Genomic DNA, 72,089 nt, shown 5'->3' on the forward strand with positions numbered 1-72,089 from the left:
AAGTTATGCAAAAAGTTAGGTCTATGCAATTTTCTAGGGTGTCAGATCTACTCCAAACCCTCTTCAAGTTCAAGAGAAGAAGTTTCTCCTCACATAGCTCAAATTGCATAAGTTTGCTGGGAAAGGGAGAGATGTGGAAGAAAACATGGAAGTCTAGATAGAAACAATGGGTGACTACTTCCTAGCTATGGACACTAGTCCTACAAATGAAGCAATGATTGCCAAGCTTAAGCTACTTGGTGGAGCTTGGTTGTAGTGGAAACAATGGTGTAGCAATCAAGGAATATCTCAACTCGCTACCACTTGGGAGCAACAAAATGAAATAGTTTGCAAGAGATACATTTCATCAACCTACCACACCATGAGCATGAATGAGTTTTTTTCCTTGCACCAGCTAGGACTAGTCCAAGAGGCCTATTATTCTTGTCTCATAACAAGTTATTTTGTAATTGAAATTGATTTAATGAGCTTTTCAAGCTTGCAACAACACATATACTATCCAAAATTGAGGAAGTTGCGGTACAAAATTCTAGAAATTTTCCAAGATTTCTACACCCAAAACTTCTGCATCACTGAAAAAGAGTGCAATATCTAGAAAGAGTATGCGTAACCTTCCTCCAGTGAGCAATGGAGAACTTCTATATCTCCCAAAAAGAGTACAATATCTAGAAATTTTCCAAGATTGCTACACCCTAATCTTCTTGCAATAAAAAAGAACATGCAACACCCTACTGATGTAAGCATGATGATGAGTGGGCCAAAACAATGAATGAGTTATGCTTATTTTTTGGCTTTCCACATGACAGGGCATATCTTACGTGATTTTGCTAACACAAAGGCATGGTTAGTTGAGTTAATGCAAGCTGATGTATAACCATGTGCTCCTTAGGTTGAAGGCCAAGTATGTGCACGTACACATAATACATATGTTTGTAGGCAAGAAATGTCTTTTGGGTAGATTCTCTTCTTTGAAAATCAGGGCAAGTGCACCTAGGCTCTTCTTTGATGTGCACATCATAACAACTCTCTATCAAGACTCGAAATACCAAATGTTGCCTCTCAAGTTTCACTATCTCCTCCAAGAAAGTTTCAACCATGCAAGCAATTTCCTCTATACTCTTTTGTGCATCTTTGGAAATTCCATGCCTCCACTTGTGTCTCCTCCCACTTGAACAACCTTTTTCAAAAGTAAGAGGTTTTCTCTTTGTGGTCTGCCCCTATTTTTTTGTTGCCTTGACTCAATCACATATCTTGGCTTTTGGGAACATGCAGCTGCTCCACTTTCCTTCTTTTTTCTATGCACAGTCTCCCTATCACCTTGCATTGTGGGCTCCTCATACAAAGGACTGCCAACTACAACACCTTGCAATGCACGCGCAACAGAGGCAGGATTTGGGGATTTCCTTTTGCTAGCATTAGCCATTAAAGAGTCTATTAAAGGTCTAGATCCAATATACCTACACGTGATATAGCCCAACCTCTTTGCACATTGGATATATGCATTCAAAACATCACTAACACATGTATCATAGAGTGATATCTTTCATTTTCCACCTTCATTTGCTAACCAGCTAGCATGGATGCTTTCCGACAAGTTCATGCTTGGAAATTGAGCACCTTCCCATGGAATTTTGTTATCTTATAGAGTCCAATCCAAGAACAAAGTTAGTAGCTCTCTCCATTAGTACATTTTATAGCAATTCTTTTAATGAGCTAAAAAAAATAGCAGACCTACATGAGATTCAATTCCTCCCCAATAGGCAATACTTTACTGCCATTTTAACCACCTATCCAAAGCCTTAATGTTATCCTTGTTTACATTTAAGCCCATCAATCTCGGATAGCAAAGGCCTCATCAGACATGAATACAACCCTTACTGCCAACCAATTTGCACTTGCCTCATCGGACATGAATTTAGAAAAGTCAAGAGGACCATGACCACATCAAACCATGACGAAATTCAGATTTTTCCAAAACAAGATTTGAGGCTCTTCATCCTCCTATTTAAATTCACATATTTCAATCACCTACAATGCTCTCATGCTAGTTGATGATTGATACATTAGCATAGTATTTGCTAGCAGCAATTCAATTTTAATGTAAGCTATAATAATGTTATTGCATATCGAGGATCATAAATAGAACAAGACATTGTTGCCCATCCATCAACCCTATGGGTGTGATCAAATTGCACCCATGCACTTTGTAGATCTCTGGTTCCTATTCACCTCATATGATTCACAAAGTCCACCCTTGATGCAGGTCCCTTAGTGGACATTTTAAACAAGAAGCACTTCTCCTTGGCATCACCTTTCCCAGGAAATCTACTTCCATGGAAAAATGGAAAGGCACAACGTCATTGCAAAAGAAGTATGTTGTCATTCCCATCACCAGTGACATGAACTTGATTAGCTCTCTCTTGTGAAACAATATCTTTGAACCTATGTGTTTGCTAGATGGTTATTTTAAATGTAATGCATACAACATTACTACAAAGTAATGACACACAAGCTTACCCTTTATTCTGCACCAGTGGCATCATTTCTTCTAAAAAATCATTAAGATCCACCTCACTCACCTCTGATTCATTTTCTTTTATCAAAGATTCAAACAATATCTACTGAGCAACTAGCATTTGTATTTTTCGTGGGCCTTCCTTTTCGATTTTTAGGACTATGCTAACAAGGCTCTGTACCTTTTCAATGGTTTCCCTCTTTATGCCATGTTGAACATTGTGAGCATGCTCCCCAACATGTATAACCAACCATGTCATTCTAGGGTCTAGTGGCAACACATAATAGATTGAGCATCTGCAAAGAACTATACAACTAATAACATTTTGACAATAGTGACACGTTATCTTGGAGTTTCCCTCATTCGCAGCCCATGCTCACCTGTCTATCTAAATGACCGTGGAAAAAAACATAATTGTATCTTCTGTCAGTTATGTAGTAAGGAAAAGTTACCTTGGGACATTGAATACTTCCAAGACAATAGCTCAAATGCAATGTGCACTCTATTTCCATATTTGTTTCTTGGTTTGTGTAGCTCAAAGCTCAAAAGAAATCATACCCATAATTTGTTTCTTGGTTTGTGTAGCTCAAAGCTCAAAAGAAATCATACCATTATACTCATTTGGAATCTCATACACCTTTTGCAAAGATCCACAAAGTGCTAGTAAATTTTTCAATGTAACTAGCCTAGCTTTCTCCTAAATGAAGTCCACAATGGACTTATCATAGGAAGACACGTCCTTGCTTTGGCTACCCACATGCAACTCCTCCTTAATATTTTGGTCATGCATCCCTATGTGCACACCTCTATCATTGTATTTAGCTTTTGACATTATCACTTGGTAATCATCCTTGCTATCATTTGAGGGTATATCAAGATACACTGGAGTTGACTTGCTACTAGTACCACCTTTTATTGACTCAATACTATCATATACATACACAAAATCATTTGAGTGGACGATGGAGTAGGTGGTTGATAGTGTGCTACTAATCATGTAGTGTGCATGCCCTTCATGATTCCATCTCGAAGACACATTGACCTTGTTTGCACCACCTTCATGCTCTACAATGGCTTGCAACCCCTGAAATTTTTGTGTTGGAGGCAAAAGATTTTGCATGTAGTTCTCACTTAGAACAAGCTCTCCATTTCTTAATGAAACCCTATGCTCTATGCCATCACCAACTATTCCCAATGACAAAATGGACAAACTTGACATGTTGTGCTCTTTGTTGGATTGGAAATTGATGAAAAATAAGACAACTCTATATTGAGCTTACAATGTGGATTTGTTAAAGAGAAGGCAACAACTCTCAAATTAAGGAAAGTGCAAAGGAAAAAGAGCGTCATAGAGGAAGTCTGAGAGGGTTTGAGTAATATAAAATTTTTAGTGGGTGGTTGTCATTGTAACTTGAGAAGACTAATTAATGCATGAGTAAAATCATCAAAATTTAAGAGCTACATAAGGACTATCCATTTATGACACATCATAGAGAATGTTTAGTAGTGAGAGCTCAATAACTGTAAAACATCATTAGATTGAGTGAGACACTTGCATGAGAGATGTAATAAAAATGACACAGAATGACATTTGGGCTTTTTGCTGGGACATTTTACACACACATTAGTACGACCCTCTAGACCTAGTAATATAATCTCGAGAGTCACTGCCAACTACGCTGGTAGCAAGAGCCCAATATAATCCTACTTAAGAACATTGCCTTTCCAATGGACAGGCAAGAGAGACGAGATTATGGAAGCTGTGTGGACTACAAAGTGTAGAATCAGAGGAGCACATGATTATGGCATGCCCAACATATGCACGCATAAAAGCTAACAGTGATATCCCTTTACACGGGCCACTTCACTAGTTTTTGACCACTACTCCTATATCGAAGTTAGGGGCTTTCATCACCCGCATGTTACACTTTTGAGAGAACCATGCTACATAGATCATTCTTTCACCGTAGCTACCCCTTTCCTACCATGGGGAAGGAGAATCATTGTATATCTGGAAAGGTCCCATGGGTCATAATTTGGCCTTCCGTAGATGATAATAAACTGCTTCTTCTCTCTCTCTCTCTCTCTCTCTCTCTCTCTCTCTCAACCTCTATGTATGTATTTCTCTCTTACTCAAGATCGTGAAGCATTGGGTCATCGAGCCGCAAGTCATCATCCTCAAGATTGCAAAGCAGTCAGGTCAACCGTGCACCCACAGATCACAAGGGAGGTGTACATGTGAACTCACTAAGGATCTTGTCCTTTGCATATGCTTCCTACCTACACTAAGAAAAAATGGGGGCAGCAACTTCCCCATCATTTATGTGCACGTGGAGGATGGGGGGGCTGCCAACCTCCCTTTTTTTGCACATTATGATCATATAACCTTTTTAGGTGAGAGAATTGGAGCATATGCCAGGATATGAGAGTGTGTATGTGTGTGTGTGTGCACATGTGAGCAGACATGTTTTGCTGTGGAGGATAGACTCCATTGTAAAACAACAAGGATAGACTCTTCTTTTAATAGATAAATGTATAAGAGTAGGCAAGATTTGGTGTAGTCACATATTAAAGGCTTTAAATCTACTCTTGCCCTCTCTAGCATTAAATCCAACCTGGCCTAGTTTACTCCAAATAGCAATATCCAGTTGCAAGCATCATCCCACGTGCACATATCCTAGGTTTAAAGTTTAAGGTAGCATTAGCTTTCCATTAAAAAATAATTGTTGCATTAGATTTCTATAAAAAATAATTGTTCAAGGTAGTTATCAATTTTACCTTTCTATAAAAAATGGTTATATGAAGGTTTGGATTATAATATCTCTTGTTGGAAGACCTTTCAATTTGTAGCTAGACACGAGCTTGAGTAGTCTGGGACAAATGTGTATTTCCTAATCCTTCAGTCCCTACTTGGTCATTTAATGATTAAGGGTAAGAAGAAGATAATCATTGCTCTTACGAACTATCAAATCGGATGAGCGAATGAATTTGGAGGTTGCAAATTGGATGAATTTCAAGACGTGATGTCGATTGAATGAATCTTGACCTAGATGAAAATGGACCACAATATCAATCAGTCAAATTTAAATCTAGAGATCTTTAACTAGAATCAGTCAATATAAATCAGAATTAGGTGAATCTAGAGATCTTTTAACTAGATGAATTTTCCATTAGACAAATTTGAATGAATTCTAATTGGAAAATTGCATTTTGAGAATTTCCAAATTTAATGGCCTTGATGGCCTTTACGATGGACAATCAAAAAATTTTCTAGCACCATGGACAATTAAATGAATTTGGAAGAGAAAGGCACACGGTTGATTGTAGGTAATGAAACCTTAATGGACTGAATATAATTGCTCATTAGTCTTCTTGAGGCCTTGTGGCCTCAAATGTCCTCATAAGTGTGGGTAGGCCCTAAGGCCTTATTATTTGGTGGGTCAAATTTTGAAAGGCAAGGACTTTTGATTATTTTATTCTTGTGAGAGAACGTGCAAAAGCATGTGTAGGTTCATATTAAATTAACCATAGGAGCTGCCAAATTGTCTGCACAGACACATACCGGAAGTGCTCCTTGCACTCATAAGGTAAACCTTTGTCTAACTCTGGTCATAACTCTAGTCATTCGTCGCAAGTCAAAGGAGAAACAAATGCATTCCTGTGTTTAACTCTAGTCGTCACATCGCAAGTTTGATTCGATCAAAGGCTAATGGATGCACATTGGTCAATATGGTTGTCAATGAGGCTGATGGTCAACATGGATGTCAATATGGTAGGACGCACCATACGACTGTCAATGCACCATATAGTTGTCAGTGCACCATACGGTAGGATTTCCCCTTGTTACTGCGGATGTGGATCAAGAGGCGTCACTGTACCATACAACAGGCTAGGTGTCAGTGCACCATAGGACAGGCTGAGAGGCATTGTGGATCAAGAGAGGCACTGTGGATCAAGAGGTGTCAGTGCACATGGGAGAGGCGTTGTGCATCGAGAGGCATCTACATGACAACTAGCTAATTTGCAAACCTTGTATCAGCCAGATAAGGGAAAGTTAAGGCTATCAAAATCCAACTATATAATTTTGAACAAGGATTGAGAGGCATATCAAGGCTATATAATCAAACATTATATCTGTAATGGCCTTCGTGCATGCCAAAGAAGCATTGTTTCCTTGATAATCAAGGGCCCCACGAACCTCGACCCATGCCTTGAGTTGGAAAATCCTATTGCACATAAGATACTCCTAGTGTGGACACTCTAGATGGCTCTAGTGCATGTTAATTACCAAGTGCATTCATCCCCTTGCCCTACTAGCCACTAGTACAAGCCATTAGATTGTGTGCATTGTCACGGCACATGTTAGTGTGAAGTTTTGCAGGTACCACACCACCACTAATTTAGGCCACAATCTCCTGTCAAGTGGCTTAAAATATTATACTTAGAATACCATAAGATCTTCATAGTAGATTTGCAAGTACCATTTAATGATTTATTGATGTTATCCTTTATCTTAGGGCTTCTTCCCATCATCCTCGTCTAAATTCTCATTATCTCACAATTGCTATCATCTTTTGGGTTTGTATCCAAATCCAAATCACTGCCCTAATTAGACTTTTGACCTTTTTAAGGGGATTCAAAAGATTTCTTTCACTTCTTGCTAGAACCAACCATCAAGGTTTGTTCCACTATTAGTAGCTAGAGCCACTGGCAAAGTGTGAGAGAAACCCAAAACATAAATAGAATACAATATTTTTCCAATAGGCTTAGTATTGGTAATCTTGTGGACAAAAATGTATGTTTATGTCTATTTGGAATTCTTGTGTGATTTTTTAATGTGTGCTCACTTTGTGACTATGCTAAAAGAGGATTTCATCAACATTAAACAGTACATAATGGCATCATGAATTTTAATTTTCTTTGCGGATTATGATCAAATTGCATATTATGGCACCAAAAAGAGTGCTTGGAAAGAGAAATGAATATGTCTCATGTCATAGTAACTGTCAAATCAGCATGAAGCTATGTTCTCGATGTGCTCCTAGGCATATCCTAGACCACGAATCATCATCACATGTGAGACCTTTGGACACTCCTCCAAAGAAGACAGGATGTGATCCAAAAATATGGGTGTTCATTGACAACGAAGCACAAGTAGATGGGGACTCCAATACCATTGATGAGATTGCTGAACAGATAGGTAGTCACTTATATATTCATTTCATTTATATGTCATTGTTTCTTATTGTTACTCATTATTGTTTATTGTTTTATATATAATTACTTTGCTACTATTGTTTTTGTTTGTTTTTTATTCAAAATTTTCTAATTAGGAGAAAATTAAACATTACTAGATTTCCAATCTAGAAAAGTAGTTTTCAATATAGAAAGTTATTTTCTAGCTAACATATTGTATAGTAAGCTCCTTATTCTAAGTTTTAGGACCCTAATGGGTCCCCCCACCCACATCTTCTATCTCTCCCCTCCCACCTCCTACCCCATGCTCCCTCTCCTTCCTTTTCCTCCTCCCCCACTCGTAGCAACCACCTCGGCTTGCTCGAACGCTGTCACCCGTGCCTCTGCAATGCCACCTGATGCCCCGCCCCGGCCTACTTGAACGCCGCCACCCGTGCCTCTACAACGTCCCATATTTCCTCTCCACAAACGTTGAAGCGCCACTCGTCGAATCGCCCAACCGCCCTGCTCTCCCCCACGCTCGCCTTCTACCTTCCTCCTCCCTCTCCACGCCTCCTCCTCACCCTCTCCTTTCCACCCTCCTCTCCCCTTCCCTGCCCACCCAAGTGATCGCCCACGCCCCCACTAGACACATGTCCACCTCCAACCTACCCAAACCCCCACTAGGTGCCCACCCCCTCAAACTCCCCCCAAGGTACCACCCACCCCTCTAAATTTGATTTTTCATTTTAAAAAACATATAAAAATACAAAACCACATACAAGCTGCCCACCTTACCATTAAATTTGCTTTTAAAAAACACACAAACTAAAAAAACAAAATAAAACCAAACATGTCCTCCAAACAAGTCCTCCAAATATGTACTGTGGCCGCCACTCCCAAGATGATGGACCACTCCGGCCTTGAGTCGTGCCCTCCCCGCCTCGTGCTGCTGACTCCAACGTCCTAGAGAATCTATAGCCTCCTCCCTCAGTCGACGCCAGTTGTCTGCATCTAACCACTCGGGCTTTACAGCCCCATTCTTGATTGCCTTGCGTGCATCGGATCGTCTGTGTGACATGTGTGCATGCATGCAATCCATCATCCAGCCCGTAGAGAATCTATCTACTGCGGCTAGCATCGAAAACTCCTCGTGCAAGGATGCTACTATGTGGTTTTTGCTCCCCTCCGGTATGTTCTTCCAATGATCCAGGACGTTGTGGTGAAAAACTTGTTGGCACAACTCTCTCATGCGAGCCATCACCCTCCTCCCCTCATCATTCATGATGATGGCTCCTGACCTACTATCGACAAGATATCCATAACCCCTAGGAGTCTCCCTAAGATGGGTCCTCTTCCATCTGCGTCCACACTCCTGGACATATCTAGGAGACCCCTCTACATCCGGTGTAGCGATGGGGGTAATCTCTCTCGGAGTGGCACCCAAAGGGGTGCCACCTGCTGACGACAGCTGCGCAAAAGCTGGAGTAACTGGAGTAGATTTCCCCATAGGTGTGACAAATCTTGGAGGTGACATAGCTCCAGCTGAACGACGAGATGGAGATACCACATCCCGATGCACTCCCTCCCTCTGGCCCAGGTCATGAGCGTCGAGATCGTCTACTCGAAGCCGGAGCATCCCATCGCGCTGAAGCAGATCTAGCAGAGCGCCCTAACAAAGAACGAGACAGCTCTTGGTCTGCCATCTCTCTGAATCTCGCGAGCTGGTCTGGAGACATGCGTGCAAAGATATCTTGCAACTCCTCATCGCTCATCCTTCGACTCATCCTGAATATGTCACCTGCACAGATAAAAAATGATGTGAGAATAATCAATTTAAATTATACAAAGTACAGTAATATAAATTATTTTAAAAAAATCTCTCTTAAAATGTATATCTTATGTACCTTTATAAGAGATTGGTCAATGAATTGAGTAAGTGGATGCTCCAAGTATGAAGTATCCTATGGTCCCATATTAATCTCCTGATACAACTCTGCATACATTGGAAGGTCGATAGACATGTCACCACAAAAGAATGAGTCCGCCTCGTTCTCAAAAAATTCTTGGACTCCTGTATTTCCATCATTGTTAGCCGATGCTGGCTCCAAGCTTTCGACGGCCTCCACCCCTTGCAATATCGACCCCTCTATTTGCATATTATCTTCATCTATACTCGGAACATCGCTTTGATCATATACTCTCGCACTTCGGGGAGTTGAAGGTATAACATACCACCATCGAGGTTGTCAGGGGTTTGGATAGAAGATTACCTATTCACAAACACGTACAAGAGAGTTCAAACCATTGTGACATAAACCATGTTGTAATACAATTAGCAAGCAAATGACTCCATGTACCTATTTACAATGGGCCAGCAACACAAAGGTGTCACGCAAATCCGTCCATTTTTTTTCGGAATCTATTTTGAGAAATCCAGATGGACCTCGTCGAACTGTTGCTCCAGCTCCTCAAAGTACCACTTTGAACCACTGCACATTGAATAGTATCATGGAGAAGCTACGGTAATCCACCGTAATAATACTTTGCAAGTTCCCAAAATACTCCATCTCATCCACAACCGTGTTTGGATCCGTTGCTTGTCACCGGCTCTCTTGCTCAAACCTTGCAATGACACCACAATCCATTGTGGAGCGCATTTTGTCAATACGCTCCACGTGAAAATGCCATCGCGTGACCACGCTGCACCATATATTTTGTACTGTACATTGAAACACTCAAATTAGATGTCACATATAAAATTTAGATACGACAAATTCTAAACTCCTCATCACCTTTGGACTACATCCCCTCGAGAATTCCCACCCCTCCATTGAGACCTCTGTCCCTTCGTGAGATACTGCGGTCAAGGCTCCATGTAACCATCGCGTTGACATAAACCTTGCATCTCCTCCATGCCTTCGGGATATCGAATCGGTTGATGACGCATACTACGTCGGAATTCAGCTCGCGCTTCCTCTCAATCTTGCCTTGCAATCTGGTACTTGGCGAGCCACGTCTCCATGGAGGGATGGTGCAACATACAAAAGCGATTCACCTTCTCTTCCATTGAGGCATCCATTATTTTTTCTACCCCATTTCCAACCACCACATCTCCAGTCAGTCTATCATCGTCCTTCAACATCCATAGCATTTCATTGTCTGGTTCCACCGTTGGTAGCCATTGTGAAATATGCACTAACGCCTTTGACACCAACCAACCTTCGGCCATGCTACCTTCTAGCCGAGCTCGTTGTCGCATAAAGCCTTTCAGGGTTTTCATGAAGTGCTCTAGAAAGAATATCCATCACGTATGGACAGGTCTAGCAATCTCCACTTCGTCCACAAGATGCACAAGAAGGTGGATTTGTATCGTGAGCATGCTACTGGGCAGGTATTTCTCAAAGAGACAGACCGTCTCCACTGCTCCCCACCTCGCGGATTCAATAGAGGACGTATTTATCTCTTTCTGTGAGATCCATTGCACCAAAATCGACAACTTGTAAATGGCCCCGCGAATTTCTGGAGTAAGGCATCCTGCGATCGCGATCGGTAGGACAAACTGCCACAAATGAGAAAGCATTATGAATAATGGCCACTTTCCAAATTGCAAAATGCTCACGCTAATTACAATCCATTCGTAGCACAAACCTGACATATCTTATGCCAATTATGGGATTTTAGCCCCGATAATTGGTCGTCTTTAGAAAATGCGGACCTGAGGGAACGCATCATACCCGTCCGAGTGCGGATAGACTTGATTACTTGCTTCACAATGCGCTCTTCTTTAGTGGACAAAACCCAAGGAGCGAGAGGAAGTTGCACGCGACCATGAGCACTCGACTACGTCCAAAGCGCCTCCATCTTACCTATCTCCTTCAAATCCATTCGTGCCCCTATAGTGTCTCTCTTTCCTGTGATGTGGTCCCATAGCAAGTTGCTCACATTCTTGAAAATATGCATCGGATCCAACAAGTGGTTGACCTGTAAGTGGGTCCAATATGGCAACTCGTAGAAAACTAAGAACCGTCACATTCCATTTGGATGTGATTACGCGTGGACCATTTTCAGCTCGTACCAACTTGCAGTGTTCATACATGTTGGAGATCGTCCAAGGAAACCTTTCCTGAGTTCATGATCCTCCGGCAAGAAAGCGACGTGTACTTGATATACCATCTTTTTCATGGTTTGTGACCTTCGGGAGTCTAACTGTGGCCCGCACAATGGACATGCATGATAACCTGAGGTAACCAGACCTGTTCCAACACCACGACCTAGTGAATACTTGATTGAATGAGATAAAATATAGATATTACCAGCGAGAATGGAGGCTTCCTCACCTGAGCACTCTCCCAATCCCGGAAAGTCATGTATCGTCCACATGAGAATGGCTCGAATATTGGCTGACCGCCGACCATCGCGCCTGCTCATATCTTGCACAGTGACCCCCTTCTCCCACAAAATCTTAAGCTTATCGACTAATGGATGAAGATACACGTTCATATTTTTTACTTTATAGCAGCCTGGGACGAGCAAGCTAAGGATAAGATGTTCTTTCTTCGTAGAAAGCCATGGGGGGATGTTGTAGTTGACAAGGACTATAGGCCATACACTGTAAGAAGTTGAGCGCAGACCGAATGGGTTCACACCATCCATTGCGAGACCGAGCCAAAGATTCCTTGGCTCTTCGCAAAGCCTGGGAAGGTAGAGTCAATGTGGCTCCATGCATGTGAATCCGTTGATATTCGTTGAACTCCATCCGTGGACCTATTCTGCACATGCCACGTTGTCAAGCTCGCCATGTCGAACATACGAAACATGTGGTTTATGTGGGGGATGAGTGAAAAGCGTATGAGAACTTTTTGAGGGATGGTTTGCCCTTGCAAGTCCTGTCGATACCTATGAGCACCACACTTTGGACATGTCTCCATAGTCTCGTATTCTCCTCGAAACAGTATGCAATCGTTGATACATGCATGGATGTTATTGTAGTCCATGCCAAGCTTCTGTAAAACATGTCGTGCATCATCACGAGACTCAGGCATGGTATTTGCAGGTGGTAATATATGATATTTCAATAACCTGAAAAAAATCATAAAACACCTTGAAAAAGCACAAATTTTTGTAATAATAGTGTCAAAAAAAAAATCAATGAAGTCTATGTGTAAGGTACCTGAATAACTTAGTCACACTCGTATCGCTCCACCCGTATTTTGCTTGCACACTTAAGAGTGCACGCAGTGTCTTCAACCGAGATACTCGGCACCCATCATATAATGGTATGGATGCTTCCTCTCTAAGCAGATCAGAAGTCTCGACATCCATGGGAATCAATGCATCGATCATTGCCTCCATCTCAGGCTTCAAGATTGTAGGTAGGTCTGGAAGGTTGTCTGTCTCCTCTGGCATTGATGGTATAGATTGGCCTTGCGAGTGGTGGATTGGCTCCCGCACTCCATCCATCGCACGCCCACGAACTCTTCTAATTAGTCGCAAAGGGTGCACTCCCCCTTGGGACGAGACATCAACTCCCTGGATAGAAAATTTGCCAACAAGACCCAATCTTATTGTATATGGTTTTCAATTAGCTTGCGAGTACAATGCATGATTGATATTAACTTCAAATTACCGTTTGCTGAAAATCCGCAATCACCTGATCAATGATCTCAGATTGAAACTCGCCAAATCGTCGTACATGTTCTATAGACAATCGACGTTTTCGTCTAATTGCCAACTTGCATTGAGAGCAAGGACATGGGACATGCTGATTAAGATACGCCTTGCGATTTTGAACAAAAGACCTTCTTCGTTTTCCATCTTATCTACATTACAACAAACAATTTAATGACTTGTAATATAATTTGGGAAAACGAGGCTCAAATGGATAGCTTTATGGAGATGTATGTCAAGTTGCAAGTTGACCATAAGCTCTTACTTGAGAGGTTTTAGCCTCTGCAAGAGATTGAGAAGCAAATTTTGTAAAACATTGAGGTTGATATTGATGCATCCATGGTGTTGAAATCTAAACTTCAAGATATAAGAAATGCTTTATTGATTGATGTAAAGAATGCATGGGACATAGTAGTTGAGAGATTTATTGATGCTATATCTCGACCATATACCATGCTCAAGGATTTGTTTGTCCCGGTAGATAATTATTCATTATTGTAAAATAAAAAAACATTGGTTCATAAAGTTCATGAGTTGAAGACTAAATGTTCGGACTTGACTAAAAGATTGGATAATGCCTTAGATACTAAAAGGAAAAGTGATGAATATGTTACTTCATCATTGCAACAAAAAGATTGGTGACAAGGATGCTATGATTAATGAAGTTCTTCACGAGGTGAATATAAAGTTGAAGGGGATGGAACACGATTCTTCTTTGGGATTTAGTGGTGATCAGTCAATTATTGAGGTGTCTTCTTGTATGGCCATTATACCTTATATACCTAGCTACGGTCTCTAGGTTATGTACTTTGAGTATCTTAGAGGGGCTCTACTAGGATTACTTATACAACTGCACTAGAGAGCTTTGAGTGTAAGTAATCTTAGTCAAAAAAAATTATGAGCATCATTGAGGATCTCTTAGTCTAATAATAAATCAGTCTCAACAAAAAGCATCTTAGTAATGTGGTTTTTTTGTCCTAGGTCCATGTATAAAAATTAATGCCATCTATGAAATTTATCAACTATAGTTATAAAATTTGTTCCAATCAATTCTACTCATAGTCATAACATTTAAAGAAAATATCCTATGCTCAATTTAAGGGATTCTTCTTCTATAGCAATACTTTTGGGTTCATTTTGATGAAGTACGATAATGACCATTAGCTTGGGTATCATTTTCTTTTAGTCCTTTCGTTGACTAGTTGGCATGATTACTAATTTGTTATGCCTATAAAGTTAATACAAAAACAAGGAATTATGCATATTACAATTAGATCCCCTACTTGGACATTATGAAGGATATGACCAATTTTAAGCCATCTTAAAGAGTCACCAATGTACGTGGCCCATGGCAAAGCACATTGCATACCATTATCGATAAGTCTATTATTGTGCATCTTAAATCTCCTAATTTCCTCTCCCTCTCACAATATATCCTAACACTCTCCAAAAGCAAAAGGGAGAGGGAGAGAGAGAATGCACTCTCCCTCCCTCTTCCTCTCTTTCTCTTTCTCTCCCTCTCTCATTTCCTCCCCCTCCCTCTCCCTCTCCGTCTCTTTCTCTTTCTCTTTCTCTTTATTTCCCTCTCTCTCCCTCTCCCTCTCTTTCTCTCTCATTTCCTCTCCTAAACATGCAAAAGAGAAAGTTATTTAAACCTTAAACAAGCAAAAGAAGAAGAGAGGGAGACTCACCGATGAGATATGGCAAGTGTGGGGCAGCTCCTCTTTGTGATGAAGGCTCCTCCTCTCCTTTGCGAACAACGGCGGTGGCGGTAGCAAGTCTTCTTCCTCTCCTTCTCTCACGACGGTCGCTCTCTCCCTCGCTCTCGCTCTCAAAACACAAAACGCGAAAACGCGAAATAAATCCGCGCTCGGTTTTGACCCGTTTTTTTTCCCTGTGGAGCGTCGCTATTTGCGTCAGTATTTGCGTTGCTATTTGCGTCGCAAAAGCGACGTAAATACCGACGCAAATAGCGACGTCGCTACCTGCCGTCTCGCTAATCGCCATCGCTGTAAGCTTAAATCCTTGTAGTGTCTCCTGGGAGTGAATCACTAAAACAATCTTCATATTGTTTAACAAAATCATGTCTGTCTTGATCAATTAAAGAGAGGGGCTCTTTTAAAGTCTGAGACTTAGAAGCATTAGTTGGTATTGTGTCATTAGAGGCATTAAGTACTCTTGAGTCATTAGCTTCTTTTGACTCTCTCACAAACATCATGTACACAGAAATAGCTTTCTTCATTTTTTTAGAAATGCTAACATGACTAACCATTGGCACAGGCCAATCTCCATCATCAACAATGCATACTATGTTCTGACCCTTGAGTTGAAATGCAAGGGTATTCTTAACGAAATCAAGAAGAGGTCTAATCTTGTAATGCCAAGACATACCTAAGATAACATCACAGTTACCAATGGGGACAAGTAGAAAATATTATTGGTCACGGTAATCCCCAATTCTAAGACTTGATAGGAGCAGAATTGGTTGTAAGTCCTTCAAATGCCTAACCTAATCCAATTGGTGTTCCCAATCGATCTGTTGGAACTTGTAGCCTTTCAACAATATCTACTGACACAAAATTATCAGTGGACCCTAGATCAACAAAGAGTATCAAAACTTGTTGATTGTTAAGTGTCCCCCAACCCTTTAAGAGTTGTCTCTTCTTCTCATTTGAATGAGTGTTAGCTTGCACATTCGGAATAGAATTTGAGGATGGTGGAGGAGGATCTTTAATCACATTTTCTTCCTAATTCCTTTTATGAGAAAAATCAGGCTTCATATGTCCTAACTCACCACAAAGAACAGTCGGTATTAGTGTTGTTATCAGTGTCGCTATTTGCATCGGTATCAGCGTTGCATTTTGCGACTCTGATACCGATGCAAATAACGACGCTGATAAGGGCACTTTGCGACGCTAATAACGATGCCAATAATGATGCGTGCAGGAAAATTTGCGATGCTAATAGCGACGGTAACAGGGGAAAAAAAAATTATATAGCACCATGTGCTTTATTTGGGCCATACAAAATAGTTTTTGCACTGTGTACAATGCTCATGTAAATAAAGACAAAGTGTACTTAAATCATAACACTAATACATGAAATAAATACATGATCGCATAATGAAAGTGACTGGTACAATCGTGGCAAGATATCACTACTACATATAAAATGTCTACACATATGAGGTGACCAAAAAAGAAGGGTGTGTGAGCTCCAGGGATCCAAGGGCGAGCTATAGATCCTTGCCATCCGAAAGCTCGTTCCACCGCAAAGGAGCATTGAATGGACTCTGTAAAAAAAGAAACAACTACACATCAGTCCACCATAAAATAATGCATTCTAATTAAACATGGTAACTACGGACAAGAAAGATGAGTGACTTACAGAGCCGCAGCATCTATACAATTGGTCGATCAATGCACTGAGACCATGCCTCTCTGCATATCGAGTCTCAAGGCCAGTGGGATCACAATTTGTAATGGAGTGCTGCAAAGAAAACAAAATACTAAACGTTAGAAACACAATGTCAGTACAAAGGATAAATATTGCAAAAAAATAAGCAAGCAAAACAAAAGAAAAACTTACAAAGTCCTCTAGATATGTCCTGTGGCCACCACTCCCAAGATGATGGACCACTCCAGCCTCTAGTCGTGTGCCCTCGCCATCTCCCACTGCTGATTCCAACGTCCTAGAGAATCTGGAGCCTCCTCTCTCAATCGGCACTAGTCACCCGCATCTAGCCACTCGAGCTTTGCAACCCTACTCTTGAGTGCCTTGCGTGCATCCAATCATCTGTGTGACATATATGTACGCATGCACTCCATCATCCAGCCCGTAGAAAACCTATCTACTATGGTTGGTACTGAAAACTCCTCATGCAAGGATGTTACTATGTAGTCATTGCTCCACTCCGGTATATTCTTACAATGATCCAAGATGTTGTGCCGAAAAACTTGTTGGCACAACTCTCTCATGCGAGCTATCACCCTCCTCCCCTCATCATTCATCATGATGGCTCGTGACCTATCATCTACAAGATAGGCATACCCCTCTGGGTTATGCCGAAGATGGATCCTCTCCCACCTACGACCATGCTCCTGGGCATATCCACACGAGACCCCTGTACATGTGGTGTACTGACCGGGGTAGTATCTATCAGAGTAACACCCATAGGGGTGCCACCTGCGGACGGCTGAGCCAGAGTAACTAGAGTAAACATCCCCACAGGTGTGAAAAATCCCGGAGGTGACGCAACTCTTACAAAACGACGACAAGAGACACCGTGTCCATGCCTCCACAACAACCACCTGAGCCACGCTCTCTAGAACTACCACGAGAGCGAGGAGTAGCACCTGTATCCTGAGTCGACCGCGAGCTCACTACATCTGTATCTCTGCACCATCCCCCTAACCCTAAAGCACTCCCTCCATCTAGTCCAAGTCTAGAGCGTCGACCTCGTTTACTCAAAGCTGAAGCATCTGATCGCGCTGAAGTAGATCTAATAGAGCGACCTAAGGATGTCCGAGACAATTCCTATTTCGCCATGTCTCTAAATCTCGCCATCTGATCTGGAGACATGAGCGTGAAGATATCATGCAACTCCTCATCGCTCATGCCTCGACTCAATCTGATGATCTAAGTATCCACAAATGTCACCTGCACAAACAAAAAATCATATTAGCATAATCAATTTAAATCATATAAAGCATAGTAATATAAATCTTAAAAAAAGATCCTACTTAAAATGCATATCTTATGTACCCTTATAAGCGATTAGTCAAGGAATTGAGTAAGTGAATACTCCAAGTATGAAGTATCCTATGGTCCCATGTCAATCTCATGACACAAATCGGCATAAACTGGAAGGTCGATAGACATGTCACCACAAAAGGATGAGTCCACCTCGTTCTCAATGGACTCCTATATCTCCATCATTGTTACCCGATGATGGCTCCTCTACATGCTCCAAGCTTTCGGTGGCCTCCACCCCTTGCATTATCGACCCCTCTATTTGCATATTATCCTCATCTATGCTCGGAACATCACTTTGATCATATACTCTCGCACTTCGGGGAGCTGAAGTTATAACATACCACCATCGAGGTTGTCATGGGTTTGGATAGAAGATTACCTATTCACAAACACGTACAATAGAGATTTAAATATTGTGACATATACCATGCTGTAATACAATTAACAAACAAATGAGTTCATGCAATGGACCGACAACCCGAAAGTATCGCGCAAATACGTCCTTTTTTTTTTTGAATCTATTTTGAGAAATCTAGATGAACCTCGTCAAACTATTGCTCCAGCTCCTTCAAGTACCACTTTGAACCACTGCACATTAAATAGTATCATGGAGTACTATAACAATACTTTGCAAGTTTCCAAAATACTCCATCTCATCTATAACCGTGTTTGGATCCGTTGCTCGTCGTTGGCTCTCTTGCTCAAACCTTGCCATGATACCACAGTCTGTTGTGGAGCATATTTTGTCAATACGCTCCATGCGAAAATGCCATCCGCGTGACCACGCTGCACTATATATCTTGTACTGTATATTGAAACACTCAATTAAATGTAGCATATAAAATATAGATATGAAAAATCCTAAGCACATCATCACCTTTGGACTACATCCCCTTAAGAATTCCCACTCCTCGGTTGAGACCTCCGCCCCTTCGCGAGACGCTGTGGTCATTAAAGCTCCATGCAACCATCGTGTTGAAATAAACTGCAGCATCTCTTCCATGCCTTGAGATATTGAATCGGTCAATGGCGCGTACTACGTTGAAATTCAGATTGTGCTTCCTCTCGATCTTGCCTAGCTTGCTGGTACTTGGGGAGCCACGTCTCCATTGAGGTATGGTGCAACATACAAAAGAGATTCACTTTCTCCTCCATTGCAACATCTATTCTTTTTTCTACCCCATTTCCAACCACCACATCTCCGGTCAATCTATCATCGTCCTTCAGTGACCATAGCATACTGTTGTCTGGATCCACCATTGGTAGCCATTGTGAGATATGCACTAGCGCCTCAGACACCAACCAACCTTCAGCCATGCTACCTTCTGGCCGAGCTCGTTGTCGCACAAAGTATTTCAGGGTTTTCTCTCAAAGAGACAAACTGTCTCCACTGCTCCCCGCCTTGCAGATTCAATAGAGGATGTCTCAATCTCATTTTGTGAGATTCATTGCACTAAAGTCGACAACGTGTAAATGGCTCCGTGTATTTCCGGAGTAAGGTATCCTGCGATCACGATCAGTAGTACAAACTGCCACAAATGAGAAAGCATTATGAACAATGACTACACTCCAAATAGCAAAATCCGCAGGCCACTTACAATCCATTCGTAGTACAAACCTGACATATCTTATGCCAATCATGGAATTTTAGCCGTGAGAATTGGTCGTCTTTAGAAAACGCAGACCTCAGAGAATGCATCATACCCATCGGAGTGCGGATAGACTTTACTATTTGCTTCACAATACGCTCTTCTTTAGTGGACAAAACCCAAGGAGCACGAGGTAGCTACACTTGACTACTGCCGCCAAAGCGCCTCCATTAGTACTCGACTGGGGCACTCGACTGCGACAAAGGGTGCACTCATCCTCGGGACGAGATGTTACCTCCCTGTATAGAAAATTTTCCAGCCACACACAATCTTTTTGTATATGGTATTCAATTAGCTTGTAAGTACAATGCATGATTGATATTAAATTTTCTTACCGTTTGCTGAAAATCCAAGATTGCGTGATCAATGATCTCAGATTGAAACTCACTGAAGCATCGTATGTGTTTTATAAACAATCGATGTTTTCATCGAATTGCCAGCTTGCATTGAGAGCAAGGACATGGGACACGCTGATTAAGATATGCCTCGCAATCTTGAACATCAAGACCTTCATCGTTTTCCATTTTGTCTATGTTACGACAAATAATTTGTTTTTGTTATCATTCTTTTTTTCTTTTTTAAATTGTTTGAGAAGGGATTTCTTCTCTTGTAACTCAGAAAAAATTAACGTATATAAAGTCTCAACCCACCCACCCACAAATTAACATATGTCGGAGTGTTTTCCGTATCCTGGTGTTGCACCGGACCTCGCCACCACTCTCTCTTTGTTTTTTATCCATTTATTATCTACTCTCCTTCCATCTCTCTCTCTTTTTCTCTTTATTTATTATGTTGTATGTTTATTCCCTCTCTCTCATTCCTTTTTCTTTTTTCTCTTCCTCCCCCTCTCTCATTTTCTTTGACAAAACATATCTCTCTCTCTACTACTACAACAATAACAATAACTACTCTACTACTACTGCTACTACTACTGCTACTGCTACTGCTACTGCTACTGCTACTGCTACTACTACAACAAACAAGAAAAGAAAAAAAACTACTATTACTACCACTACTACAACAACAACAACAAATAAGAAAACTAGACAACAATAAACAAGAAAACAAAAAAAAAACCATTACTACAACAACAACAACAACAACAACAACAATAAACAAGAAAATCACTACTACTACTACAACCACAACTACGACGACTACGACTACGACCACGTCTAAGACTACAACTACAACCATGACCACAACCACTACCACTACCACTGCCACTGCCACTGCCACTGCCACTGCCACTACCACTGCCACTGCCACTGCCACTGCCACTACCATTATAATAAACAAGAAAACAAGAAAAAAAACAATAATAACAACAACAACTACTACTACTACTATAATAACCATGTCCACGACCACGACTACCACTACCACTATAATAAACAAGAAAAGAAGAAAAAACAACAATAACAACAACAACTACTACTACTACTATTACTACTACTACTACTACAACAATAAACAAGAAAAGAAGAAAAAACTACTACTACTACTACTACAACAACAAACAACAAAACAACAACCTCTCCCTCCCTCTCCCTCTCCCTCTCTTTCCCTATTATATTTAATGTTTTTTCTCTCTTTTTCTCTCTCCTCTCTCTCTCTCTCATTTCCTCTCCCTCCCTCACCCTCACCCTCACCCTCACCCTCTCTTTCTCTCTTTTCCTATTATGTTGATTTTTTTTCTCTCCTCTCTCTCTCTCATTTCCTTTTCCCTCTTTCTCTCCCTCTCTCATTTTCTCTCCCTCCCTCTCTCTCTCCCTCTCTTTCTCTATTTCTCTCTTTCCCTATTATGTTTAATTTTTTTTCTCTCTCCTCTCCCTCTCTCATTTCCTTTTCTCTCTTCCTCTCCCTCTCTTATTTCCTCTCCCTCTTCCTCTCCCTCTCTTTCCCTATTATGTTTAATATTCACCTCTCTTTCCTCTCCCTCTCGCTCTTCCTCTTCCTCCCTCTCTCATTTCCTCTCCCTCCCTCTCTTTCTCTCTTTTCCTATTATGTTTAATGTTTCCCTATCTTCCTCTCCCTCTCTCATTTCCTCTCCCTCCCTCTCCCTCTCCCTCTCTCAATACACATGAATTTTAACAAAAATAAGTAAAAAAGAAAGAGAAAATACAAAAATAAAGCAAGAAGGAATAATGCACTCACCGGGCTCGAAGAAGGGTTTGGCGGCTTCTCTTTGCGACAACGGCTCCTCTTTGCCCTTCGTACACTTCCTTCTCTTCGCGAACGGCAGCCGCAGTGGTGAGAATCTTTTCTTCTTCCTCTTTCTCTCTTTCTCTCCCCCTCCCTCTCAAATGCAAGATGTTTGCTCTCTCTTTCGCTCTCTCTTTTGTTTATGCGTGCAAAATAACGCGCTCGGGTTTTAGCCCCGTCTAAGTATCGTCGCTACTCACCACTATTTTGCGTTGGAAACTGCCGTTGCTATACCTCCATATCCTTGTAGTGTGCCAGTATAGATACAAGCTGTTAAAAAGCAGCAATACCCAAAAGGGTCCTCAAGGTTTTGTTTTTCCATCAAAGGGTTGACTTGGCATAATGCCAACTATGTGCATTCACAAAAAGCCTTCCATGGAGACTCATTGAAGTTTAAAGTTATTGCGCGTAGGTGCAAGGTATGATGAGAGCCTTGAATAAAAACCAAAGGGAAAACATGCCTAAGTTGAAGTCATATTCCATTTCTCTTCTAGCCATGCATGTCATCTCCACCTCCTTTCACCTTGCCCCTATTCGAATACTATTGCATGAGCTAACAAAACCTATAAGTTCCTTTCCTCTTCCATACTCTTGCAGGAGACCTAACATGCATGTGTTTAGAAGCCCCTTGTGAACTCACAAAACTCAAGTTCTCTTTCATTTACCTTGAGATATGAAACAATATATTCCTAAACTCAGATTTATGGTTTTGTGATGGATGTGAAAGCGTTGATGTTGAGATCTAACCATGAGAGTCTTAGTCACATAAAGGTGTTGTTTTGCAACCTCTATGTGATGTAATGGAAGCCTAAGCATTCATTGGAAGTTATTACACTATTAGATTCTATGCTAGTAGAGGTGTTGTGTGTTTGACTACAATTTGAGTTCTGCTAAAGGCTAATTGCCAAGAGAGGAGATGCGTTAAATGCTAAGTTCCTAAAGCATTATAAAGCAATTTTGAGTTATTTTCTTACAAGATCTGAGAGGGCATATGGCCAGGAGTTTTTCTAGCTTTCCTTCTTTCATTACATAGGTACTAGATCCTACCTTACCATACCTTCTTGTGACAAGATCCCACATATTTTCAACCATCATGTGCACAACCCTCCTTTCCCATGGTTAATCACCCCATTACTTTTGTGCACGGGTATTCTAAACTAGATATTGATGAGTTTAAGGCTAATATTTCTACCGCATCTTAATATTACTCAGCCCACCATGACCAATTCGAGAGAAGTTAACATCAAGAGTAGGAAAGAGAACTAATAGAATAGGTGGGGGTCCTTTGTAACTTTTGGATTTGGTGTAACATTGGGGGTGACATGATGATGTGGAGATATCTTTTATCTTGTTTCTCTTTGTGCTTGTCAATTCTCCCAACAAATCTTGAAACTTTGAGCTTCGCCTTTGGTGCTGACCACTATAAAGATTATCAAGTCTTCTTCTGATCTTCAATATATTCTTGCTCTCTCTCTTTGTTCCCTACCCCTATCTCTCTTAACCTCCATCTATCTCTCTCAACCTCCATCTATCTCTCTCTTACTCCTCTCTCTCTCTCTCTCTCTCTCTCTCTCTCTCTCTTAATGATAACCATTCTTTGAGAAAGAAGCTTTAGACCAAGGGCTTAGGCTACTATATAGCCTTTTGACTATTAGTTTTTCTACTTATGCCTTTTATCCCAATCTGTCTATCATAAGCTCCTCATCTATCATAAGCTCCTCATCTATCCATAGAACTAGTTCATGTATAATAAGGGTGATAATAACAAATGCTAGTTTTCATCCTTGACTATTGTTTATTTGCCCATGATATCTTCATTCAATCAAAGAGTAATGATGGTGATTAGTTTGAGTCCTAAATGACAATGATGCTATACTCAGTGATGAGTTTGAAGACCAGTTTGTGGATGTTATTGAATGAGGATCACCTCCAAGGAGTTTGTTGGTGATGATGATGATGAGAGTGACATGCACTTCATGAAGAATGATGTTTAGTGGTAGTTGTTCATTGTGAGAATGACTAATTTTATGTTCTTCAACCTCTCCTTTGATTTTTTCACTTTGTAGGCCCCGATTCATGTGCAAAAATTTGGATTTTTGGGCTTAGGACATTATAAAATGCATATTTTTCGGGACTTGTAAAGCATTTTGAGTGGATGCATATGCTGCTTGTGTAGAAAATGAAATATCAAGTCTCAAATGTTGTCCATTTTACAAAGTGACCAACGTGTAAGATATGGGGCATTTTAATCCTAAAAGAAAATTGGAATACAAAGGAAAGTTTTGAAGCAGTGGAGAAGTGTCCACTTAGCATATTTTCATCTATCATGCATGTTTGAGATACAATTTCACATCAAAACACCTTAATCAAGTGGAAATGTGGTGTGGGCAATGACAAAGATCCAAATTTGACCAAGATTTGAAGGGGTGTGGACCAAATTTAAGGGGGCATGGGCAAAAAGGCAAAGATTACATGTCATTTTGACTATACAAATAATAAAATATGCAAGAGATCAGGGGTTTAAAAAACATGCCATATTGCTTATGGTTTTGTTATTACTGCTATGCATCTTCTTCACTTACATATTTGACATTATAAATAGACTGTATTCATTAAGTGCTTTGCATTGATACCAATCTTACTTGCTAAAAATGAGAATTTCTTGTGTTGCAAATTTAGTATTTCTCTCTCCTCAATGAAATGAATAAAACTCTCTAACTTCTTTGTGATTGCTAGTTTTTTCTAGTTTTTTTTAAAAGTCATTTCTTGATCAATTTTTTAAAAAATATTATAAATTATTTTAAAAATATAAAAATAAAAATAACTAGAGAAAATTTAGGGACGTAATCGTAAATACATAAACACATCAAATCACACCTAAAATCAAAATGGTAGTTCAATAACACGTGGATAGCCTCGATGTTATCTATCATATCCTACTTAAATGGAAACAAATCTGATTTTATATGCTAAAAGGACTAATTTTATGATGCATCTTTATGGTTAAGATGATTACATATTTTTTGTTAGCCCTAACGTAGTATGAGGCTTGAAAACTTAGTACCTTAGGGGTGTGTTACATCACCACATCTTTTAGGTTGTGTGCATGTGAAAGGGAAAGGGTTGATTGTTGCATTTGTACATAGATTTCTCATTAATGATTATCGTACACATCATGCATTCAAGCATTCCTTTGCATATCCCAAGGCATAGTAATTGTTTTAACTTTGGCCGATGTGAATGAGGAAGTACAAGTTATTCTAAGTTCATGGGTCCAACAAGATATAAGTGAGTCTAAGTGGAGTGAAACTGGTATGTTGTGTGATGGTCAAATCCCTAACTAGCTAAGGATCTTGTAACGTGTCCGCTAGTATCATCCAGGACACGTCTTAGCAGTCCATCAGAAAGGATGTCTAGAAAACTCCGCCCGGCACTCCCATGGAATGTTACGGGTTTTGCGATCTAGGTCTTCCCGTGTCTGCCACGTAGCGGAAGTATCCTGGCCGTTCCCACTTAGGATCGACCGGAATTAGGGTTTTCCTGATTGGCCATTAGCTAACAGCAACTAACATCAGACCCGAGCGAACTACTTTACGCAGAAATGCCAGGTCCGAAGCGGATTCACGCTGCACTTGGTTCAAGGAGAGTGGGAAACGAGAGGGATGCAAGGCTCAACCTCTCTGCCATAAGGCATAGTCCCATTCCGTTCCCCTAAAACAGCGTAAATCGGGTAAGACGTAACTCTAGGTCCTCGCTCTCGTTATTCGTTTTGATGATGATGATCATCCCACTGTTCTTCGAGATTTTTGAGAAAAGTTCCCGGCTAACCGGGACCACCCAACTGTAGGACGGACCCATGGCCCATCCTCCGCACTTTCCTCGGTTTGTTTTAGTTATGTAATTATCTAACACATTAATTTGACATATAACAATCAGCTTCTTTAATTAATCCTATTAAGCACTGGTTCCTTCACGTAATCTTATCACGTGACATAGAAAAACAATATCAAGCAAGTTCTTTTTTTTAATATTACATCATTTTATCATTGAAATACAAGAAGTTCCGCCCGTAGGCTTGTCCATAATCCGCCGAGGGCTATCCAGTAATCCCCAGGGATCACTATTCCAAGCTTCCGCCCGTAAACTAGTATGCGGGCCTCGAGATCCAATCCCGAGTCACGTTAGCCTCTTGTGCAGGACCCGGAAGGCGAGGGTTTTATGGCCAGAGCCCCCCCTGGCACCCAAGCGTCCTCCTACTCCAAGTAGAGCTCAACGGAGAGACCTCTCGCGGCGGGTTCGGTCCACGTACCCGGCGCGGTGAACAACCCCCTTGGTTAGGGTTAGGCAGGTAGTCGAGGGTAACTAAAACTGCCTCTTCCTTCAGCCTTTAACCTGAAGTATATGTACTCATTTAATTTGTAATTCATAATTCAAACAGAGCCCTAAAATCTCTAGCAAGCACAAACATTTTCATTAATCAACCGTGTTGTTTGGCAAACTGCTAAGGAAGTGTTCTTTCCTTTTGAGTGTATCAGCACTCGTTCCCAAGGTGTCTTGTAAATTGGCAAGATCCTTTACATTCCGCTGTAGGGCGTACCTTATTAACCCAACTTGGTCAACCCTAAAGTTCCTTAGATATGCTAGTTTCCGGTTTAGAACTTTCCTTATTTAGAAGGATATCCAAAAATACGTCCGTTTGCAAGATAACTTGCGTAGGGATCTGGCATCCCTATTGAGGGTTTCTTTTTTTCCCTTTCTCCTTGTGAATCAATTACAAGACGAAATGATTTCGTACTTGCTGCGCAAGTCCTGCGATGGAATAATCCATTTTAGATCGTTTAAGCTTATGTATGTCGGGCCTAGGGTTTCTTTTTAAGGATCTCGGGACAGCCCTAGTTCTTTATCTTTACGAATTTTTCTGACCCTACAATAAGGAAAGTAGTCAAGTGCTTACAGTATGAATATTTCTATGTTTAGATTGGTTTGGATATGTTTTGGAAGATAATATTAATCGTCTTGTCACAGTTTTGCTATCCTTGTGACAATTTACTTTTCAGTCAATACAATTCAATTTAAACTTCCTTTTTCCTTGCAGATGAACTCATGCCAAATAACAAACATTTCCCTTGCTAAGATGTGCAATTAGCAATGATAACTTCCTAGTAATTTGAGCAAGGAAAGAAACCTTTCATGAATTTAATCATTTACAATGATTCGTTGCGAAAGGAATAAGACTAATGGTGCAAGATATAATTTCTATACCTTTAGGATTTAACTAAAATATACTACTATAGTAAATGGATAATGTTGCTCGTAATTTATAATGCTTGATGCAATTCGAAGGAAACTAAGTTCTATACATTATCATTCATTCAAATAAGCTAAACTCCTTCATTACCAATAACTCGGACAAATATATCCTATCCCTAACAATTTCTCTTTGCATGATCGACTTAAAACCCAATTAAAGCCAAGAAGAAAAAACTGGTTTTGGGGTGAGATATCCACATGGATACCGGGAGATGACCCTCTCGCGGCTACACCTTGGACTTTCTTAGGAGGCATCGCAATTGTAGTTTTTCGAACGTGGAAGCAGCTCTACAACTCCTCCTAGGAATTCCACCATCGCTTCCTTGCACCGCTTGTCGATAGTAGTTTTTGGAAGGCTCCCTCCTTGGAAGTCAGGGAAATTTGAAAGGGTGTTTGAGAGTCTTCTACGATTAAGATCCATTGAAGCCATGGGGAAGGCTTAATGGTCTTTTAATGACTCGCTCAAACGAGGAACGAAAATGGATGGAAAAAACACAAGGTGCAGGAGAGAACTTCTAAGGGGATATAGTAACCGTAAAGGTTATAACTAAGGTCGAAGGACCCTTAAGTCAAACTTAAAAGGGGGTTTCAATAGGCCACAAGGGGAGGGCTAGGGAAGGTATAAATAAGGAGGAAAGAGGGGTGGTTCCAAAGAAAAGGGATAGGGGTTTAAGGGATTAACATGGGGGTGTGGTTCCAAGGAAAAGGATACGGGTTTAAGGGATTAACACGGGGGTGTGGTTCCAAGGAAAAGGGGGCTTGAGGATTTATAAAATATGAAAAAGGGGCTTAAGAAAAGGGGCTATGTGACTTTTAAAAGCACGGGGGGGGGGGGGGGGGAGGGGGAAAGAGGAGTAATAATAGGACCTTTAAGCCCACTCTTTATTGTTGAAAAACGGGTTTATGATCCTTTAAACACGAGGGGGGGGGGAGGGGGAGATGGTGGTTTTGAGGCCAAGGGAATGGGAGCTAAGGGAATTTTAAAACCGGGAGGGGGGGGGGAGAACAAAGGTTATGAAAGGGGGCTTCCTAAGGGTTTTGGAAGCTTCCCAAGAAGCTTCCAAAGCTTCTGGAGGGTGAATTCGCCACGTGGAAGAAAAGGGGATGTTTGATGGCAGCAGCTTGCGATCCAGGCGACAGTTGGTGACGTGTTGACGGCCAGGGAAAACTGCACTTCGAGCTGCTGGCGGCGTGAATACGGGCAGGGGGTCGGACTGCTGTGGCAGCTCAGATGTGACTGCTGGCGTGTCTCGTTTCCAGCGTCCAGCTTAGCTCCTCCCTCTCTCCTTCACGACCACCCTTTGTCTCTACTTCACGGCCGTGAAAGCATCTTGTCTTGTTCCATGGCATTTATAGCTGAGGGAGGAAACTCTTCCCGCCCCCATGTGGCCATACTGCATGGCCTCCTTCTAGAGCAAGCTCCAGCAAGGAGCTTGCTCACCCCTTGCTATTCCCTTCTCCTCCAGCATGACAATTGGCTAGAGGGGAGAGGGAATATTAAAAAAAATTGTCATTAATCATCCTCATGACTTATCCTTTTGGCCTCCCCTTCTAGAGGTGGTTCATGCGTGTGTTTTTTTAGCAAATCGGAATATTACATTCTCTCCCCCTTGGAGGAATCGAGATGTCCTTATCTCGAGATAAACTGGGGATATTGATGGTTGAGAGAGCTTTCATCTATCCAAGTGGCATCCTCTTCGAGATAATCTTTCCATTGGACGAGGCATTCTCTCAAGGTTCTAGATCTTAACTGTCTCTCCCTAACATCTAAGTTCCTATCGGGCCTTAGTTCAAGGACTCCTTGACTAGGCATTATAATTTTTTGATCATCAAGTACATGAGTAGGGTTGGGTACATATGTTTTCAATAGGCTGATATGGAATACATTGTGAACCTTTAGGTTCTCAGGGAGTTGCAATCTATAAGCATTGGGTCCTAGGCGCCGCTTGTATGTCTTGTCTTATTGACTTTATTTGATCATCCATGTCTTCCAACATCTGTCTTGACGCTTCAACTCTTAGGGTTGGATCAGAAAAGTTTAGGGGACTTCGACAATCATGACCATACAATGCCTGGAAAGGAGTGATCAGAATGCTCTGCTGGTAAGAAGCATTGTAGGCAAATTCAACTAATGGCAAGTATTGAATCCACCTCTTCGGCTCTCGACAGCAGTATGCCCTAAGCATATCCTCGATGATTTGATTTACTCGCTCTGTTTGGCCATCCATTTGGGGATGGTAAGTGGTGCTAAAACAGAGTTGAGTCCCAATAGCTTCAAAGATAGCTCTCCAGAAGTGTGATGTGAAGAGAGAATCTCGATCACTAATGATTCTTGTAGGTAACCCATGTAGCTTGAATATCTCCTTGATAAACAATCTTGCAATGTCAGAGGCTTTATAGTTTGTCTTTACTGGAATCAGGTGTGCAACCTTGGTAAGCATGTCAACCACAACCATAATGGAATTGTATCCTCCTTGGACTTGGGGTAGGCCCACAACAAAATCCATACTGATGAATTCCCATTTCATTTGGGGAATGTCAAGCGGTTGCAGTTTCCCTGGCATCATGACATGTTCGGCTTTGATACGTTGGCAAGACAAACACTCAGTGACATATTTGAGAACGTCACCTTTAAGCCTCTCCCAATGGTAGCTCTTCCTAACTACATTAAGAGTTTTAGCATAGCCAGGATGTCCTGCGAAAGGAGAATCATGAGCTTCCCATAATATCTTCTGCTTAAGTGACTGGCTTGCTGGTATACACAGCCTTGTTCTGTAGAAGACAAGTCCATTATCAATGAAAAATTCCTGATACTTAGCTTGCAACTTCTGATTCTGCTCCTTGGTAGATATTTCCTTTATCATTGTTTGGTAGGCCAAATCATGGCATGCTTCCTCTCTAGCTAGTTCAAGTATAGGGTTGTTTGGCATAGATACTTTTGTAGCCAGAGATCTGGCCGTTGATGGATTCTGCAAGATTAGGAAATTTAGGAATGCCTTGCGACTGAGTGCATCGGCAACTACATTCTCCTTCCCTGGTCGGTACTTGATTTCAAAATCATATTCCTCCAATACTTCAATCCACCGACGTTGCCTCATGTTGAGCTCGTTCTGGGTAAAAATCCATTTGAGACTCTTATGATTGGTTACTAGAGTAAACTTGTTACCCAACAGGTAGTGTCTCCAAAGCTTTAGAGCATGGATGACAACTAGTAATTCCAGATCATGCGTGGCATAATTCTTTTCATGACTCTTCAATTTCCTTGAAGAGTATGCTACTGGATGACCTTCCTGCATAAGTACACACCCCAAGGCAACAATGCTAGCATCAGTTACTACCTCGAACTCCTTATTGAGATCAGGAAGTTTTAGAATAGGTGCTGATACCAAACTTTGCTTCAATTTGTCGAAGTTATTTTGTTCGGAAGTTGACCATGTAATGGAAGTGTGCTTCTTTAGTAAGTCTGTAAGAGGTGTTGCAATCAAAGCATGGTTTTTGATGAAGACCCTATACCATCCTGTCAATCCAAGCAAGCTACGTATCTCTTTGACGGATGCTGGTATTGGCCATTCAAGCACATCTCTGACCTTGGCTGGGTCTACCGATATTCCTTCTGATGATACTATGAATCACAGATATTCAATCTGACGCTTGAAGAATGCATACTTCTTCATTTTTGCATACAGCTTATGAGACCTCGTTGTCTCAAGGACAATCCGAAGTTGAGGTTCATGATCTTCTTCATGTTTAGAATAGACTAAAGTGTCATCGAAGAAGACAAGCACGAAATCATCAAGATATGGTCTAAAGATATCTTGCATTAATCTATTGAAGGTGGCAGGTGTATTTGTAAGCCGGAATGACATAACCAGTAACTCAAAATGCCCATATCTTGTATTGAAGGCCGTCTTTGGAATATCTTCTTCCTTGATACTTATCTGATAGTAACCTAGCCTGAGATCAATCTTGGAGAAGATTTTTGAACCTTGAAGATGATCAAGAAGCTCATCTATTCTAGAAATAGGATACTTGTTCTTGACTGTTGATTGATTCAACCCTCGGTAATCAATACATAGTCGAAGTGTCCCATCTTTCTTTTTCTGGAATAGTACTGGAGCTCCCCACGGTGAGTTGCTAGGCCAGATGTAACCCTGATCTAATAGTTGCTTGAGTTGTTCCTTCAACTCAATTGCTTCCGGTATGGACATTCTATAAGGTCTTTTTGCAATTTGTACAGCTCCAGGCACTAGCCTAATCTCATGATCTACTTCTCTTTGAGGCAGAAGTTCAATCAATTCCTCAGGGAATACGTCAGCGTATTCCTTTAGCGAAGAAGGTCCTTCATGAGACTCTTGCTTTTGATCTAACTTGTTGAGTTTGATCAGGTAAACGGGTAATCCTTTTTTGACTCCTTTTATGATCCGAGATACTTTGGCTAATTGGATTCTTGGCACTCCTGCCTCACCTTGAGTTGTGACAAATTCCCTTTCAGAGTTTCGAAAGGAAACTTGACCCTTTCCAGAGTGGATGTGGGCGTCGTTGGGCTTAAGCCAGGGCTTAAGCCAATCCATCCCGAGTAGACACTCATGGATACCTAAATTCATGACTCTGAATTTGACTGAAGTCTTCTTTCCTCCTAGAAAGAATTCCACCTTAGCAGTTTGCCTGGTACAAGTTACCTCACAACCGTTTGCCAACTCCACAAGCAGGGTAGGTGCTTCTAATGTGTTTATTACTAAACTTTTTGCACATGCTGGTGAGATAAAGGAATGTCTACCGCCACAATCAATCAAGGTTTTGAAACCTTTACCTTGATAGTCCGACGGTGTCTGAATCACCGAGAACTGGCGATTCGGCCCTTTCTTGTGTAAAGCGGCATGGACTGTCGCTTTTTCGAATTCAGCTTCCATAGTCGGATCTTTTTCTTCTTCTTCTTCGCATCTTTGCCTATTGGCAATGCAAGCGGTTCTTCCTCTTCCACGGGTAACGGCTCCTTGACCGCGGCCTGCACCTTGGAAAGGCGTTTGACGATGTCCCCCGCTAAGCTTGGGACATTGCCTCTTGAAGTGACCGGGTTCGTTGCAGTGGAAACAACGGAGGATTTTGACTATTACTTTGAGTAGGAACAAAGTTGTTGACGTTATTTGTCCTTGCTTTCTTTCTTTGTCCCTGATTATGACCTCGAACTCTCTTCATTTGAGGTCTGATTGCTCCTCTGTTCGGGTCACTATAGGACCAAGTTTTGTTACCCCTTGGTCTAGCTTGCACCTCGTGAATTATAGGCGCCGCTCGAATGAGTGCATCCTGAAGATCTGATGGACGCATAGATTCGAGACAGGTATTTACGGGTGGATTTAAGCCCGCACAAAATTTGGACACCTGCTACGTCATGTCCATCTGTGGCGCATACTTTAAAAGTGAGACAAATTTACAGTAGTATGCGTCAAGAGTGAGTCCTAGCTGTTTTAGCTCGTAGAACTCATTCATTTTCTGCGTACGATATGCAGGTGGTAAATATCTTCCCTGCACGGCTTTCTTCAACTTCTCCAAGGTAACGGACCCCTCTGAAATCCCTTGATCCCTGCACCATTGCTTCCACCAAAGTCTGGCTTCGCAAGTGAGCTTTAACTTGGTGAGCATGGCCTGATTGGTAGGTGCAGTACCAACTGCTTCAAAGTAATCCTCCATGGATTCAATCCAAATTTTAGCATCAGCCTGGACGAATCTGCCTCTCTCGTCAAACTCAAGTGGCTTTATCTGCTTGAGGAGGAACTTCTTCTCCTGGGTCACAGCAGTACTTGATGTAGGAGGCGAATTTGGAACTTGTACCTAGGGTTGTACCTGGATAAAAGTTTTCTTAACGTTATTATATGATAATCGACGTTAGCTTATCTTTCATTTTTAGTTCAGCTATCTCGTAAACAGTGTAGATACTTAACTTTTTAACAACTCTTATGCACACCCAGATATTGATAAAAAGAAGTCTTTATTTGTATTTACATGGGCATAGCCTTTTTGAATACAACGTTTCGTGTGATGATAGGCCAATCATTACATTTATTTGGGGAGAACAACGTTGTATTGCATTTGTCTATAGGAACTGTGTACTAGTAGGGTTTTGGGTCATGGATCTTTAGGAATCGATAATTCATTGGAAGTTCAGGATACCCTTTCCATAGGAATCCATACTTCTCATGGCGGCCCAACACTTTAATCCTATCGGCTGGGATTACACGGGTTACTTCCTCATATACATATGAGTTGATTTCATCCCTCCGACCTTGAATATATAAAGTCGAATTTACGTGAGCTTCCACAAAAATGAATAGCTTCACCACTTTTAAGTCTTCCAACCACTTGATCCTTTTTAGGTTGGTCTGTAGATAAGCAAACCAGTGGGCGGCTATATAGTAGATTCCTGAAGACCCTGTCCATCTTCGTTCTATGTATAAAGGTGATGGATTATAAATCTGCTCCAGGATGTTCATCATCCCAATTCTTTGTCTATAAAGGGGAGAATGCATTGCAGTCATAAACATGACCCGAAATACCAAAAATTTGTTCCACGCTTCATAACTCTGCAAGACAGCATTGAAAGTAAGGAAATGTTTGGACAGCAGTAATTTCTTTACTTCATTTAATTGAGATTTTATAAAAGCAATTCTGTTATTGGTCGGCTCTGATACCAACTATAACGTGTCCACTAGTATCATCCAGGACACGTCTTAGCAGTCCATCGGAAAGGATGTCTAGAAAACTTAACCCGGCACTCCCATGGAATGTTACGGGTTTTGCGATCTAGGTCTTCCCGCGACTGCCACGTAGCGGAAGTATCCTGGTCATTCCCACTTAGGATCGACCGGAATTAGGGTTTTCTTGATTGGCCATTAGCTAACAGCAACTAGCGTCAGACCCGAGCGAACTACTTTACACAGAAACACCAGGTTCGAAGCGGATTCATGCTGCACTTGGTTCAAGGATAATGGGAAACGAGAGGGATGTAAGGCTCAACCAATCTGCCATAAGGCATAGTCCCATTCCGTTCCTCTAAAACAGCGTAAATCGGGTAAGACGTAACTCTAGGTCCTCGCTCTCGTTATTCGTTTTGATGATGATGATCATCCCGCTGTTCTTCAAGATTTTTGAGAAAAGTTCCCGACTAACCGGGACTACCCAACTATAGGACGGACCCATGGCCCATCCTCCGCACTTTCCTCGGTTTGTTTTAGTTATGTAATTATCTAAGACATTAATTTGACATATAACAATCAACTTCTATAATTAATCTTGTTAAGCACTTGTTTCTTCACGTAATCTTATTACGTGACATAGAAAAACAATATCAAGCAAGTTCTTTTTTTTAACATTTCATCATTTTATCATTGAAATACAAGAAGTTCCGCCCATAGGCTTGTCCATGATCTGCCAAGGGCTATCCAGTAATCCCCAGGGATCACTATTCCAAGCTTCCGCCCGTAAACTAGTATGCGGGCCTTGAGATCTAATCCCGAGTCACGTTAGCCTCTTGTGCAGGACCCGGAAGGCGAGGGATTTACGGCCAGAGCCCTCCCTGGCACCCAAGCATCCTCCTACTCCAAGTAGAGCTCAATGGAGAGACCTCTCGCGGAGGGTTTAGTCCACGTACCCGGCGCGGTGAACAACCCCCTTGGTTAGGGTTAGGCAGGTAGTCGGGGGTAACTGAAACTGCCTCTTCCTTCAGCCTTTAACCTGAAGTATAGGTACTCATTTAATTTGATATTCATAATTCAAACAGAGCCCTAAAATCTCTAGCAAGCACAAACATTTTCATTAATCAACTGTGTTGTTTGGCAAACTGCTAAGGAAGTGTTCTTTCCTTTTGAGTGTATCAGCACTCGTTCCCAAGGTGTCTTGTAAATTGGCAAGATCCTTTACATTCCGCTGTAGGGCGTACCTTATTAACCCAACTTGGTCAACCCTAAAGTTCCTTAGATATGCTAGTTTCCGGTTTAGAACTTTCCTTATTTAGAAGGATATCCAAAAATACGTCAGTTTGCAAGATAACTTGCGTAGGGATCTGGCATCCCTATTGAGGGTTTCTTTTTTTCCCTTTCTCCTTGTGAATCAATTACAAGACGAAATGATTTCGTACTTGCTGCGCAAGTCCTGCGATGGAATAATCCGTTTTAGATCGTTTAAGCTGATGTATGTCGGGCCTAGGGTTTCTTTTTAAGGATCTCGGGGACAGCCCTAGTTCTTTATCTTTACGAATTTTTCTGACCCTACAATAAGGAAAGTAGTCAAGTGCTTAGAGTATGAATATTTCTATGTTTAGATTGGTTTGGATATGTTTTGGAAGATAATATTAATCGTCTTGTCACAGTTTTGCTATCCTTGTGACAATTTACTTTTCAGTCAATACAATTCAATTTAAACTTCCTTTTTCCTTACAGATGAACTCATGCCAAATAACAAACATTTCCCTTGCTAAGATGTGCAATTAGCAATGATAACTTCCTAGTAATTTGAGCAAGGAAAGAAACCTTTCATGAATTTAATCATTTACAATGATTCGTTGCGAAAGGAATAAGACTAATGGTGCAATATATAATTTCTATACCTTTAGGATTTAACTAAAATATACTACTATAGTAAATGGATAATCTTGCTCGTAATTTATAATGCTTGATGCAATTCGAAGGAAACTAAGTTCTATACATTATCATTCATTCAAATAAGCTAAACTCCTTCATTACCAATAACTCAGACAAATATATCCTATCCCTAACAATTTCTCTTTGCATGATCGACTTAAAACCCAATTAAAGCCAAGAAGAAAAACCTGGTTTTGGGGTGAGATATCCACATGGATACCGGGAGATGACCCTCTCGCGGCTACGCCTTGGAATTTCTTAGGAGGCATCGCAATTGTAGTTTTTCGAACGTGGAAGCAGCTCTACAACTCCTCCTAGGAATTCCACCGTCACTTCCTTGCACCGCTTGTCGATAGTAGTTTTTGGAAGGCTCCCTCCTTGGAAGTCAGGGAAATTCGAAAGGGTGTTTGAGAGTCTTCTACGATTAAGATCCATTGAAGCCATGGGGAAGGCTTAATGGTCTTTTAATGACTCGCTCAAACGAGGAACGAAAATGGATGGAAAAAACACAAGGTGCAGGAGAGAACTTCTAAGGGGATATAGTAACCGTAAAGGTTATAACTAAGGTCGAAGGACCCTTAAGTCAAACTTAAAAGGGGGTTTCAATAGGCCACAAGGGGAGGGCTAGGGAAGGTATAAATAAGGAGGAAAGAGGGGTGGTTCCAAAGAAAAGGGATAGGGGTTTAAGGGATTAACATGGGGGTGTGGTTCCAAGGAAAAGGATACGGGTTTAAGGGATTAACACGGGGGTGTGGTTCCAAGGAAAAGGGGGCTTGAGGATTTATTAAATATGAAAAAGGGGCTTAAGGAAAGGGGCTATGTGACTTTTAAAAGCACGAGGGGGGGGGGAGGGGAAGAGGAGTAATAATAGGACCTCTAAGACCACTCTTTATTGTGGAAAAAGGGGCTTATGATCGTTTCAACACGAGGGGGGAGGAGGGGGAGATGGTGGTTTTGAGGCCAAGGGAATGGGAGCTAAGGGGATTTTAAAACCTGGGGGGGGGGGGGGGGGAGGGGCAGGGGAGAACAAAGGGTATGAAAGGGGGCTTCTTAAGGGTTTTGGAAGCTTCCCAAGAAGCTTCCAAAGCTTCTGGAGGGTGAATTCGCCACCTGGAAGAAAAGGGGATGTTTGATGGCGGCAGCTTGCGATCCAGGCGATAGTTGGCGACGTGTTGACAGCCAGGGCAAACTGCACTTTGAGCTGCTGGCGGCGTGAATACGGGCAGGGGGTCGGACTGCTGTGGCAGCTCAGAGGTGACTGCTGGCGTGTCTCGTTTCCCAGCGTCCAGCTTAGCTCCTCCCTCTCTCCTTCACGACCACCCTCTCTCTCTACTTCACGGCGGTGAGAGCGTCTTCTCTTGTTCCATGGCATTTATAGCTGAGGGGGGGAATTCTTCCCGCCCCCACGCGGCCATAGTGCATGGCCTCCTTCCTTCAGCAAGCTCCAGCAAGGAGCTTGCTCACCCCTTGCTATTCCCTTCTCCTCCAGCATGACAGTCGGCTGGAGGAGAGAGGGAATATTAAAAAAATTTGTCATTAATCATCCTCATGACTTATCCTTTTGGCCTCCCCTTCTAGAGGTGGTTCATGCGTGTGTTTTTTTAGCAAATCGGAATATTACAGATCTCTCATGATAAGAGACCACAACACTCCTACTTGGAGTTCAAGGATAAGCAATTAGGAAATGGACTACAACACAATCTCGGGTAAGTTACTCATGAGTATATGTGTGCATCATGTGGGTTCAAAATAAGGTATTTTTAAAATACTATTCCTATATATTTTTTACATATAGAAGGGTGTAATATAAAGAGGTTATATTTTTTTAAGAAAAAATTCACAGGTAAGGATATTTACAAATAGGCCTTGATGCACCTGATATAGAGGATATACATATGGTAACTTCCCCAAGAACACAATATTTTAGTCTCATGAGCGGCTTGTCCAACATTTTTCTTGTCCCTCATGGTCATAGATCTATGTGTGGGATTGCTATTTGAGGCCTGATAATGAGCTTAGGATGAGAGAGCCACTATCAACCCCATTTTAGGTTTCGAAACTTCCGACAACCAACTTACTATACAGCACATTATCTAGAAATGGTGAGACAAAATAATTTCGAAAAATAAGGTATAACAAAGAAATCCTAATCAATGGGAACATCAACATTGAGAAAACTAACATAGCCATTAAGAACTTGCTATTCTGGGTTCCAAAATCAAGCCATGCAAGCTCAATTATGCTAGGTAAGCCTTATTAACTAGATAGGGTTTATCTAAGAGGGAGGGAATAATGATAGGGAGCATGGGACTATTGTCCTTAGAGGAGATTAAGGTTTGATTGAAATGCAAACATGTGGTGAAGCTCTCAAAGACAAGACAATAGGCCTCATGGACAAGAAATAATGGATGTTTGAAGAGAAGAGAAGTCAATTCATGAAAGCTCTCTTGAAGGCTCCTTCAACATCATCATCATGTTTCACTTGATTAGGATCTCAATAGATCACATATGGCTGACATTGCCAGTTATTATTGTAGCATCATCATTCATCAACTTTACTTGGCTCTTGAAGCTCACCATTTGAGCTTGTAGGGAACGGATATACCTTATGACCTCATTGGAGTTGAGACATGAGAAGCATGAGGGCCAATCCATTTTCTCTTAGCTTCTTTTTAATAGCCCTTCTAGCTACACTCTTAGGTTTAACCAAATTAGTAGCTACTCCCTTCCTCACCAATTTGTGGCTAGTCACATCATACTCAAACATAAGATGTCATCAAATCAGTGGTTGAATGCAGCTGCAAAGTTACCTACATGTTGCTACTCTTATTCATTCTAGCTTGATGATGTTGCTAGAACTGATGATATTTTTGCTAGTTTCTATAAGAGCCTTTTCTACGGGTCTCTTTCTCTCAACCTAAGGATTTCTACTTTGATTTTCAAAGGAAAGTTGAATAGTAATGCATGGTCGGGTAGACAAATGAAGCAAAACTAGTTCCACCATTGATAATTTCTATAATCTACAGAGGAAGGTTAGCAACAACTCTGCGTGTGTGGCTAGAGTTCACTTATGAGCACTCAATTATATTGGTGCGTTAATGCTGAGCCAAATCATTAATGCAATGGTAAGAGCTTACGCTTCGGATACGATTAAACCATCATTCTCGAACGCATATGCATTTAGAAGATAACCTCGAATTACTTGTGGGTATTCATACATGCCATTTCGAGAATGGAAATCAAGTAGTCATGACATACATGCATGATCGAGATTCGGCAGAAGTAGGTTTTATTCTAGATTAAGAATCGAGATGATATTCAGGGGCAAAAGGTGATGGTGAAGCGCCCCCCCGTGGGCGTTTTGCGGACGGCATTGTTGTCTTTGGACCAGCTGTAGGCATCCGGGCAGGAGGCGTCGACGTTCTTGACGTAGCTAGTGTTGGGGTCGTCGCGGTTGGGGCTCACGCATCTGCTGCCTCTGACGTCCTCGGAGGGGCAGATGGACGCCGCGGCGCTGCAGGAGACGCTCGCCCCGTTGCCTGAGATGCTCAGCCCCACGTTGAGCATGAAGCCGTCCACGGCGCTCACGTCGTAGAAATCGCTGCCCACCAGCCATCGGGTGGGCTCAGGGACTTGGAGGCGCCGGGCACCAGGGAGAAGCCTGTGGTCCCGATGGACGGACCCCCGGCGTTCTCGCGCACTTGCACGTCCAGGGTATTGCGGCAATGGTTTACCACCTTGAAGGAAGTGGCCGACACGGCCACATGATATAACCCCGTACTGCTCCTAGTACTCGTGCAGAGTACCATTGTCGTGACGACCATCCAATTATAGCATGTAAGTAATCCGAGTAGTGACGACGGCCTGCAGCAGCTGCAGCTTGCACCAGCAGCCATAGTATATTTTCTTGATAATAGTTCGTAATATTACTGAATTCGCTGATCGATCTTTCTGATATTGCGGCTTCAATGGAGTTTAACGATTTAACTAAGCTATTACTTCCATACGACTTTCTCACGTTACATACAGAGTGTAAGTCAAATCTCAGTGAAGTCAAATCTGATATAATGATGACTAATATACTGCCTTTATGTAAGTTTTCTCACTTCAATCAAGGGTTGCTTGTAAGCATTCCAATTTAACTCAAGTTTTAAAGACATACGAAAAGAGTTTTGGATTTCATAAGTTTTGTCAATCAAATCATGAAGTGCTTCTGTAACACTCTAACCAAAGTTTGGATATCATAAGTAGATATCATGTTCATTTTAAAGACAACGAAAGAAATCAAACTACACTATAAGGGATTACCCCGTAGAGGACCTCGCAAATGCATTTCTTTTGATAGTAAAGAAAAGGTTACGACCACATCTAACATGATGTAACACCTTATCAAAAGAAACACGAGTTTACCCACACTTTTAATCGGTTGCCTTAACGCTATTTTCACGGTTATTAAAACATGAAGATACATGCACTCGGACTCCAATTGTCACTGAGCTTTAACGTGATTATAAACATGCAATGTGTATCTAGAGACATCGTTTTGCAACGAATAGATCTCCAGGGTTGTCTTTTTTCTTTTTTGCCCCTTTTGTATCCCCAATGGATATTATTGGCATGAATCAAATCCACAAACTATAAAAGATTACACGCAATAACATAGTTGAGATTACAAAATATTGAAAGGCCAAACAGTACTATTCTTTGTATTTATTAATATGCACATGAGAATAGATAGAGTTTTCGAAGTCAAATCTTGGTCTGTATACAACATATGGTAACTCAAAGCTTCCAAACTATGATCTAGATTATAAAGCACAAGTTTTATAGTCTAAGATAGTGTGTATCATCCACCATCCTAGCCAAAACCTTTTGATTCACTTATACTTACTTCCAAGTCTCCCTCTTTAGTGTCTTCTACCTTAGCTTGTGGTCCATGCAACCACCTTAAGGAGAGTTCATGAGATTGCCTTAGGCCTCAACCGTAAGATTGCATTCCATACAAAATCTTATGTCATTTTAGACCTTCAAAAGAGAAAACCACTTCTCTCCTCACTTCTAGAGGACCATGTCTCTCTTCTTTCTTAGTGAGAGAATTACCTCTGTCCTCTTTCTTAATGAAAGAAAAGACCTTAAACCTTGACTTGTAAGGGAGAGGATGACCCCAAATGAATGCAATGCTCATTACACACAAGTAAACGTTTCCAGGCGTCCCCAAATGCACACATTAATACATGAATACAATGCCAACGCACTTCCTCTTCTTAGAACGTAATCCATCTTCATTCATGTGTAACTCCTTGGTTCTTATGTACACTCTTACACTTGGCAGACACTTCTTTTCCCCTTCATAACTTGTATTGCATGTACCAGATATCCCTGTCACAGTGCTCTGATCACCCCATTAAGTGATGCACTAGGAATACTTGTCTCTAAATGGTCTCACGACCATGCTAGATCATCATGAACACTTAAAGAAAAGTGAGTCATTAATTTATTGACATAATTTTTTTAAATAGAGAATGCACAATAAGCAATCAATTTAGTGACATCCCTCTGGCTTTTAAAGAGTTGACATCAACTGTAGAGGGGATACATAGTCCTTAAGAAGATCTAGAAAGTCTTCTAGTTCTCTCTCAATAATAAATTGAGCATCCAATCGGGGATAATTATTAAACTTAACTAGATACTTCCGTAATACCTTGCCTGACCTTAAAGTATTGTCCTGATGGTGTAAAATTCTTTCAAGCACATGGAACTCTTCTATTTCTTCTATGTCAGGTAAATCTTCCTTGATTGGTTCCATTGGAGGTTCTCTTGTATGAAGAATGCTTCTCTTGTGTCCTTTGGATAGCAACTTTTACTTGAGTGAAAGTTGTATCAATGTCTCTAACAAACTCATCTGCTGTAAAGATCTTATCCTTTCTAAGAAGAATGGGTGGTAAATGAGGCTTACCATAGATGATCTCAAAGGGTGCCTTACTAGTAGTAGAGTACACCATATTATTGTATGCAAACTCTACGAAAGGAAAATACTTTTTCCATTCTCTTTGATTATCAGAGACATAGGATTTTAAAAGGTCTACAATAGGAGAATTAGCACTTCCACTCTGCCCATCCATTTGAGGATGATAAGAGGATGAAAACTTTTTAACTTTGTCCTGAGGTTCTCAAAGAGAGCTCGCCAAAAAAGGCTGGTCATGCGGGGATCTCCATCACTTATAATGGACTTAGGTATGCCATGATGCTTGAAAATATGAGCAATGAATAGCTTGGCCATATGATCGGCTTTGATTGTCTTTTGCACAGGTATAAAGTGAGCTTGCTTACTGAATCTATCAATGATAGTCGAGATTGCATCGTTGCCTGCTTATGTGCGACAAAGCTCCATGATAAAGTCCAGGGCTATACTTTCCCAAGGCTTATTGGGAATAGGTAATGGCTTCAGTAGACCACATGGTTTATGCCTATCATACTTTACTTTTTGGTATATCTTGCACTCACGGACATATCTTTCAATATCAGTTCTAAGAGTGGGCCAAAAGAAATATATTTCCAATGCTCGAGTAGTAGGTAGAATACCCCTATATCCAGCATATGGAGATGCATGTGCTTCATTCGTTACCTTGTGTCGCAATGGTAATGCTACACAAATTGCTTGATGATGATAACAATAACCATCTCGAATCGAGTAAGGTGTAATCGACTAAGCTGATCCCATGTGGTTGAGAAGTTGGAATCAGCTATATACATTTTGGGTAAATCCATGAACTCGTTATGGTAAATAGTTGTGATTGCATTCACTCGAGGTTATCGTGATAGAGCATCTACTACCACATTCTTAATTCCAGATATGTGAAGGATTTGAAAATGAAACATAGATAAGAAATTTTCCTAATGCATTTGTTTCTCTGAGAGCTTCTTCTGAGTGAGAAAGTATCTTAGACTTTGGTGATCTGTTTTAAATTTAAAAATTGCACCAAGTAAATAATGTTTCCATACTTGAAGAGCATGTACCACTTCCATAAGCTCTTTCTCATATACTAGAGCATGTAGCTCATGATCCTTGAGGCATCGACTCTCAAATGCTATTGCATGGTGCTCTTGGTTAAGCATAGCTCGAATGTGATCCCCAGAAGCATCACAATGAACTTCAAAAGTTTTTTGAAGATCAAGAACTATGAGAATTAGTTCTTGAGTCACAAGAAACTTAATTCTTTCAAAGACATGTGGTTTCCTTGATCCCCAACAAAAAGGCATTCGCTTCTTAGTAAGATCATGTAGAGGAGATGCAACATATGCAAAACCTCATATGAACCTCCTGTAGTATGAACATAGGCCCAAGAAACTTCTAACTTCATGTACAGAAGTAGGTGTACGCCAATCAACAATGGCTCAAATCTTCTCAAGATCCATTCTCACAAGATTGTGAGAAATAATATGGCCCAAGTAATGAGTTTACGAAAGGAAATTTTCACTCTTCTTAGCATTGACCTATAGTCTATGCTTGCGAAGCTCTTGAAAAACAATAGATAGATGTTTTCTATGCTCCTCTTTAGATCATGAAAATATTAGAATGTCATCGAAGAAGACACATGTGAACTTTGAGTGAGGTTTGAAAATTCTCTCCATCATTCGATTGAATGTGGCGGGTGCATTAGTCAAACCAAATGGCATGACTAAAAACTCGTATAGTGCAAACGTTGTACGAAAAGCTATCTTATAAACATCTTCAGATGCTATCCGTATCTAGTGATAGCCGCTCTTGAGATCAATCCAACTAAAGATACTAGACCCTTGCAACTTATCCAAGATATCATCTATCCTTGGGATAGGAAAACGATTCTTGATTGTGATCTTGTTCAAAGATCTGTAATCTATGCACATACGGAAAGAACCATCTTTTTTTTGAACAAGTAAGACTAGAGAGCAGTATGGAGAAGAGCTAGGTTGAACTAGCCCTTTTTCCAACAGTTCGTTTACTTGCTTTGGGATCTCCTCTTAACACAATATTAGTGAGTTTGGGAATCTCCCAATTCCCATTTTTTAAATACTAAAAAGGTGGCACACTGATAACATGCCCATAAGTTTCTCAAAACCATATTATGTGACCTATCATTGGAAAGCACTTGAAAAATGGAATATATTGAGCTATAGAATGCTTGATTTGGAGTTATAGTATTCAAGTTATGGCAAATCCAAAGATTTTACCACGTGTTCCAAACTTAAGGGAAATTTCCATATTTCCCAATATGGTGTTTCTTGCTGACTGGCACTTACTCGATAAGGCGGTTGGTTAGGTGGTGAACTGCCTGGGATAAGATCATTTGTCTGATCTTTCGGGTGCTTAGGAGGTAACTCTCCTGGGAGTGAATCACTAAAACAATCTTCATATTGTTTAAAAAAATCATTTCTGGCTTGATCAATTAAAGAGAGGGGTTCTTTTAAAGTCTGAGACTTAGAAGCATTAGTTGGTATTGTGTGTTCATTAGAGGCATCAAGTACTCTTGAGTCATTAGCTTCTTTTGACTCTCTCACAAACATCATGTATGCAGAAATAGCTTTCTTCATTTCTTTAGAAATGCTAACATGACTAACCATTGGCAGAGGCCAATCTCCATCATCAACAATGCATACTATGTTCCGACCCTTGAATTGAAATGCAAGGGTCTTCTTAACGAAATCAAGAAGAGGTCTAATCTTGTAATGCCAAGGCATACCTAGGATAACATCACAGTTACCAATGGGGCCAAGTAGAAAAGATTCTTGGTTACGGTAATCCCCAATTCTAAGATTTGATAGGAGTAGAATTGGTTGTAAGTCCCAAACCTAATCCAATTGGTGGACCCTGGATCAATAAAGAGTATCAAAACTTGTTGATTGTTAAGTGTCCCCCAACCCTTTAAGAGTTGTCTCTTCTTCTCATTTGAATGAGTGTTAGCTTACACATCCGGAATAGAATTTGAGGATGGTCAAGGAGGATCTTTAATCGCATTTTCTTCCTAATTCCTTTTGTGAGAACAATCAGGCTTCATATGCCCTAACTCACCACAAAGAAAGCACATTCTTTCCTCTTTGTAATTTTGTATCTCAGAGGGTGAGAAATACTTGCACTACTTGTTACCCCCTCTGGCTTTGAATATTGGTCATGGATAAAGATAGGTCTTCTTCAATTAGTCGTGTCTCGTGGTTGATCATAGAGCTGCTCTTGTCTAGCTCTATAAGAACTCATTTTCAACTTTTGAGATACCAAGTGTATGCAAACTTTCAGCTATGATGGCAGACTCCATCATGCGAGATAAGGTTTCATGTGGATACACCTTCATGGTTCTGTGTTATTGAGGGAGTAGACCAGCTTCAAACTTCTTTTTCTTCTCTTCATCACTGAACTCCATAAAAGGAGTAACCTTGAGAAGAGTCGACCAAAACTTGTCCATATAACTAGTGACCTTTTCATGCTCTTTTTGGCCTAGCCAATCCCATTCCTTCTTGACATCATTCTCAAAATCAAGAGCCAAGAACTAAGCATAAAACTTCTTTCGAAACTTTTTCCAAGTCCTAGGTTTCCTTCCCTCCGAAAAGAGAATCAACCACCAATTGCTAGTGGTGTCTCTCAAGTGCATGCCTACATGCCTGAGCTTGGACTTTTCTAAGAAATTACCATTTGAGAAAACAACTTCAAATTGTCTGACAAAGGCTAATGCCTTAGCACGATCTCTCTTACGAGAATAAGAGTCAAACTTTATGTCCTTATCCCCAGTCTTGAAAGTCTTAGTCTTCTTAAGCTTTCTCCTCTTATGATCCCTCTTTGTCCGTTTGCGGATTGCACGAGACTTAAAACCAAGAGAGTAGGAACTAGAAGTTGACGAGGAGGAGGAGGAACTTGAGTAATCAAGGGAGTAGCTGGTTGCTTAGGGAGATGACTCCCTTCTTATTCGCCTCACTCGAGGTGAGGTCTTTTTACTCTTCTTGACCCGAGAGTCCTTCTTCCTTCTAGCAAACTTCTCAACAATTGGATGCTTTGCATCTTCACCATCAATTGGTGCAATGGTGTTTCCTTCAGTATCACCATCTTTTGGAGGATTCCGTCCTCCATAAGTAGCTTCTTCCCTTGCCCTTAAGCTCTCAATCAATTGACGTACTTCGGGAATTTCCAAAAAGCTACGATACTCTGTCAATTGAGCCTGTAATTGCTCACTTATAGGCACTTCATCACTCGTCATCTTTACCTTCTTCTTGCAACGATTGCCTTTACTTTGAGAAAAGCAAAGAGACCTGCTCTGATACCACTATTATAAGATCTGAGATACACGATCGACTTTCTTATATACTTAAAAAATATATGGTGAATATTATATTGGCGCTAGCAAAGAGAGAACAGATGAGAGAAAAGAAAGATGTAGAGAGAGAGAGAGAGAGAAATAGACAACACACTAGGAATTGGAAAATGGGCCAATCCCCTCTCCTTGTGGAGTTATATTATTGACAAGGAGCAAGCTCCTCCATTACACATAAACTAGTCCTTACTTGTAGATCTTCGAAACAAGATCACGGTTCCTTGCACGGTATACAACCGGCTAACACTTGCACCACTTGGAAGTTAGCACCTTTTGATCCTTCTTGACTCTCCTTCTCCCCTACAGAATATGTGTAGGGCTCTCCTCTTGGCGCTTGATTTCAGCAGAGCTTCCCTAGCACTTGATTTCAATAGGGCTTCCACAGTACTTGCACCTTCTCTTCTCCTCTTCAATGCATGCAAAGTGATGCTTCTTTCACCTCTCTCACACCCAAAGAGGGCCTCCTCTTTTATAGGCTTTCAAGAGCTTCTCTTCTTAATTGGAGAGAGACTTGAGTTGATCTTCATACAAGATGTGGCTATTCCAGGACCTACTCTATAGCACCAATTTTGAGATGTCTCTATGTGTGTTGCTTGGTGAATCAGTTTTTAAAATATCTCACCATTTTTAGAGATCGTCTTTCTATTGCGAGATATTTTAAAATTGGATTCACCATGTCTTTTTTTTTAAATACATATTTTTAAATTGTACTCTTAACTTGTGGTCCATGCAACCACCTTAAGGAGAGTTCATTAGGTTGTCTTGGGCCTCAACCTTAAGATTAAATTCCACACCAAATCTTATGTCATTTTAGACCTTAGAAATAGAAAATCACTTCTCTCCTCACTTCCAAAGGATCATGTCTCTCATCTTTCTTAGTGAGAGAATTACCTCTCTCATCTTTCTTAATGAAAGAAAAGACCTTAAACCTTGACTTGTAAGGGAGAGGATGACCCCAAATGAATGCAATGCTCATTACACACAAGTAAATATTCCATGGCGTCCCTGGATGCACATATAAATACATAAATACAATACTAATGCACTTCCTCTTCTTAGAACTTAATTCATCTTCATTTATGTGTAACTCCTTGGTTCTTTTCTACACTCTTACACTTGGCAGACACTTCTTTTTCCCTTCATAACTTGTACTGCCTGTACCAGATATCCCCATCACAGTGCTCTGATCACCCCATTAAGTGATACACTAGGAATATTGGTCTCTAAGTGGTCTTATGGCCATGCTAGATCATCATCAACACTTAAAGAAAAGTGAATCATTAATTTATTGACATAAATTTGTTAAATATGGAATGCGCAATAAGCAATCAATTTAGTGATACCAAGTAGCCTAAGCTTGGCAATCATTGCTTCATTTGTAGGACTAGTGTCCATAGCTTGGAAGTAGTCTCCCATTGTCTCTATCTAGACTTCCATGTTTGCTTCCACATCTCTCCCTTTTCCAGCAAACTTATGTAATTTGAGCTATTTGAGGAGAAATTTCTTCTCTTTAACTTCAAGAGGCTTTGGAGTAGATCTAACACCTTAATAAAATGCATATAGCTAACTTTTTGCATAACGTATTTAAGTTTGCATTCATATTTTGAATACAATCATGATGATGAGAAACACAAAGAATTAATATTAGGAAACTTGGATCCTTGCACAACCTTTTCCTTAGTTTGGAAAAAAAATTTGAGACATTATTATTATTATTCATCATATGTTAGTGTTGAGTGCTGAAATAATATGTTTTTTGGGCTGATGTTTTGTTGTTTTTGTTGCTGAATGGTTGTTTTTGGTGATGGATTGTTTGAATTTAAAGATGTTTTGAAGTTTTTGGAATGGTTTGAGTATGTTTGAAGGGTTTATGATGGTTTTTGATGAGGATATGTTATTCTATAGGGTTCTGTAATTGTTTTTGTTTGGTTCTGTAAGGTCTGATTTTCTTATATTTTGCTTTTACTTTAGTAGTTGAGATGGTTGAATGAATGTTTTGAGAGATGTTTGAGGTTATGTTAAAAGCTTTATGAAATATTGAATTGGTTTTGGTTTGGTTTTTATGGTCTCTGTTAACCTTCTGTAAGGTTCTGTGGTTCTGTTGTTCTATATTTTTGTTGCTCTATTTTTTGTTCTGTTAGTTTTTGTTAAGTGTTATGTTGGATGTATTGATTTTTTGGAAAGTGTTTTTGTTTTAAGAAAGGATGAATGGAAGCTCTATTCAAGCTAATTGAAGTAAATAAGTAGCTAATGAAGATTCACAGAAGGTTATAGAAGAATAGTGACAAAAGCCATATCTCACAGGACACTATGATGTCTCTGGTGCCTCTTCACATCTAACATACCTTTTGGGAGGTTTATCCATGACCAAGAGAGGATAATTGAGTGCCATTATTGGGTATTCAAATGAGGCTATAATGTATTATTGAGAGAGCAAGAGTATGTGAGAGAGAGAAGTGAGAGAAACTCAGTTCTATGCCTAAAAACATTGTATCTACTATGAGAGATAGAGAGAGAACTATAAAGACATTGAAGATGAATACTATGAGATTTATTTCCATTAAAAAGTGGTGTATTCCTTTTTGTTCTTTTTTATTATGATGGAATTTATGAAGAAATTTAAGATTATGGTTGATTCTATCAAAACCGTAGGAGATATCTACTATGATGCTGCATGAAGATTTCTTCTTTTCCTTGTTATGGTTCTCAAAAGAATGAAGTAAGCTTGTTGATGTTACAAGATAGATTTTCTTGCAGTAGAAACCCCTTTTCCTTGGTTTCTTTCTTGAGGTTCCATGTTTTTGGTCCATAGCCGGGGAAGCTTACTATCAACAAGCATCAAAAGAGGTTGAAAATCAAGGAAATGGCATTACCAAGAAGAGGAGAACTCAATGGATGCTTGCAAAGTTTCTTTTTTCACTGAAGAGTTGGATATTCTCATTATCAAAGCCACGTTCTATAAGAATTTCATCCCACAATGGTGGAAACATACTATCATCATGATACAAGCTCTATGTAGTGGACTATTTCCTCTTCCTATTGAAGGAACAAAAACTTGCATCTTGGTGGCAAATTATTTGGGAACAAATTGAAGGGTAGAAATAGAGAGAATGACCATCCATGTAAGATTTGGCATTCATTGAGAAGTTTCTAGACATCATCAAGTGGGAGATCGTGAAGAAGCTTCGGGAGTCCTACAACCCACTGGAAGTTGGTAGACAGAGTGTTTTTCACAACATACACTATTGAAACCCTCAGAAGCTGCCATTATTATAATGTTGGCACAACAACAATCTTAAGAAGAATGAGTTTTAATACTTTCAGAATGGAATATCTCCCCCTCTGTAGTGGTTTGAAAGCTAAATTCAAAGATGTTGAAAAGAAGGAAGTAGAAGAGATGTTGACCAAAGAATCCTCCAAAGACTGAAGTCCCCCTCTAATTCTATTATATTGAGTACAAACCAATTGGTTGGAGCCAACCCCCTGATGAATGACACAATCAAGAGGCAATTGTTAGAATGAGGCCAGAGATACGTGAAAAGAGAGAAGGCAAGAATTAAGGCTGAGAACAAGCTTGCAGCAGAAGCCTCCTTTGACGCCCTAAAAACACTTTTTAGAGAAGTCCTCATGGAGACTCAAGGTCCCCTTCCTAGTCAGATTCATTCTGGAAATATTAATGACATTCCAACAAATGTAGTCCCATTGCCAATTTTTAAGGGAAAGTACAATAAAGACCCCGATCTTCATGTAGCAAAATTTATGGTAGCATGCGTGGCTAACAATGCAAGAACCCCTGAGCATTGGTTAGCAATATTCCCCGCCACTTTCAAGGGCGTGTCATCTCAATGGTATGAGAGATAAGCAACATGAACTTTTGGCACATGGGACAACCTGAAGTTAGCCTTCCTCACTAAATTTAAGCGTGAAGGTTTTGAAGAGCGAATGCAATGAGTTCATGAACCTAAGTTAGTCCTCTAGAGAAAGAGTAGAAGCTTATGTCTTGCGAATGGAATCTATCCTAAAAAGATGGAATAACCATCATTTGGATTAACGTATCCAAAAAGGAGTGTTCCTCAGATGCCTACAACTAGAAGTTTGCAAGTTCGTGGAATTAAAAAGACCTGTCAATTTGAAAGCTGCAGTGAAAGGTGCAAGATTGTATGAGGAAGTTGAAGCAAGGTTGTCAATGACTCCAGGAAGAGGAGTCTTACCTCCTTCCATGCAAGGAATGGTATACCCACCAAATGTAGTCCTAGGGAGAGTTCCCTATCCCTATTCATAGATACGAACAATGTTGCAGTACAATGCACCTAATCCACAGTGGCCACAAACAACGGTTCTTCAAATAATGGTTCAACCACAATAACAATGGCCTCAAACAGTGTTGAGAATAGCAAATGATGTGTGCCCAAAAGAGGCTGGAAGATAGACATATAATGTATGCTCTACAATCTCTAGTAAGAGATGTCCAAAATCCCATAATCACAAAGAAGAAAAGTTGTACTATCCATAAAGCTATAAACGCATGTACTTGGTTGACACTCTTTTTTAAGAAAATAGTACTTTCAATTTGAGTCACTCAAGATTGTGTTTATGAGTCCAAGCTAATCTATCTTAGAACCTAATTCACTTGAGTTAGAATGTCTTCTCTTTATCATGTATCATGTGTTTAATTTGTGTCCACTATGGCTCATCTAGTTCTAGGTCCATGATCCTCAACATGGTATCAGAGCCATGGCTGAGCTAGGTAGCTAGTGGTGTGATTTCTTCTTCTGCATCAAGCTCAGAAGCGACTTCATCATCCTCCTCATCGTTTTCTATAATTCCTTTACTTCTAGCTTGCCTTCTTCCTGAACTACCTCTCCTCCACCTTGAGGCCATCACATATTTCCCCTTAAACCTCAGGTCTTCCATTGTTATCATCCTTGACCAAGCCCTTTCATGTACCTAAGGGTGTGGCGGCTCCGAAAAGGCCTTCAGCTACAGCTTTGGCAATTGCCTAGAGGCCTTCGTCTGGGTGGTTGGCTATGACAGCTTTGTTTGTTTTCTGTTTAGGCTGAAGTATTTTCGAACTTTGTGGCATCAAACAACTCCTTTGGCCTACGCTTCAATGGAGCTTCTGATGCAACCACTCCTTTGTCCTCTACCATGTTTCTGGAGGTCCCCGAAGGATCGAGGATGTTGCGTAACTGCTCTTGCAGTAGCCATTTCTCATTGTCGCCTACCCTAATAGCCCTAAGAATCCACCACAAGGCTTTACTCTAGCGCAATTTTAGACTAGAATGGTCCAAGAAAGAAGCCAATGCTTTCAGAATCAGGCATTTGAATCGAGCGAGAGTCCCCTTGCTTCTAAGCATGGCCCTTCAAGAATAGAAGCGGACATGCAGGTACAATCCAACACAATAATGAAGCTAAGCCACGAGCATTAGAATGGGGATAAAAAAGGCCTCTACACGTGCCACACGCAATCTCATGCTCATACTAGGGAGTGCTGCTGTTGCTGAATACTATTCTTACAGTTCGTGGTGGCCAAGCCAATTATCATGCCAAGAAGGGATGGGAGACTTTCACAAATGTTGCCATTGCGGTAGTGGCACAACAAAAATCTGGCGTTGTATTTTTTATGTGGGGAAATTCAACACAATATAAAATGAGGCTTATCAATGCAAACAAACATCATGTTCTAAAAGTTGCACATCCATCAAGTCTCTCAACCCATGCACTTCTTCAAAATCCATTGACATGGGAAACCTTTTCAGTGATTGTCTATCCATCAAGTGTAAATCCCGCAAATCATGTATCCCAAAATCGATGTCATGTATGTCAAAGAGAGCTTGTCAAGTCAAAGATAAAGAGCATAAGACCAAGACCAACAAAGACCAAGCAGATTGAGAAAAGCAAAGGATGCCAAAGAAGCATGAAGAAGATAAAGAAATCTCCGCCGCTAACTAACAACAAAGAATAGTCTCTTACTAGATCATGTTTTTTTCTCGATTTCCTGTAGTGAATCTACTTCCCATTCTGGATGTAACAAACTCTACTAATACCAAAAATGTAAAGTTTCAAGACTTAACTTGACTAGGCTGCCAAAGAGCTAGTCTCCTAGTCCATGTTTTCATGTAGGGGGCAAAAGCAACAAGGGTAGAAACTCATCATTTGAGGAGGGTGTTGAGAATAGCAAATGATGTGTGGCCAAAAGAGGCTAGAAGATAGACATATAATATATGCTCTAGAAGCTCTAGGAAGAGATGTCCAAAATCCCATAAGTACAAAGAAGAAAAGTGGTACTATCCATAAAGCTATAAAGGCATGTACTTGGTTGAAGAAAATATTACTTTCAATTTGAGTCACTCAAGATTGTGTTTATGAGTCCAAGCTAATCTATTTTGGAACCTAATTCACTTGAGTTACAATCTCTTCTCTTTATCATGTATTGTGTGTTCGATTTTCATCCACCATAGCTCATCTAGTTCTAGGTCCATGATCCTCAACAAACAATTCCTCCAATGGTGACTCAACAACAGTGGAACCCTACCAATTGGAATCAACAACCCCAAGTCTCAACAGACACTATGAATCAGAACCAGAACATAGGACCCTCTGGATCAACCCAACCCGTATATGCAGTAATCACAAAAGCATCCCAAAACCCTACTACAAGTACTCCAGGAAGTGAAAATCTAAAGGACTAGTTATCCAACTCAATCACAAGTATTAAGAAATAACTTATGGATGTGATTACAGAGAAGGTATAGACGCTCAAGGTGAATACCGCCAATATATCCACTCCTTCGGGAGGTGGGAGAGATGTGATACATTCTAATACATGGTGTAGAAAATGCCATCAAGGAGGACATTTAGCCACTGAATGTACTCGAAAACCAACCATTCTTGGAGCCTTATGTTCCTATTGTTTGTGGAAGAACCATACAGAGGATATTTTCTCTCTAAAAGAGATGCACGAACGAATACAGAAAGATGAAAATGCAAGATTTAACTTACTAGAATATAAAATGACAATGTAGGACATTGGACCAAAGCCTAGGGAGTTTGCTCCTAATTTTGGTCCAAGAAGGTTTCCCTCTCAAAGTTATAGAGGACGACAATTTGGTGGTGGTCAGAGATTAGAGGTGGAATGTTACAGATGTGGAGAAAAGGGTCATATCTCCCCGAATTGTCCAAACCCTAGAAGATCTGTGGATTACAAGCCCTTATGCAATCGATGGTAAAATTGGAAGTGGTAGTAATAACGCAATCAAACAAAGGAGAACCCATAGTTCCAAAAGAGAACGTTCCTTCTGCAATCCAAAATAAGGAGGTACAGAGCACCACAAAGCCACAGAGAGCTACAGAGACAGTTGCAGAGGCAGAACTAGAGGTCCAAGAAATAGAGGATGCAGAAGTCCCTCCTCATGAAGACAAAGCACATATGTTGTCACTCCTGGAAGAAAAAGGGAAGATAAAAGTGTGCATGGCCCCATTTCCCAGTCAATTGGAAAAGCATGTGGATCCTATCAAAGAGTATGATTTGGTCAAAGACCTAAACACCTTTAAACCAAACCTAACCTTCCAATAGTTGCTGATGCTATCTCCCAGTTGTTGAAAAATATTCAAAAGCATCTTGACGAGAAGACGTGGACTAACGATTGCTCCCCCAACAACAACAAAGTCCAATAGAGCCTCAGAACCTGCAAAGGAAGTGAAGGTGGCTAACGCCTTCCTAGATCCTCGAACCCTAGAGACTAGTGTATGGATAGAAGGATGCTTTATTTTAGATGCATTAATTAATGGAGGCTCATCAGTAAACATAATGATGGATGTGACAATGAAGGATCTAGGTTTGCAAGGAATTCAACCTACACAGTGGCTTATCAGATTGGCAGACCAAAGCAAAAGTAAGCCATTGGGCATCCTCCCATATGTAAAAACCACCCTTGTAAAAAGAGACTATTGACAGACTTATTTGGTGGTCAAACAAAATTCTTATGGGATCTCATATCCTGTGCTAGGAAGACCTTGGCTTTTTGAAGCAAGAGCTAGGACAGACTGGTTCAAAGGAACCCTAACCCTAGGCATAAGACCTAATAAAGTGGTATTGAAATTGTATGGATCGCAAAAAGGTAATGGATCCACATCCATCAAAGTCACAATAGACTCCTCTAACGAAGTAACAAATGGTACATCAGGAGATGAAGAGGCTATTAAATAGATCTTTCCCAAGCAAACAAAGGCACAGTCCCTAGTAGTGGGCACTGTAGCATGGATGTATTGTTCTCCCTGTTACATGGTAGTCATAGAGACAAAAGCAGAGATAGAGGCAGAAGCAAAAGCAGACACAGAGACGGAGGACCTGTTCTTCTCCTACAAAGCCTCTACAGAGGCAGAGACAGAGCCTCTAGAGGAAGAGGATGAAAACGATGAGGAAGAAAACCAAGAAAGTTATGAAAGTGCAGATGAAGCTCTGATAGTGCACGATCTTGTTGATGTTCCTATAGAAACCTCAGAGGCCGAGGATATCTGGGTGTTGTATAGAATAACCATAGTTCCATTTGGGTTGACCAATGGACCACAAAGTATGTAGAATCTGCATAAGCAATGGATCAAAGGTATAAAAATTAAGTTTACCAATGGCTCTTGTCGCACTGACTATTCATTTTGCAGAAAAGATGATGATGATGCCCCTTGTCAACAGAAGCCAGAGCCATCAGAGCCATGACTTATAGAAGGTCCGTACTATGTAACATTCCTAGATGCATCCTCTGAAGATGAATTTCTAAGTCCAAAAGAAATTGCCACTCACTGAGAAGCAAACAAAGCTCTGATATCCTTCCAGCAATCCCAACAGACAAATAAGTCATCTGCTTAGAAGGAGGACACTGAGTCGAGCATCAGACGATGACACTACTCCCTTGAAGGAGTCAGACCTCTATCTAGAAGCAGTCCATGGGACATTTATCTGCAAAGTGGAAGGTGAAAGGCAAGTGACGTTACTGAGATACTAAACATCACCTAAAAGCGGGTCTCAATCTTCCAAAAGAAGAACGAGTGGTCCTGCGAGACTTACTAATGGAGAACTTAGACGTGTTTGCTTGGTCGTATAAAGATCTAAAGGGGATTGATCCCATAGTATGCCAAGGCTGAAACTCCTTGAAGCAGATTTCATTTATCCCATGGTTAACAGTGAATGGGTTTCGCCCATTGTGGTTGTACCCAAGAAGAACGGGAAACTTCAAATATGTGTGGACTTTCGAAAGCTCAACTCAAAGATGAAGAAGGATCATTTCCCTATCCCTTTAACAAACCAACTGTTGGACACAATGGCAGGACATGAGCTCTATTTCCTCTTGGATGGATTCAGTGGATATAACCAAGTCCAAATCACAAAGGAGGACCAATCCAAAACAACCTTCACAACAGAATGGGGAACCTATGCTTACAGAGTGATGTCGTTTGGGCTCTGTAATGCTCTTGCCACCTTCTAATGAGTAATGATGGCTGCCTTCCAAAACCATCTGTATGATTTCATTGAGATGTATCTCGATGACCTCTATGTCTATAGCTTAATCCGTGAGCATTGGGGACACCTAGAGCAATGTTTTTACAGATGCCTAGAGTATGGGATTTTTCTCAACATGGTGCACAGATTGGATGTCCTATGCTTGCGTAGTGAATGCCGGAAGGTCCCCAAGAATAAAAGAACTCTACTTTTTGCACAAAACTCAAGGTAAAAAGCATGCACGACATGAACAAGATACCAATTGGGTGCAATCTCCCCCCATGCCTTGTGTGAGCGTTCCACAAAGCATGTATTTTATGTATTAATCATCTTCAAGCTCAAATAATAGCCCAAATTACAAAATAGCAAGCTTTTGGCTTTTGAGTTTGCTTTAGCACAAAATAGAAATAAAGCTAATGGGCGGTGCCCAAAGAGTCAGGCATACCCAATACAATGTCCAAATACAAATATCATAATCGTGCGCCCATACGCATACAAAATAATAAATAAATATCCAACGCCTCAATAAATAGGCGCGACAAAATATAGTTGCCATGCCTAAGGTATGCGCCCATCAAAATATAAGTGATAACTCGAATACTCGCTATCCTCCAATGCATTCATCCGCCACTGCTGCTATCTCTACACATCAACTGAAGCATTCACAATCATTAGTAAAATAATACAATTAAATCGATAAAAGTGAATACCTAGCAGTCTTCAGCTACATAAATAAATCAATTGGTTAGAAATCAATCCTAACCTTAATTTATTACGAGTGCGCACTCTAAACTCATAAACGTTTATTAATTTAATATGCATTTTGCGGAATCACCTGCTATGAAATCACCCATGTACACACTAAATTAATGAAACGCTCGAAAAGGATAGGCGTCCCCATCAACTTCTCGCACAAAGAAACCACTTTGTGTATGAGCCCCGGTCAACAAAGTCTATGGAATCCACCGTAAAACCTCATGGAATCCACCGTGGCATGGAATCCACCGTGAAATATGCCTCCTGGCATCATACCCCCGGGGTGGGATAGCAATTGACCTCAATTGCTATTAGCTCAATGTGGAGCTAGCAAAGTGGGGAAAGCATTTAAGTCTCTAGCATGCATCCATTGGGCTTCTTCTACAGGATGGTTTTTAAATTTGACTCGATATCTAGAATATCTTCAGCCAGTTCTAGTGGTCATAAAGTCAGTATCTATGATAGCTTCAGGTTCAAGTATTTCAGTCGCTTCCTCTAACAAAGATGGATTTTCGTAAACAGGGTGTACAGGTAATTGGCCTCTAAAGGGTTGTAATAAACTCATGTGAAATGTGTTGTGAATTTTCCAGTGAGGTGGTAATTCTAACTTGAATGTATTGTCATTGATTTTATGAATAATCTTAAATGGTCCATAGAATCTAGGGGCTAGTTTCACAACTGGGTGTTTATCTACACTTTGTAATCTACGTTTTTCTATTCTCAACCAAACATAGTCATCAACTTTGAAATTCATTGCTTGTCTTTTCTTATTGGCTTGCTTGGTATATGATTGCTGGGCTTTGGCAATCATGTCTTTAACCTCATCAAAAATAGTAGCGTGCATACTAGCAATATCATCAGCACTCTGAATTCTATTTGATAAAGATGCAATAAGTGTAGACAATCTATAACCATAAATCACTTCAAACGGTGCTTTCTTTGTAGATGTGTGTGGTGTATTGTTATATGCAAACTGCACTAAATGCAAATGTGTGTCCCATGTCTGTGGTTTAGAAATAGTGTAAGCACGTAAAAGATCTAAAATAGTATTGTTAGTGGCTTCTGTTTGTCCATTAGTTTCAGGATGAAATGCAGATGAGAAATCAATTTTTGTGTCTAGGTTAGCAAACAAAGTAATCCAAAAGTTGTTACAAAATCTGGAATCAAGATCAGAAATAATAACTTTTGGTAATCCATGATTAGTGAAAACAATTTTCAAAAACAATTGTGCTGCTTGAGATGCTGTTAAAGTTTTCTTGCATGGAATGAAATATGCTTGTTTACTAAACCTATCTACTACAGTCCAAATCATATCATGGTTAGCTTTAGTATTAAGTAAACCAACAATAAAATCCATAGAAATCTGCTCCCATGGTCTTGATGGAATAGATAAAGGCATAAGTAATCCATACTGTTTACCATGATGTCTCTTAACTCTTTGACAAATCAAACATTCAAAAACAAAGTTAGATACATCAGTGTCCATATGTGGCCAATAAAAATCTTTAGTTAATATATGATACCTCTATGACCTTGATATGGAGGACAATGAATCTCATTCAAAACAAAAGATCTGAATGGAACTGTAACACATAATCTCTTTTCATAAAACATGAATCCATCATTATAAGACAATGAGTCAATAGGAATCCAGTTATTTCCAACTAATTTATTCCAATCAGCATGAAAAGTAATGTCTTGATTATAAGTATCTTTCATAGGAATTAAAGAATCAAATGATATAATAGAAATATTATGAATGGTGGGTCTTCTACTTAATGCATCGGCTACTACATTTTCTTTACCTGGTTGATATTGAATGATAGGATGAAAACTCTGAATAAAGGCTTCCCATTTGATATGTCAGTCAGATATTTGGGGTTGGCTAGGTAAATGTCTAATACTTTGTTGATCGGTCTTAATCATAAACTCAGAACCCATTAAGTAATGTTTCCATTGTCTTAAAGCTTGTACTACAGCTAATAATTCTTTATCATATGTGGAATATTTAAGTTCGGAGGGTTTCAGTTTAGAACTAGAATAGGCTATGGGATGATTATCTTGCATAAGTACAACTCCTATTCCAGATCCGCTAGCATCAGTAACTACTAAAAAGAATGGTCTATTAAAATCAGGTAGTTGTAATACAGGAGCATGGGTTAATGCATGTTTCAATAAGTCAAAAAATTTCTGTTGATTATTATACCAATGATAAACAATACCTTTCTTTAAAAGTTTAGTCAAAGGCAAAGCAAGTAATGAAAAATTTCTCACAAATTTCCTGTAGAAACTAGCAAGACCTAGGAAAGATCGTAACTCATGCACATTTTTAGGTATAGGCCAGTTCAATATTGCGTCTATTTTCTTAGGGTCAAATTTAATACCATCAGATGATACAATATGACCTAAATATTCAATTTCTGTTTTAAAGAACTCACTCTTTTCCGGATTAGCATACAGATGATTATCTTTCAATAATTTGAAAACCAAGGAAAAATGCTCATAATGTTCTTTCTCATTTTGACTAAACACCAAAATATCATCAAAGAAGACAATAACACAATGCTGATATTTCAAAAATATACGATTCATCATTCTACTAAATGTAGCAGGTGCATTAGTCAATCCGAAAGGCATCACTAAAAATTCATAATGACCAAATTATGTTCTAAATGCAGTCTTGAATATGTCAGACTTATCTAATCTTACCTGATGATAACCAAATTTAAGGTCTATTTTACTAAATATGGCAGATCCTTACAGTTTATCCATAAGGTCATCGACTCTAGGAATTGGATACCTATTCTTTACAGTGATCTTATTTAAAACACGATAGTCAATGCACATACGATAAGTATTATTCTTCTTCTTTACCAACAAAACAGGTGCACCAAAAGGAGAACTACTAGGTCTAATCAATCCTCTATTTAGTAATTCCTCAACTTGATTTTGAATTTCTTTTTGTTCTATCTGGTTATGCCTATATGGTGCTTTACAAGGTGGTTGTGTACCAGGAATCAAATCTATTTTGTGGTCTTTTGGACGTGAAGGAGGTAAACCAAGTGGTAGATCTTCTGCAAAACAGTCTTTTAAATGTGCAAGAAATTCTTTATGCCTAGGGTGCATATGTTTTTCTTTAACTTGCAGTTCATTCACCCAAATGAGATAAGATTTACTACTTTTGCGTAATGCACGTTTAGCTTGAGTATGCGAAAGCAGTGGAAAAGCATTAGATGTATGCATACCATACAATGTAATATGTTTTCCTTGAAAATGAATATTAATTGAATGTGTGGAATAATCTATATCAGGGTTATGCTAATGACGCCAAGGCATACCTAAAATAATATCACTGGACTGTAATGGTATAACTAGAAAATTCCTTCTTTCAGTGTATTCACCAATTTGAATTTCTAAATCATGCACCTCTTGTGTTCCATTATACCTTGTGCCTAAAAATGCTGCTTTAATGCGATAATGCGTAGAAACAGTTTGTAATTTCAATTCTTTCACTAACTTTGCAGAAATAAAATCATGAGTACTACCATGATCATGCAAAATAATCTTTTCTTTTCCATGCACTAAACATTTCATTGTCAATAAAGAATGTGGAGTTGGCATACTTCGTAATGATTCCGAAGGAGTAGTAATGTCATCTTCATCTTCCGTGAAATCAGGCATTTCTTCATGTTCGTCATCTTCCATTGCTCCAAGGTAATTGATATGGACAGGTGGCATCTTCGATTGGCAATTGGCCGCTAGATGTCCAGGTTGTAAAATATTACAAGGCGCAGCGAACAGAATCTGAGAAAGAGATAGAGAGTACACAACAGATAAGAGGAGAATCAGTAAAATTCTTTAACTCCAAACAACTGATACAAAGATGGCTCTGTCCACCCGTGCGCTTCCACTGTGTGAAGCTTAGATGGCGATCTAGACAGAAGATAGGTGAAGAGCTTAAGGCTAGCTGGAACAACAACTCTGACTGGGTGAAAGATGAGTGTGAGATGGCTGCGAAGGGGTTTAGCTTTTATAGCCCGCGAAGGTCGTTAGGTCGGCCTGCTGACCGACCTACCATATGAGCCTCCACTAGTCGGCCAGGGAATATTCCAGGGAATATTCCCTTTACCATCGGGCCGGGGGCGCTGCCCCCGGACCCCTGCCAGGGGGGCCGCTGGCCCCCCTGGGACCCCCCAGCCAGGGGCCGCTTCCGCGGCCCCCGGACCCCACAATAGGGGCCCCTTTTAACTCCCTTACCACGCAACTCAATGCAATGTGCCTCGAGTTGCTACCAGCTTAACCACTCCGTCTAACCCAAAGATTAGACCCACAACAGTCACCTTTTTGCCATCCGGTCACATAGACCTCATCTGATATATAAGTCAGGACTCAACCAATGTCCGGGCTCACATTTGGCTTCTCCTCATAATGGGGGCCTTACAACTTTGAGCACCATGGATCATTGGTAGCACCTAATGAGGGTGGGGCATTGATCATATCTAACACCCCCCCTCAATGTCCACCCATAGGTGAACTATCTCCTCGGCCCAATGCCGAGTCTCTGAAGATGAACTTGAAGCAGATCCTTTGTAAGTGCTTTGGTGAAGATATCTGCTCCATTCTCCTCTGTTGGACAGTAGACCAATTCCACTATCCCATCCTCCATCAAATCACGCACATAGTGATACTGGATCTCTATATGTTTGGTGCGTGCATGAAACACTGGATTTTTGGCAATGGCGATGCAACTCTGATTGTCACATCTCAGCACAGTTGGTTCTTCATCTTGCACTCCCATATGCCATAGAATCCTTCTCAACCATACGGCCTCACATGCAGCAAAACAAGCTGCCTTGTACTCTGCTTCGGTAGAAGACAATGCCACTGTTGGTTGCTTCTTACTAATCCAAGAGAAAATTCCTGAACCCAAAGAGAAACAATAACCAGAAACTGACTTCCTGGAATCAATGTCTCCTGCCCAATCTGAGTCACAGTTCCCCACAAGAGAAGTTCCGAAACTGTATGTGATACCATAGTCAAGAGTTTTCTTCAAGTATCTGAGCACCCGCATCCCAGCCTTCCAATGACTCTCATGAGGTTTGTTTGAGAACCTGCTCAAAACACCAACAGCAAAACTGATATCTGGTCTGGTGTTACACAAGTAGATTAGACTGCCAACCAACCTCCTATACCTCCCAATGTCTGCTAGTGCTGATGTATCCTCAACGGATAACTTTACATTCACCTCCATAGGTGTAGCTATCTCCTTGCACTCGGTCATGCCAAATGCCTTCAAGATCTCCCATGCATACTTCTTCTGAGAGATGAAGATCTTTCCTGGCTCTTGCCAGACTTCAATCCCCAAACAATAGTGCAGCAAGCCCAAGTCTGTCATTTCAAACTCAAAACTCAAAGCCTTTCGAGTTTGGTTGATCATATCTTCATAGTCACCTGTAATAAGAAGGTCGTCCACATATAGGACAATCACTACAGACTTTTTACCATCCCTGTAAACATACAAGTTAGCATCTGAGGCACATCTTTTGAAGTTTAGGTTTAAAAAGAACCTATCTATCCGCTGGTACCATGCTCTGGGGGCTTGTTTCAGCCCATACAATGCCTTCTTCAGTTTACACACTTTGTTCTCAGAATGGGGGGCCTCAAACCCTGGTGGCTGAGCCACGTACACCTCCTCCTTGAGGTCACCATTTAAGAACGCTGACTTAACATCCATTTGGTACACTGGCCACTTCTTGTGGGCAGCCACTGCAAGTACCGTGCGAATAGTGGTCATTCTGGCAGTTGGGGCAAATGACTCTTGAAAATCAAACCCTTCAACTTGTGAAAATCCTTGGGCAACCAGTCTAGCTTTGTACTTTTCTAAGGTACCATCAGCCTTGTACTTTACCTTCCAGATCCACTTGGTGCCAATAATCTTCCGCTTTGCTGGCCGATCCACTAGCTCCCAAGTGTCATTCTTCATTATGCTGTCATACTCCGCCTGCATAGCAGCCTTCCATGATGGATCTGCAAGTGCTTCTTCTAAGTCAGTTGGCTCCTTTACTTCTCTCATAATCTCAACCATCAAGGCCATGTTGACTATGTGAGCAGAAGCCCTCCTTTGCTCCTCTATTCTCTGAGACCTCCTTGGTCCGTCTGCCTTCTCCTCAACAGATGCAGGCATAGGATTATTGTGGTCATAGAGCTGCTTCACCCAGCGCGGCAATGGCTTTTCCGGTGGGGTGATGTCAGGTTGGTGAACTTTTTCCTCATCATCTGAAGATGATGCTTCCTCCTCCTTAAGGATAGGGATAGCTCTCGGGACAGGTTCATAGTGGACTACTTCTTCGCTTGATGATAAAGTGGAAGACCTTGCCTTCTCCTCCTCCACTGTATGCGGCTCCTCCTTGAACACCACATCACGGCTCGCGATGATCTTCTTTGCCTCTTGGTCATATAACTTGTAAGCCTTCTGCTCATCACTATAACCCAAGAAGATACATTTTCTGCTTTTTGGTTGTAACTTGTTTCTCTTCTCATCTGGAACATGTGCATAACATTCACATCCAAAAATTCTGAAATGTGAAACAGATGGTTTCTTACCAGTGTAAGCCTCATGAGGTGTTTTTCCCTTGAGAGCCTTTGTGAAGCTCCGATTTAGAATGTAGACTGCAGTATTAACAGCTTCAGCCCAAAAATGGTTAGGCAATCCCTTGCCCTTTAGCATGCATCTTGCCATCTCCACAATGGTACGATTCCTGCGTTCCACAACACCATTCTGCTGAGGTGTGTGAGGCGTCGTCAATTGACGCTTGATCCCTTTGCTCTTGCAAAAGCCTTCAAACTCCTTTGAGTTGAACTCACCACCACCATCTGTTCTAAATTTCTTCACACTTTTCCCTGTTTCATTCTCAACAAGTATTAGCCATTCTTTAAACTTACCAAAAGCTTGAGCCTTATCACGAAGGAAGTACACCCACATCTTCCTACTGTAGTCATCGACAATCAACATAAAATAAGAAGATCCCCCCAAGGCCTGTGTAGGCATCTTACCACACAAGTCAGCATGCACCAACTCTAGAGGAGCATGTGCTCTATTCTTGCTTTCTTGTGGAAATGCCTTTCTCTGTTGCTTGCCCATCATACAAGCTTCACATGGTTCCTTCAATTCAGTTATTGTAGGTAGGTGAGCAACCATACCTTGCTTTTGCATCTCCTTCAATACTGCAAATCCGATGTGTCCAAACCTTTCATGCCAAAGCTTACTTGTGCCCACTCCAGCGGTGGCTGTAAGAGCACTTAGCTCATACAGGTTGTTCCTTCTTTCTCCTTTGCCAACAATTGTGCCAGCACTATCAATAATTTCTGCACCTGTCTTCTTGAACCTCACTTCATGACCAAGATCAGTTATGGCAGCAACTGATAAGAGATTTCTCCTGATTTCGGGAACATACAACACATTTGAAAGCTTTTTGACTTCACCATTTGCAGCAACAAAAGAAATAGTACCTGTGCCCGCAGCAGGGCATTTAGCATCATTTCCAACCGTCACAGTGATGGATTCTTGTAGAGGCTGCATAGAACTGTATAGACCTTTCTTGTTGGTCATGTGACGGGAGGCCCCACTATCCAACACCCAAGAGTCAGTGGTAGATTCTTCTTGCGCCGAGGAGCACACTTCCTCAATGGTCGCCATGAATAATTCCAACTCTGCTTCAGCCGTATTGGCTGTCTCTTTCCCTTTAGTTTTAAGGGTACCATTCTTTTCATCTGCCTTCTTGACACGACAATCTGCAATTGCATGTCCTTTCTTCTTACAGTAGAAGCACTCTCCTTGAAACTTCTTCTTGCCGCCCTTTTTCTTTTTGTCACCATCATTTTTGGTGGAGGAAACACCTTTGCCTTTTGCATTGGCAGAGAATGCAGCATCTCCATTGTTGCTTCCTTCTCGGGCTTTCAGCCTCAACTCCTCCTCCATTAATAATGCACAAAACTCCTCAAAAGTCAAAGCTTGAGGTCTCACCTGAGTATTAAGGGCAGTTACTAGTCCATCAAACTTTTGTGGACAAATCCGAAGACACCTCCGAGCTAGCTCTTCGCTAGTCTTTTGTATCCCAGCGCCAGCCATCTGGTCGCGCAGATTCTTAATCCGAGTGATGAATGCTTCAACCGTCTCTCCTTCAGCAAACTTCTCCGCTGCTAGTTGATTCTCCAAGTTTTGAATCCTTGTTTGGTTTCGTGTTTCATACTGACTCCTTAGTACATTCCAAGCCTCTGACGCTTTGGTTGTATGCTGAATCAGAGTCAAAACACTGTCAGAACAGCTTGTAACTAAGGCACACAATGCATCTGCATTCCTTCGTTTCCAAGCTCGTAGAAGATCTGCATTCGGAGGAATCATCACACTAGGATTTGATGGGTCGGGGGTAGGCTGTGGTTCTGCGTCAGTCCCCAGCACAGTCTCCAGAAGCTCATAAGAATCAAGGATAGTTGTAATTTTGAACTTCCACAAGGTGTAGTTTGTACCATCTAACTTGCCTTCGCTGAAGGTTGGTGGACGAATCCTCAGTGTTTGAATAGTCGGTACAGCAGCACCACCTCCTGCACCGCTTCCTGATGCGCCAGAACTGCTTCCCGGAGTCGACATCGTTTCTCTTTGCTGTTGAAGCCTTTGCCTCTTGCACGCTCTCCGATCTCTAGAGCCCCCTGGGCTCTGATACCATGTAAAATATTACAAGGCGCAGCGAACAGAATCTGAGAAAGAGATAGAGAGTACACAACAGATAAGAGGAGAATCAGTAAAATTCTTTAACTCCAAACAACTGATACAAAGATGGCTCTGTCCACCCGTGCGCTTCCACTGTGTGAAGCTTAGATGGCGATCTAGACAGAAGATAGGTGAAGAGCTTAAGGCTAGCTGGAACAACAACTCTGACTGGGTGAAAGATGAGTGTGAGATGGCTGCGAAGGGGTTTAGCTTTTATAGCCCGCGAAGGTCGTTAGGTCGGCCTGCTGACCGACCTACCATATGAGCCTCCACTAGTCGGCCAGGGAATATTCCAGGGAATATTCCCTTTACCATCGGGCCGGGGGCGCTGCCCCCGGACCCCCGCCAGGGGGGCCGCTGGCCCCCCTGGGACCCCCCAGCCAGGGGCCGCTTCCGCGGCCCCCGGACCCCACAATAGGGGCCCCTTTTAACTCCCTTACCACGCAACTCAATGCAATGTGCCTCGAGTTGCTACCAGCTTAACCACTCCGTCTAACCCAAAGATTAGACCCACAACAGTCACCTTTTTGCCATCCGGTCACATAGACCTCATCTGATATATAAGTCAGGACTCAACCAATGTCCGGGCTCACATTTGGCTTCTCCTCATAATGGGGGCCTTACAACTTTGAGCACCATGGATCATTGGTAGCACCTAATGAGGGTGGGGCATTGATCATATCTAACACAGGTTGGTGGCATTTGTAACACACTATAGATTTGGCTTTAGATACATTGTTTGCAATGGCAGGAAGTCTAGGGATGTTAGGATTTGGTTGTGGAATTTGCTTGGAGTTTTGATTGGTATTGGATGGTAAAGCAGGTGGTTTTTTCCAAGACTTACGGAAAGATGATGAAGGAAAACGACCTTGATTAAATCTTCTAAAATTTGAATTGAATTGTTTAGATCCATGGTTACCATTGGCTTGAAATTGCTGTGGACGCTTGTCTCTTCCTCGAAGCTTGTCTTCAGTGTCATGAGCTAAAGAAATTGCATCTTTAAGAGTTGCCGGCTTGAACATATTGACTTTAGCGTAGTAATGTCCAAGTAATCCAGACATATACTTGCGCTTGTGTGTCGCTTCAAGTACGTCTTCAAGCATGCGTAACTAGAGTAATGCATTCCAAAAACGTTCCGTGTACTGAGGAATAGGCTCACGATCTCTTTGCTAAAGAAGGTCCCATTGCTTTATGGCTTTTTCATGGAATTGTGGAGGAAGGAAATTCTGCATAAACTTCTTCTTGAAATTCTCCCAGGTAGTGGGACAATCTATACTCTTACGAACCATGGTCCATCAAAGAGATGCTCTATGCACTAAATGATTAGTGACACACTTGATTTTATCTTTTTCTGTGTATGTTTCCTCATGAAAGTAATCATCAAACTGACTGATGAATGCAAGAACAGTTTTTCCTTCTCGAGTGCCATTAAAAGTATGGAATTTGAAATTTATTTTACTTATCTTTGTTTCTTTGCAGATGGATTGAGCTTGAGAGTCACGTCGATGGTTGTGAATAAGATCTTCAGATTGTGGTTCCTCTTTATCAGTAGTTGATCTTTGTAAATTAGCCAATTGAGCTTGCAATGCTTGTCGGGCTCGTCGTTCTTCATCCAACTGCATCATAATTAAATCCAGCTTTTGCTCCATTGTAGGTTCAGGAAGATCACCTTCAGCCATTAAATCATCCATATGTGGTTCCGTCATCCTGCAAAACTTCAAAAGACCTCACACTCTCAAAATCCAATTAGCGGGATGAGCGTAGCTCAAGATTGGATGTACAAGGCTTATATATTTTTGTGTGTGGCTTTCACAATCTTCGTCTTTGGCTATTGCGGGATTTGTAATCTTTGAAAAATCTATGTTTTGACCTTGTGCGTGTGCTGAAATGGGTTCAGCAAGTCTGCATATGCGAACAGTACCTTCCAAAGAACAACTTTGTAGTTCAGAGTTTCTGCGCAGGAATAGTCCTTCTAGGAGTTTTGAGTACAAGTTAGTTTATGACTTCAGGTGACTTGTCTGACTTGCAAAGTTGCAGACTTATGAGACTTGCAGAGTACCAGAACTTGCAGAACTTGTGTGACTTGATAGATTTATGTGACTGTGGACCAACAAAACTTGCAAGATAAGTAACTTTGAACTTGAGTAGTTGGGAAGCCTTAGTAGACTTAGAGTATTAAGAAGCTTTTAGCTTCTTAATCAGTCGACGATTTTGAGGACATGAATATGTCCTCGGCGGAAATTTCAGCGTCCTGAAGATCCTCACGTCCTCGTTGATCAATGATTTTGAAGCTTTTATAAAGCTTCAAATTAGACTATGCTTTAAAACTTTAGAACTTAAGCTTTTAAGCTTGACAATAGATATGGCTTATCTCTGTAACTCCAAGACTTGTATGAGAGGATATAGGAGTGGTCCTCCGCTGTTGCAGGCCGGTCCTTCGCGATCTGAGGATGAAAACAGAGGTTCTTGACTGCCACGAATCCACCCGTATCGATCGTTCGCGATGAGATTGACCATAGAGCTCGATCGTTCCAGGAGCTCGGCCTTCGCACAAGATGGGTAGCGATTGAAAGCTCTCGATCTCAACTTCGCTCTGATACCATTGGTGCGTAGATCGAATGCCATATGCTTGCGTAGTGAATGCCGAAAGGTCCCCAAGAACAAAAGAACTCTACTTTTTGCACAAAACTCAAGGTAAAAAGCATGCACGACATGAACAAGAGACCAATTGGGTGCAATCTCCCCCCATGCCTTGTGTGAGGGCTCCACAAAGCATGTATTTTATGTATTAATCATCTTCAAGCTCAAATAATAGCCCAAATTACAAAATAGCAAGCTTTTGGCTTTTGAGTTTGCTTTAGCACAAAATAGAAATAAAGCTAATGGGCAGTGCCCAAAGAGTCAGGCATACCCAATACAATGTCCAAATACAAATATCATAATCGTGCACCCATGCACATACAAAATAATAAATAAATATCCAATGCCTCAATAAATAGGTGCGACAAAATATAGGTGCCATGCCTAAGGTATGCGCCCATCAAAATATAAGTGATAACTCGAATACTCCCTATCCTCTAATGCTTTCCTCTGCCACTACTGCTATCTCTACACATCAACTGAAGCATTCACAATCGTTAGTAAAATAATACAATTAAACTGACAAAAGTGAATACCTAGAAGTCTCCAGCTACATAAATAAATCAACTGGTTAGAAATCAATCCTAACCTTAATTTATTATGAGTGCGCACTCTAAACTCATAAACGTTTATTAATTTAATATGTATTTTGCAGAATCACCCGCTATGGAATCACCCATGTACATACTAAATTAATGAAATGCCCGAAAAGGATAGGCATCCCCATCAACTTCTTGCACAAAGAATCCACTTTGTGTATGAGCCCCGGTCAACAAAGTCTACCAAATCCACCGTAAAACCTCACGGAATCCACCGTGAAATATGCCTCCTGGCATCACAACACCCTGTGTCTTTGGTGTCTCATTAGGAGTTCTTCTAGGCCATATTGTCTTTGCACAAGGGATTGCAACAGACTTGGCGAAGATTGAGAAGATTTCCGCCTTGACAGCACCAACAGACCTCAAGCAACTAAGAGGATTTCTTGGCCATATGGCCTACTACAAAAGATTTATTGCACATTTTGCAACCAAGGCAGCCCCTCTACACAAGCTCCTAAGGAAAGATTCAGATTTCCTTTGGACTGATGATTGGGAAGAAGACTTTAATACCCTAAAATAGTGCCTCATCCAAGCACCTATCTTGCAGCCTCCTAACTAGACGAAGGAGTTCCATGTACACACAGATGCATGTTGAAGAGCTAGGTGCTATCCTATGTCAAAAGGGCCCCTCTAAAATAGATTAGCCAATCTATTATGCAAGTCAGAAAGTAACTCATCGAGAGCAGAACTACATAGTGACAGAGCTTGAGTGCTTAGCAATGGTGTTTGCACTGGAGAAGTTTTGACACTATCTACTACCAACACATTTCAAGTTCTACGTGGATCATGAAGCCTTGTTCTTCCTGATGAACAAAGCAGATGCCAAAGGATGACTGATGAGATTGTTGCTCCTGTCCTAGGAGTTTGATTTTGAAGTGGTCACTAATCCTGGCCATTTCTCTCATAGATCCCTCAAACTATAGAAGAGGAACAGGATGATCCAGACCTTCCTAATGCTTCCTTATTTCTAGTCAAAATAGTTATTCCATGGTATGCAAACATAGCCAACCTCCTGGCAACTCAACAATATCCTCCTGGCATCTCAAGCTGTGAGAAGAAAAAGCTTTTGTTAGAATCGGCCCCCTACACCTTGCTAGGCAGTGCACTGTACAAGAAAGGCAAAGATGAAGTATTGTGAAGATGTATTGCAAGAGATGAAATCAGCATAGTATTGGAAGCTTGTCATGATGAGCCATATGGTGGACACTTCACACGAGAAGAAACAACCATGGAGGCTGTGTTAGTGGGATACTGGTGGTCGACCCACTAAAACAAGTGCCATGTCACTGTAACCTATTCTTCCCTTAAAGTTGTTCAAGAAGTGGGGGATTGATTTCATGGGTCCCATTGATCTGCCTACCAAATGGAAGCACAATAGATACATCCTGGTATGTACGGATTATGTCACAAAGTGGTGCGAAGCTAAAGCTCTGAAGTGGGACGATGGTAACAGCATAGCCTTGTTCATGTATGAGAATATTATCACCCATTTTGGTAGTCCCCTCGAGCTGGTAAGTGAGAGAGGTACTCATTTCCTTAACAAGATCATAGAAGAGTTGACAAAGCTGTATAAGATCCGCTATCGCAAGTCCACTCCTTACTACCCCAAAGCCAATGGCCAAGTTGAAGTTACCAACTATATCCTCTACTCGATCTTGAGAAGAACGATTGTTGCATATCATCACGACTGGGATGATTGACTTACAAAGGCCCTCTAGGCGTACACACAGAACCTCCCATAAGGCAGCTATAGAACAAACTCCTTTCCAACTTGTGTATGGTACAAAAGGTGTTTTCCCGGTTGTTGAACTAGAATTGCCCTCTTTGCAAGTGGCTATCAAAGAACACTTGGGAGATGATGAGTCACTGTAATGCTGCCTCTTGCACTTGGAATGTTTAGATGAGACTCGCAGGATGACTCTACAATGCATGGAAGCCACGCAAACCCGATGTAAGGCTTACCATGACAGCTTCATCAAACACAAGGAGTTCAACGAAGGTGATCTGGTTCTGGCCTATGATTTGAGATTTGGCAAGTTTCGTGGCAAGCTTTAACAATGGTGGATGGGCCCATACAAAGTAATTTCTGTCAACCCTAATGGCTCTGTTCAAGTGTAGACCGTTGATGCCTCTGATCATCCCTTCTTCATTAATGGCTATCGCCTAAATAAGTACTTATCTCCTTGGGAATCTTGACAATCACAGTCACCCCATCCTTTCCCCCATTGGTGTGGCAATGTAATTCTTCCAATGCTACTTTTGATAGCTATTCTTCTACCACTCCTGAAGAGGTGCATGCAACGCTCTGTCCCCTCCGTCCCACCTCCTACTCCTGATCTCTTATCCTCTATTCTCAATCAGCCGCGATGGAGAGGATGGTTCTGACAAATGGTGTTTCCGCCATTTTCCTTCTGAAAGCAAAAAAAAAAAACAGAACAAAAGAGAGAGAAAAAAAGAGATATATATATATATATATAACAGTTATGGGAGAAAAGGATTGTGGTCCCTGCCATGACAGCCTATTCGTTGATTCTACTTGGCCATTGGCTTGGGGGTAGTATGATGAGGATTTTCTACGGATGATCAAGAAGGATGACAACAGGTGGGCAATCACCTCCTTGATGAAGTGGGCACCCTAATCGCTCACTATCTCAATAGGGCACCCAAATCTTGAGATGACCTGCTCCCATAAGAACTTCACTGTGGTCCTTGAGTCATTCTTCCTTGTGGCTCGTGCTTCAGCCCATTTCATCAAATAGTCAATCACTACAATGATATATTGAGCCTGTGAATATTGCACCGCGGGACTAATGGATCCAATGAAGTCAATGCCCCATTTCTCGAAAGGTTATCATGTATTACATGGGATAATTCCATTTTGTCCTTCTGCACAGGGATCTTCGTCCTTTAGTACTCATCACAGTACTTGACAAATCTAGCTACATCATGGAATAGCGTGGGCCACCACAATTGAGGTTGTAGCACCTTGTGGGCTGTCGTGTCTCCACACTGAAATGCCCCCTAACGATTCTGACATGTGCCTCTCTCAACATGTCGTGCATCTCATATTTGCACACACACCTGCGTAGCAACCGTCTTTGCCCAACCTACAGAGTTGGCCGAAAATCAGTTGATAGGGTTGGATCTTCACAATAAGCCTCCTAAGCTTGGCCTTCTCGATAGGTCTCTGAGGTAGACCGTGTTTGAGCACGTGGATGACATCGTCAACCTAGTATGGTGTTAAATCATCCTTGAATAATTCCTTGTCACTGGACAGGCCAAAGAGATGTGCGTCTGGAAGGTCATCTGTTATTCCTTGTCCACTAGCTTCACCTATGGGTATGCGCGGGACATGTGATCTGCCATGTAATGTTGTTTCCCCTTGCATACAGCCACAAAGAAGTCAAACTCTAGAAGAAGCAATAACCATCATTCAATGCATCCTATAGTGCAAGGTTTGCTCACTAGATATAGCAATGCTTGATGGTCAACAAGAAATGTGAAAGGTATGGCCAAGAGATAATGCCTAAATTTGTTAATGGCAAACACCATGGCCAGCCCCTCCCTTTTCGTAGTGGAATA

Source organism: Lygodium microphyllum, chromosome 5 (assembly GCF_053477565.2).
Source record: "Lygodium microphyllum isolate KBCC chromosome 5, Lygodium_microphyllum_v1.1.10, whole genome shotgun sequence".
NCBI classification, from domain to species: Eukaryota; Viridiplantae; Streptophyta; class Polypodiopsida; order Schizaeales; family Lygodiaceae; genus Lygodium; species Lygodium microphyllum.